The following is a 72,089-nucleotide window of genomic DNA, read 5'->3' on the forward strand; positions in this document are numbered from 1 at the left end:
CAGTGCTGAATTGAACACAAGAACTGATCTCCTCTGTCACATTCCATGGCATATCTGAGGTCTCTGCATATGAAATAGAATGAGATTTAGGTTATTATGTTCTTGAAGTAATAGATTGTGGCTCATAAAATTCTGGAAATTGTGTACTTTGTTGTCTATTTCTGGTTGTTTCTGAAGAAAGGGGCAAGACTTTGTGGAAGTAGGTAGGACTCCCGTTATTTTTCTCATAAAACATTGCTTTGATTAATAGGCTGAAAATTTTAATAGAATAATTTTCTGTCTAGCAGGCTCCCAAATCCTTCGGAACATCTTCTAGAAGCTACTCCTCAAGATAATTTTATCATTAAAAAAAAAAAAAAAAGGAAAAAAACCCCAGATACAGATATCTTTTCACCTTCTATCTACCTGTTAAATAAATTTGTCATTTCTACAGCCAATTCAGGAAAGGAGTTATCAGATCCTTTCCTTGGAGACCCAAGTGTAACCCTGCAGGTCTCTGGGGTCAAGCCCATACCTTCTCAGGAAGGCTCTGTGCACAATTTGATAGTCAGGGCAGTCATTATCAACCAGCCTGGCACAGGCCTCCAGAGCTTTCCCATGGCACAGGGGCTGAACTGTGCTGCCCATGCCTCCTCTCACCAATTATAAGTTCTCTACAGTTTTTTAAAAGACTGCAAAAACATATCAACATCATTCCCTTCTTTGTAATGAGGAAGCAATTTTACCTTATTATAACTGACTAAATATGCATGGGCTGACCCAGTAGGACCCTCATTCACCCTTATTCTTTCCCTCTGGAAATCATATTCCATTTTCATCGTTTCCATTTCAAATTTTTCTTCCTCCCCATCCTTTCTGTGCGCTCTCTCTTGATCCCATTCTTGTTCCATCCTTATCTTTGCCACGCTGAATTGTCACTCCTCACACTCCTGCTCTCATTACAACTTCCTTTGTGTTTGATGCTCGCTCACTTCCCGTTTGCAATCCCCTCCTTTTTACCTCATGCCTTCCTAACACCTGCACTGGTTTAGCACTTCTGCAGTGTCTTTGCTGTGCAGGCTCCTGTGCATGGCTTCAGTTAGACGAGAGGTGCTTTTAATGCTGTTTGCCACCCTGCTGTTTCAAGATGGTAAAGACCAAGACAGGAAGCAGAGGGAGAGAGGTGTAACACATCTTGCTGAGCCCTCCCAGAAGGGCCCTTGTACCCAGCTCAGCACTCACTCAGCTCTTCTACCACATCCGAGCCCGTCCCCGGGCTGCCTGCTCTGGGTACTCCCCACCTCCCCAAATGCAATTCCCCCTCACGACTTCCTCTGAGAACCCCCAGTGTGGACACAAATCCTCTCCAAGGGTTTGTGCTTAGCCCTGGCTGTGTCTGGAGAGCACAGGCTGGACTGCAAGGAAATCTACAGCTGTGTGAAAATCACCTTTCAGCCTCCACAGCAGCACCCGTTGGGATTGTTTAGCGGAGCATGGGAAACCTCCTTCCTCAGGGACAAAATGCTGCACGTTCCTCATGCCCCAGGCCTTGGCAGGAGAGTGAGGCAGGTGATGCAGAGGAAGACAAGGAGACTGTTAAATGCCTCAGAAAATCCATGCCCTGAAAAACTCCCTGGGCCTTAATGGCGAAGTTAAGAGAATGCCATGGGCACAACAAAGCTGGGAATCCCGGTGACAACTGGAGATAACTCCCTCTGGAGTTGGGTGGGTTGGATACATGTGGAGATACATTGGAGATAACTCCCTCTGGCTGGGTTTGGATATATTACAGAAGTGAAAACAGCATTGAGAGCTTTATCTGGGATAAACCAAATCACAAGAACCAACCCAGAGAGCATTGAAAGGAAAGGGATAGACAGCCCCCAAAGGCTTTAGACCACCAGGCATTCCCAGCAGCACTCAGGGTGGAGTGAAAACTCAGCACATACGGGCGATGATGGGGGAGAAATAATTGACAGATGTGAGGTGTGAAGAGACAGGTTATGAAGCCTGTATTCCTCCTGTCCTAGGGCAAGCTGCTTGCCGTGGAACCATTCTGCCAATCTGGATTATTTTCTTATGGACAGGAGGTGCTGTGTTTTGGTTGACCAAACTGTATTTTACACTCTGTATTTGTTTCAAGGGCACGCTCTCTCCAAGGTATTCCTCTCTTCTTGACGTTTGAAATATATTGCTCTCCTTTGATGTTTAAAAAACATGTCAGGCAGTCATATTTTAAGGCAAGTAAGATCTCTTATGATCTCTGACAAGAGGAGTAGCCAGCAGGCCTTGGCTGTAGGTGTGGGAGACAGGAAAATGAGAGTTAAGGCTTCCAGATACCTTGTGACATCAGCCAAGGGTGGGATAGCGCTCCCAGTGATGCTGGCGGTGCTCTGTGCAGGGAGAACAGCACTACGATTTCTGTGGTTCCTCTTGCACAACCCATGTCTCCAGCCTTCCACAAGGCATTGAACTGTGTTTGCATGTTCGGAGGAGTTCAGGCTGAGAATGATCAGTCTGGAAATTTGCCTTTATTGATCTGTGCTCATGTTCACACGTGCAGGGAAATTCTTTCTGTGCAAGCAAGCTGAACTAATAGAGCCAGCAGAGTGAGCAGCTCCTAACAGCTTCTTATTATCATCTGTCTCTTCTTCAGATGCATTCTGGTGTGCCACACATTTAGCTCTGTCTGCTGGAGAAGTAAAAAGGTCAAATGAAGGTGAGAACACTTCAATCATAATTTTTACAAGTTATTCAGACCCACTGTATCATTACCCCTTGGAAACATATGTTTTCTGATAGCAGCTTAGAAAATATTCAGCACATCTCGACAATCTCTCCTGAGCAATACAGATCAGTTGTCACACTTTGTCATGTGCCATCAGGTTGTGTGGTGCAGTGAATTTGCTGGGGTGTGATAAACTGCAGCCATTTGAGATCGCATCCTGATAATTCCTGCGTCTCTAAATGTAATGCTGCTCCATGTGTCTTCCGAGGAGTCAGTAGTTGGTTTAGTGCATCCCCGTTTCAGCATACAGTTTAGAGGTTTTCTGGGGGAAATGCTTGGTCACCTCCTCCTACTCCCAGAGGGATGAGCAGGTTAAATATAACCTTTGGTTAAAGAGTTTCTCAGAAGGTGTAGGATTTTACCGGGCCCTTGACTTGGGCTGATCAAGGTGAATATTCTCAAAACCACTTTTGTCCAGGGTAGCTGCACCTATTGCATTCAGGTGCTTGAACTTGGGAGTCCCAGGGACTCTGCTACCATAAAAGAGACATCTGTGTGTTCATCTTCACTGCTTCTTTGGGAGCCAGGTGAGGAGAGGTAAGATCTCACCTGCAGAAGCATAAACAAGAACCCGTGTTTCCCAGTAGGATTTTACCAGCTTTTCTACAGGAGAGTGGGAGTTTGTCCTGTGTTTCCCACCCATGCTCAGAGCTGGGTGGTGGCTGGCCCTCAGCAGGCCTTTGTGCTGATTTGGGAGCATTTCTATTTCCCCTGGAGCCTTTCCCTTGGAGAAGACAGGGAGCTTCCTTAGGTCCTTAGCCTTGCCTGCCCCACTGAAGTGCTTAATGGCACTGCCATCCCTGTAAGGGTGAGGACAGGGCTCAGGGTGTGAGGAGACAAAAGGGACTTCGAACCCACGGCCAGTCCTAAAGCTGCTCACTTGAACTGTGCATTCATTTCAGATATCAGGCAGGGTAATTATGTTAATTATAACCTTTTAAGGTAATGCTAAGGCTAGAAGGCGGCAGAAAACCAGCCTGGTTCAGGATGCCTCCACCTTTGGAGAGACGTTGCCTCCCGTGTTTATGGTGCTGCAATTAAAGCAATGAGGATGATGATTTGTTAAACAATCCTTTTCCATTGTTCTTTTACCACCCCCCCCCCCAGAAAAAAATAAAATGCCCATACTAGGTTTAATTTATTCACTTCCAGAGAAGTATTTGCAGCAGCTGGACAGAGACCTTAACTAACATTCTTTTTAGTTATTCCAGCAGGTAATTAGTGGGGTGTCTGATTTAAGCAGAGCCATTGGAATTGTGTTAATTTGTGATAGTTGTCTGTTTGGATCCGAGTTGAGCCCTGGAAAGAGAAATCTCTTTCAAATCATGTGTAACCCAGACTGCTGTGCAAGGTTAACTACTCAGCTGCCAGGAAAGTTCGACTGGGAAGTTTCTGGATGGAAAGTTAGACCTTCACATCGCTGTCTCCATGAGTGCATTGCCACTCAGCTCGTTGGGAGCAAAACCAAGCCTGTATAATTCCAGGTGCTGAATGTACGGATCTCATGTCATAAGGTTGGCTTTGAAAACAAATCTGCAGGTTGAATATGGCCCTAACACCTCGTGAGTGCTGTCTGAGAGGTCACAGAGAGCCCCCGAATCCTCCCCCAGTGCAGGCCCTCACTGGAGGGGAGCAGAAGGAGCCATTTGTTAGGGGGTTGCCCACACTGGTGAACACTGGAGAGCTGTGACTACAGCTGGAGGTTTTCAGACTTCAAAAAACGTCCACCTTTATTCCAGCACTCACTGTGGTTTAGGAAAAAAAAAAACATGAAATCGTGAGGGTTTACAGCCTCATTTGCAAACATCTGTTTGGCAAGAAGGGCTTCACTGTGGTTGTGTGAGCTGACAAAGGCTTAGGGACAGGGCTGTGCAGCTCCTCCTGCTGAGCTCCATGGGGAGCCTATCAGTCACCTGCTCCCCTTGTGGGCTGAACAGGCAGGAGAGTGACAAGACTACATTTTTTTGGAGTGGCCCAATGGCTTTCTTACATTTCTTGCTAATTGCACCCCCTCAAATGCTAAAAAAAATGGAGGCTCTTCTCTCTGTTGCCCCATAATGCTGGCCTTAAACATAATTCTTTTTGCATCTTTGTGCCATGCTGTGCCAGCTCTGTGGGCCCCACACATGCAAAGGTGCTTTACTTTATGATCAACAGATTTCTGAACCTCAGCAGCCTCTTGGTTTCTCAGTCTCCTGCTGAATGTTTTAAGATTTGCAGAGCACTGAGCCACTTCTAAGGTGCCGTTATGAATCCTGAAGTGAGAAGAAAACCTTTCCAAGCCATCCATTGAAGTGCTTAACTGCATCTACTTTTCTACCACCACCTCATCAGTGGCAATTTGGAAACTGTAACCACAAACAACTAACAGGCCAAGTGTGTAACCAGCATATCCAAATGATCTCAAACCCCAGCTTTCTATAGCTTCTAATAGCCTAATAAATGGATTTTTGGTACTGAGCTAAGTACAGTCATATTAATTGCTGTTATTCTCACATTAAGCTGCAGGGAAGTGGCAAACCCAATTAGATTAAATCCTACCACATCTCCTTGGGATTTGTGGTAGACATTTAAGCAGAGAGACATGTCACTTCCACAGACCAATTTGCTTGTACCTGTCTGCTTAGATTTATTGTGATTTGTCCTTGGTTTTGTGTATGTTTATTTGCAGAAGCCAGCTCCAGATGCAAAACACATCAGTGGAGCTTTGGAACATTATTTTTAATTAGCTGCGTTCGGTTTCTAGTAACATGCTTGAATTGCTTCTGGGCTACTAATGGAGTGTGGAAAATAAATATTGTTGCTCTTGGATATTTTTTTCTGGTTATAGCAAACTTCTCATGCTATGGCAGAGAGGGTTTATTTGCCATGAGCTTCACAATGCAGGGCAGCCAGTCCAGACAGAAAGTTACAACAGTTTCCTCAGTTTTCTCCTGTCTAAAGTACGACAGAGATCATAATTACACTGGAAAATGCTGCAGAAATTTAAGGGAAGAGTTGAAATTTTTTGTCTCTTTCTGAATTTGAACTGAGTTGGACAAAGTTTACCTCAGTCAGCACCTGACAGAAGCAGGGTACAAAGTAGATAATGAAATGTGAGTCCTAATCCCAAAGAAGTGGATTTGCTTCTCTCTGCCAGGTGTAGTTTCTGAATTCTGCACATCTGTAGGAAGAGACAGCAAACTCTTTTATTCCCCCTGTTATTCTGTGCATGGGTAAGTGCACAAGAAGCACATGAAGAGCTGGGGGTGGGATATACAACATTACTTATTTTCTTTGCAGGAAAACATCACTCAAAAAATATTACCAGGCTAAGACATTTCATACAGGACACATTTCTTCTTTCAAAGGAATAACCAATGCAGATTGACACCAAAGAGCAGAGTTCAAAGTTCCTCCCAAGCAAGGGCTGACAAATCATACAGTTAAATTCCAAGTGAGTGAGCCCAAAGCCCTGCAGTACTGAAGTCACTGGGCTTAGGATAATTCTGGTTGCAAACAGCCTTTTTTACAGGGCTGTCAACCTCTTCCTCTGCCCACTCTTTCTTCAGCCCAGGAAGCAGCAGCGCCACAAATTCCTGTCCATCCACAGTGATTTTACAGCCAGACTTTCACCGTGGGCTGGGATTTTACCCAACTCGGGAGTCACTGGCATTACGATGGAAAAAGGGTGAAAATCTCCGGGCCCACAGCAGCCTCACTGGCAGGCTGATCTTCCCTGGCGGTGACGAGTAGCTTCAAACACCCAGAAGTGGGCAAAGGAGAGGGTTTGTGCGGGCTTTGGGGCTCGACGGAAGCAGGGCGAGCTCTGGCCCAGGACACGGCGATGGCCATGGCCATGGCGATGGCGGTGGTGATGGCGATGGCCATGGCCATGGCCATGGTGGTGGCGATGGCCATGGCGATGGCGATGGCAGTGGTGATGGCGGTGGTGATGGCGGTGGCGATGGCAATGGCCATGGCGATGGCGATGGCAGTGGGGATGGTGGTGGCCATGGCCGTGGCCATGGCCATGGCGATGGTGATGGCGGTGGCGATGGCAATGGCGATGGCGGTGGCGGTGGCGATGACAGTGGTGATGGCAGTGGTGATGGCCATGGCAATGGCCATGACGATGGCAATGGCAGTGGCAGTGGCAATGGCGATGGCAATGGCGATGGCCATGGTAGTGGCGGTGGCGGTGGCGATGGCGATGGCAATGGCGATGGCGATGGCCATGGCCATGGTGATGGCAGTGGTGATGGCAATGGTGATGGCGGTGGCGATGGCGGTGGCGATGGCCATGGCGATGGCGGTGGCGGTGGCGATGGCAGTGGTGACAGCCATGGCGATGGCAGTGGCCATGGCCATGGCGATGGTGATGGCCATGGCGATGGCGGTGGCGGTGGCGATGGCCATCGTGGTGTTAGGGACATTCACAGAGGTCACACGCTGTGCCGTGCAGGCCCGCTCGCAAAGGAGGCTGAGGCACAACGTGGCTAAAGGCACAAAGGAAGCTGTGGGGCCAGAGAACAGCGGATGGAAATTCCACATCTCGTGCCGTGTTTCCTCGCCACAAATGGACTGAAAATGTTCCAGGCCAAGGAAAAGGGTCGTTGGCTCCTTGTCATCCGCAGATGTCTGAAGGGCTCAGAATTAACTCCAGCCAGAGGAAGGAAGTTCTGGTTCTACTGCGGTGAATGGGGATGGTTTTACCTCAGGGGAGGAATAACCAAAGCCAGTAGTCTGAGACCTGGAAAAGATTTGCAATGCCCTGTCTATAATATGTGCTTTGGATTCCTAGCTGTCATATCTAGTAATTTTAAATGCATGATGGAATTTTCCCATATCTTTATCCATCTCCTCCGTATCTTGGGCTCAAGAAGCATTTGGACAACCCCCTCATGGAGAGGGCTGTTCTGAGCAGGGCCAGAGCAGGACTTTGATGGTCCTTGTGGGTCACCCCAACTCAGGCTATTCTATGATTCCATATTTTAGATATTTTCACTCCTTAGCCCTGTGCAGCAGTGCAGTCTCTGTGGGACACATCCATCTGCTCTGTGTCCATGCATTTCTCCAAACCTCAGACCAAAAGCCGTGCTGTGAACACGAGTGACAAGGACAGGAGCCCTGGCAGCCTCAGCCTGCAGGAGGTTACAGTGCCAATGACCTGTGAGATTTGACAGACTACCTGCCCCTCTTTTTGTCTAGTCGTGTCAGGGGTTATTTAGATACCAATAACAGCAAGACTGGAAACACAATTGCATCATTATTTATATCTGTAGGGCAAACTGCTGGGACCAATATGATGGTTTGGAGAACAAGTCAGAAGATTTTATTCAACGGTCTCTTCTATTGATTGTTATCAAACAGCAACTCATAATTTTGCACAGTGAGAATTTCATGACTGCAGTGATCTGAAGTGTGTCTCTGCTCACAAACCAAGCTGTTTATTTAATTAAGTACTTCTGGCTCTTTGGATTTAATAATTCTAATTAAATTGTTATGGTTATGACTTGCATTTGGATTATGCCCACTGTCTTGATTAAGACTATGAGAAGACCTCATAAGAACGTGGAAGATCTCCTTGCTTTCCTCAGAGTAATTAGAATATGGGATGGGGAAGAACCCATGGAGGTCATGGGTGGACTTTCAGTGACCATGGTGATGGGGCAGCTTCTCCAGGGACTGAGAAAGATGTCACCCCCTTCTGCCTGTACTGAGAGGAGGCAGAACTGTGGGAGACAGGGACTGGATGTGCCAGTATAACCAGGGCAGACAAAGGTTATTCTCTGACTTGCAGGGAGACACAAAAAGGCTTCTCTGCACTTGCAATATTAGGCAGGTGATTATACAACCAGGAGCTGAAGTTGTAGAAACTTTGGCTAGAAAATAACTATTTTGGATAATGCAGATAGCAATTGGACTTCATGGAGCACTGAGTGTGTCTTTATAGCCATCAGTGAGTAAAACACACTCAACATTTCCAATCATGCCATTTCAGTGTCACAGCTAGAAATCCATTCTTTTTCTTACTCTGAGCGGGCCCTGTGCTGTAAGATCCTATTGTCCTTCCTGCCTCCCCTCAGAAGATGGGAATGTGTGCTAATTGTTGGGAGTAGTGCTGAGACTTGTCTGTAGGAAAGCAGCAGAACTGAACGTAAAATCTGTCCCTGTTGTTGGAAACATGGGTAGAAATGTGACTGGCAGCTAGATCATATTTATTGAGTGACTGTAGGCAGAGGCCCTGCAGGGTTGTAGACAATGTCTCATCTTTGCCTTCGTGCTCACCTTTGTTAGTAAAGCTGAGGTCCAGCACAGCTGTTGCTATTAATAAAAATTATTACTTATTAATAAAAAAATCATTACTTATTAATAAAAATTATTAAATCTTACTGACAGAGGTGTCTTTCCAATGTGACCAGTGCTGGCTGAAACTACAGTGATTTTTCCAGCCGTGGGTAAGTTTCACTCATCACTGGGGTAACCTGCTCCCTCCTTGAGCAGGGAATTGGACAGGCAACCTCCAGATATCCCTGACAACCTCAGTCATTCCATGATTCTGTGATCTCCATCGTTTCCACTGCACATAAAAGGCATCTCTTGCTCTTGAATGTAGCCCTGGCAGATGGGTAAATAAAGAGTTTCTCCTCTGCCCCCTGCTCTGACACCGCTGCCTCACGAGCAGGAGTTCCGTGCAACGCTGCACCAAAAGCTGTCATTGCAGATAATAATTCTCTTCTGAGTCTGAGGGAATAATCACAATTTATTGTGTCCCTCGGGAGCTTGTGGGGGTGATGGTGGTGGCAGCAAAACAGCATTCAGAATTTTGTACTTCCAAACATAAACTCCTTTCCCATTTAGGAGGAAAGGAGCCTATGTTTGGCACTGGGGTGGTCACTACCCACTGCAAAAACAGCCCTTATGGAAATTAATTTGCATTCCTGCATTTGTTAGCTGGTGAGTTGATCTTTTTCCTGATAGGTTTTGTCCCAGGTTATTGCACACCTTTGCCTGTTGGACATTGAGATTCCCTCTCAAGCTGTATCTCTAAAGGCTTGTTGGGTTTGCAGCTCTGCATTGGTTCAGGCACAGCAGCTTTCGGTGTTTTGAAAGCACATGTCAAAATACAAGACAAAATACTGGTTTGAGAACTCTGCACCAATCCCTTACCCTGTCTGAGGCTGACAGCCTGTTCAAAGGGAATCATTTCCCCTGCTGGATGAAAGATGGGATCTTTTCAAACTTTATTTTGTCTGTGTGTATTGAGCAACACTTTTCTGATAGTGTGAACTACAAGTAGTAAAGCTGATAAAAGCCAGGCCAGCACCGAGAGGAAAAATCAGGTGTAGGGGTAGAAGTTTAAAGATGCATCTGCAAATAGAGCCAGGAGAGGTTCGACCCTGGATTTTTTGCATGTGGAACTTAACTTTCATGCTCTAACTCTCACTGCAGAGGTGAAGCTGGAGATGCTGGAGTGTGGGATGCTGATGGTCCTGACAGGTGACCCCACAGCTCTTACTGATAAGGTTCTTCTTTAAAGGGAGAACAGATTTTTCCAAGTGCTTCCTTGAGATAAGACAGTGCTGGGAACTCTCTGGTACGAGGACCACACAGACCTTCCTCAGAAACTGCTCTTGGCCAGGTTTTTAGGGCTGGTTATGTGCCTCTGCCAAGGGATTGCTTAAGATCTGGGTGTGCGCAGAGCAGATGTCAGGATATTCATTGTGTAATTCAGGAATGCTGTCTCTATCTCTGAAGAGATGGTTATTTTACAAAAGTTTGTTCTATTAATTTATTGCAGTCATGAGCAGTTATTTAGTATTCCTACTGAAATGAATGCATGAACTTTTTTTAGATTTTTTCTTTACAGAAAGTGAATTCTTGGTTGAATAAAAACAGCTAAAAGCCTGGCATTGACACATACATACCCATTTCACCAACAGTGCGTGGCTGTTTTCACTGTCTACTGTGCTAAATTAGACAATTTTTAATGTCAAGAGAGCTAATCTTGTCAAGGTGGTGGTGGCAGCAAGCAGCCCTCCCTGCCAGCAGCCCTGTGCTCTGTATCGTGTTTGCTTTCCCCCAGATCCCGTTTTCCCCGCACGCTCCGGCCGGTTTCCATCAGCTCCTTGAATAGGTGCGTCGGCAAAGCTCCTCTCTCCCATCGTTTCTTGGGGAAGTACGGTATTGTTTCTCCCACGTTTCTATGTCTGTGACCTGTGATCCCAAAGGCGATATGTTATGGACGGCTGGGGGAACTTTCTCTAATTAGGTAGCTTTGGAGGAAATTTGGCGTGAGTCGCGTTTCAGATCATGCACTTTCCCCCTAAAACGTGGACGGCTTTCGCTGTTATGCAAACCAGGAGGCACTAGAGACTCTGTTTTCCTTCTTTTTAGCATGCTCAGGTTTTGCCGTTGTTGCTTTAAACACGTATTTTACAGAGTATAGAAATCCACTGTTGCACAAATATAATTTACAGAGTACCAGGAGCATTGGCCACCCATTTATCAAAGTGCATCCAAATGATGAGGAATTCCCTACAGAAAATGTTCTTGTGCTCTGCAGCCTTTGAAACAAAACGATGTCAGCAGCTCTGTCTATCCCTCTGTGTGAATATTTGAGGTGATATTAGGATTCTGTCTCACTTCTGGCCAGCACAACTCCTTCTATAGTTCTGGGCTTTCGAGATACCAATTGATATAATAAAAGTTTCATAAGCTTCCAGGGTTTAATGATCTTTAAAACTTTTCCCTCAACTTTTCCCGTTGGACTCTTACAGAGAACTTTCCCATCCTGAAAGGTGCACTGGATGCAGATTCTTTCCAGAGACTTTCAAATCTCTTTCCAACAGACGGGGTTCCCTGCAGCAATTTTGAAGAAAAGGAACCAAAATAAAGCGGATCATCTCTCTGTTGAGGCAGACAATAGAAATGAGTGTGACTCAGAGGCATTATTCGGGGGTTCAGGTATTGGTGTAGGATTTGAGTTCAGCAGTGCAAAAGGATGGAGGCAGCTCCATGGAAAAGGACAAATTGCCACTGGGTTGGTGGCTCTAACAGGGAGTGTTCAGAGTTTGCTCACGTGAGCACAAGCAGAAAGCCCTCAGAAAACCTGCTAATCCCTGGGTTTATTTCATAATCAAGTGGCACACTGGAATTCTCTACTCTCATCAACTTACTCTTTTTAAAACAACAACAGCAACAAAAAACAAAACCTAAACCAAACAACCACAACACCCACCCCAGAGACTCGGCATTTTGAGAACATTCCAGTATTTTCTACTTCATGCAAGGCTTCAGATGAGAAAAGAAGGCCAGGGTGGCAATAGCCCCTGCTCTTGAGAGGGACAGATGAGGCCATGCAGTGTTTAAATGCTTCTCAGAAAATCCATCTGTCTTGCAGTCTCTGAAAAAAAAAAGGAAATATCATGAACTTGTGAAAAGTTTGTCTTAGATTTTTATGATCAGTAATTTTTACAAGATTGTCTGGACTTTCTGGAAATCTCTGATCATCTGTGGGGTTTTACAGAAGAACGGCACAAGAAACACAAACAACCCCCTACTTGAGAATCAATTTTGAGTACTGAAAGCACTGAATGTGATGCTTTCTTTAACAAACAGGTGTTACAGCCCAGGCTACATCATTTCTATCGACTTTTCTTGATGACAACTTCTGTTTATCCAATTTCTTCCATTTGAGAGTGCATTTGTTCATTTTTCTAGACACAACACATGCACTGCCTTTGAAGTCTGTAGTGAAATAAAAAATAATCTTTTCTTTTGTTCCATTTCTTATCCCTGCCCTATTTAGCACAATGCAAAGAATGCATAAAGGAACTCAGCAGAAATATTTCAATACTGCTTGTGTCTTGAGTTGGGATATATTTAAAAAGCTTAAATGATTTAGCTGCAAGTTTCCCTGAATGGTGGGAATTACACACCAAAACTGTCGATGTTCCTGTCACAGTTCATGGCAAGAATTTTAGCAGCTGCTGACAGGGAGCATCAAACCTCCCCTGTCTCCAAATGCCTGTATCTCTGATTTCTCCCTCTTCATAGAGCAATGCCATCTCCTGCAGTTGTGCTGTGGTGGCAACTCTTTCACTGGGATCCAGGGAATGGGAACTTCTTCCAAGAAAGAAATGGCGACACTAAGCATTCCCAGAAGCTTCCAAGGAAGGAAACTATGAATTGATGAATTTCAGGGATTTCATGCTGAAGTGAAATGAAAATTTCTTTGACACGGGCAGTGCAACTTTAGGTCAAAACAACTAGCATCATTTATGAACATCTGCTGATCCAAAAGCCCAAACATCCTTCTCTGCAAAATGTAGAAGTTAAGTGGGAACAGTGTCTGTCCTAATTATCCCAGTTAAAAATTCTTTTCTCTCCATTCTTCATTCAAACCTCCGTTTGAAAGGAGTGGAATTTGGCACGAACTGTCTGTCAAACAGTACTTTTGGCTCACACTTGGCACGTCTCTGATGATGCTAGCACACCAAGGCAACTTTCAGGTCAGAATCAGTTGTGAGGGATGTGCACAGACATGAGAAGTTTACATTGCTGTGTGTGGTGTGAAGCAAAGGCCCTCGAATGAGGAAATAATCAACCGTTTGCTCAGATGTCAGAACATTTTAAACCAGCTGGGAGCAGGCACCCTGTGCTTTGAAACCATTGTAGGCACCTCAGTCCTGTGCAGGAAAAGAAGGGCAGTGAGTGCTGTTAAATCTGGGATTCCTGACCTGCATAATCCTCTGGGAGGGGAATGAGCTCCTGGGGCTCACAGTGCCCCGGTGCCTGCCCTTCACATCTCCCCAGCCTGCTGCTTGTGCCTCTCCAGAGGAGTTCAGCTCCGGCATGCTGACTTCAAAAGAACATATTTAAGTGCATTCCTGAATCAGAGTCAGTATTTGTGAGAAGATCAGTGTAATAAGGATTTATGGGAGAAGTGAAAACTACTCAGTGATCCGTGATCCGTGGCTGCCTGCCTTTGATATCGTAGTTTGCAGAAGAAATAACAATTTTGCTTTGCAGCAGCTTTCACGATTTCCAGATTTATTTGTGTTTCAGACTAAAATAAAAGCAAGGCTATTCTTTTTTAAAATAGTGACGTGAAACTATCTGGGTTTCTTCAGATTAAAAATACAAAGTTTGAAGTTCACCTAGAAGTGAGTTTGGTCTGCACATATCAAAATTCTAATGTTTGACAAGGCACTGTGTCAGCACGTGGACACCCTGACTGCTCAGGGAGCCATGGAATGGTGGCATTCCTGGATTGCAAAAGCCATTCCTTGCTGGAACCCATCTGAGCCACAGTACTTGCCCAGATGAAGTAGCTGACTTTACTGGGATTGTATTTTTGCACAGCAGGCAAGTTGCTCAGCCTTTGCTGCTCCCTAATGATGTGGTCTGGAAGACAAGGAATAATTTCTGAGACACTTTCATAAAAAGATGGGAAAATGCATCTCAAAGCTGCTGTTGGATTGTACTGGAGGACTCTCAGGTGTTTAAATCACCTCATATCAGTTACAGACTGAGCTGGGAGCTCACTCTTGCCCTAAATGATCAGTGCCTGGGAGCAGCTGCCTTGTGAAAGCAACTGCAGCACTGGTTGCATCATGATGTAGTCTTCATCTTGTAGTGTTTTGCAAACAGCCAGGAAAAAATGACTTCAGAGTGTGTTGTCAAGTAAGAGTGAGAGGAACTTGGCCAAGAACCAGTGCATATTTTAATAGCAGTCATCCAGTCAGTCCAAGCAGACCACCTTCACAAATTTACACTGGTTATCTAAACACTGCATGTTTTCTCAGGAATTACAGATAGGTTTGGTTTCTGTTCTGGTTTGGTTTGGTTTGGTTTGGTTTGGTTTGGTTTGGTCTGGTTTGGTTGGTTTGGTTTGAACAGGGTTGTAAAGAGCTTTGCACTGCTGGATGTTTGTTCTCTGAATGTTGGAGTGAGCTCAGCATGGACACAGCTCCATGTGTCCGTGGGCCTGTGTGTGTCCACGTGTGCTCCTTTGCTGTGGCCTGTGGTTTTGTAAGGGGAGAAAAAGACTCTCTGTGCCTCTTCATCAAGCTGATGGTGGCATTATCAATTCTCTCCCTCCACCTTGGGTAGGGATGGAAAGAGCTCTTATCAACTTCTGTTGCCTGGCATTGCAGGCACACGGTGGGAGCCATTCATGCCTCATGCACACTCCATTCCTGTCCCAGTTTTACTTTCTTGACCATTATTTCTCTCATATTTCACTGTTGTCCCCAGTCCCAGTGCAGCAGTCAGCCTCCTGATCCCTTCCCCAGTGCTGCTGGTCTGAGATGCACACACTTGGTTGGCAGCATTTCCAGAATCAGACTACAGTTGTTTCTGTAAAAATTACAGCCTCTCTGGTCTTGCCAGCAGTAATGACTGAAACAGAGCTACTCACACCCCACTGAATCAGGCTGACACTAAGATAATTATATTTGTGTTATACTTTCAGTGCCTCTCCTTGTCACTGTTGTGGACTGAAATGAAATAAAAATCATAGGGCAGTTCAAAGCAATTAAAGTGTGAGGGCCCTGCCTCAGCTTTCAAAACAGACCTAAATGTTTATCTTCCCTGCAGCATAAATCAGCTGTGGCTCACAGGGCTGCATGAGGAACGGCTCTTAACAGAGACTCTTGCAGTCCTGGTGTGTTTATTTAATGTGGCAAAAGAAATCTATAACTCCTTGTATTTTTGTGTATAAGAACCTCATAATTCAGACGGTTTCCCGGGCTTGGCTGAGCAATTCATAACATTAATAGGGATTTCTCTTCACTGCACTGCAGCACTATAAAGAATGCTGTGCCTGGAGCGGGCAAGTCAGCAGAATTAGAAACTTGCCCTGTTTTGCAGGATATCTGCATTTGTGTACAATTCAACGGGATGCTGGCTTGCACCTTTCCCCACAGGGGTACTCATGGGAAGAGGGGAAGCTCTTTCCACTTTCTGAGCAGCTGTGTGCACATGAAGTTTACTTTCTCCTGCCTTTTCATATTCAAGCTATTCTATGAGTGATTTAGTGTTACATATCCTCTCCAGCAGCATAGGAGTAAGGGTGAGTTTCCATTGTAAGACAAAAAATGTGTAAAATCTTTTCAAACCCACAAGCTGGTCAGATTTCCCCCCAAGAAATAATCAGCCTCGGCACTGCAGGAACATCCTCAATCCCAAGTTTCAGCCTACGCAGTTAAAAGCTGCTGCTTGCTTTCAATAAATAAAATATTTTTAGATTTCAAGTCTATTTTAAACTTGCGTGAGGGAGCCTTCAGTTTGGTGAGCTCACTTTTGATTTTTTGGCTTTCAGGAGACGAGGGCCTTGAGAGTGTGCTGGTTCTAGCTGAAAAAAATATTAAAGGGGGAGGCTTAAAGCAGGAGTGGGTGCCCAGAGGTGTTTCTGTATGGAAAAGGTCACAGGAAAGGTTCTGGGAGATGGGAAAGTTTGGAAGCAGGATGTGGGCAGCGTGAGGGAATTGCTGGTTTACACAGTGGTTGAGCAGGAGCAGGTCGAATACACACTGGAATTCTGAGCATTGCAAAGAGGGAGGCTAAATCAGGATACCATGGGCTGGCAGGGTAACATTTGCAGTTGGTGTGGATGAGTATCTCCAGGTTCCTTCTGGAAATGCTATCCAGGCAGCGATTTCCCACTTTCCCTGGAGCATAGGGCAATTTAACATCAACTTTGTACATAATGTCTTTTAAAACTGTGGGAAAAATTAGTTCATTTTAGAGAAGAAGCCCAGATGACAGTTCAATGAATGCTGGCAATTTCTGACAGCTTTTTAATAAATTCAGAAGTGTACATGATTCTGTCTCATACACAAACTCTTGAATCAATAAATTCCAGTGGATCCATTCAATAATTTTCTCTTTGGGGCTAGATATTTATCAGGCTCTTGAAGACTGATACAGACATGGAAATAATTACAGAAAAAATTAACTAATATTTTTTTGTTTAATATTTTGGGCAAGTATGTCAGTGTCAGCTGGCATGTAACTACCCAGTGCTTCACTCACATTTTCAGTAGGATAGAGCTGGCTTGGATTACAGAAGGGGGCAGTGATGTTTCATTTTTTGGAACCAGAATCCCCAGCTAACAAAAGCTTCGGTTCTATATAACACAGGAATAGAAAAGCCCAAGGTTTGCTCCTGCTGTTTTGCTTCCTCATGTTACAATCATTCTTCCTATTTGTTATTACTTGATTTTCTTCAAGGAAAAAAGTTCCATCTTGGAGGGCATGTGAAGGCAGTGAATGGCACAGAGCACTCCTGTCACCTGCCTGAGCTCTCTCTGTCTCAAAAGGCAAATTCTTGGTAATATTTCAAACTGCATAAAAATATCCATGACCCGTTATCTGCTGGTTTCACCCCATGTTTTGTTTGGTCTCAGCCTCCTGACATTGCAGCTCATCAATGGTGTTCAGTGATCCCATTCATAATGTTCTGCTTCCTGCTGGAGAGAGGGAATAAAATGGGGGATCATGATAAAAATGAGCATATGCACAGAGCAGACAGGCTGCTATTCTGGGCACATCCTGCATCCTCGAGCCATCAGACAGCAGGTTTGATGGGCTGGCTGTTTTTAGCTCACACGTGCCAGTGAGTGACAGGACAGTGTCTCTCTCTCTGTTCTCACCTGGCTCCTGCTGCCCACAGCACATGGACCATGGTTTCCCTACAGGAAATGTCTCTTCATTGTTTGCTCTGCCTGACTTGGACTAACAGCAAACAGGGTGAGGGCGGATAATCCCAAAAGCCATCCCAGCATCTCGTGGTTCTTCTCCTCTGGCCTTTCCCCCACCACAGAGCTGCTTCCAGACCTGCTCCCGGCTCACCAGCGCAAGCACGTTCTCCTTCCTGCATCACATCAACTTTATCTCTTGCACCACAGAGGCCTCTCTCACTCGTGCTGGTTCAAGAGGTGCTTCAGCTCCTCCCTGCGCTTCTTCCCACCCAGGAGACCCCAAGAGAAGCACATTCTGTGGGAGCTGGGCTGTTCCCTTGGATCATTATTTCATAGCAGGGTTGTCTCCTCCTTCCCCATTGCTGGTGGTGTGCTCTTTGTCCCTCACTTCCAGGTTTTCTCAGTGCTTTTCTATATGTAAGGAGCTATTGGAAGCCCCCAGTCTGCACTGAGTACTTCAGACTTCTGTTTTTCTTTGAATCCCACTGAAAGACTGGTGACAGATAAACACCTTGAGGTACAAATGCTTTCCCCAGGTGCTGATACGTGTCCGCCTCTATCTGTGCTTTTTTGTTTTATCCTGTCAGTTGTTCTTTGTATGTAATCCAAGGGGTACGTGGTGCCTTGAGAACGTTCTGTAATATTTCTGTTATTGTTAAAATGTAGTGAAATAGCCCCTAGAAACTGAGCCTTCATGCTTGCTTGATACCTTGCTGAATAGCTCAGCCTTTCTGGGCAGATTTCCATTTTGTCATATTCAGTCTCTTCCCTGCCCTTGGAGAAGTATAAATACTCGTTTAAAAGCCTCATGATTAATTAACCAAGTCGATTTTCAGAGAGTGAAAGCAAAATAGTTTCTGTAGAAAGTTTATTTCTAAACAATTATGCGGATTAGATTAGATTGTGTACATCCAGTCCTGAACATAGTTCTGAGGTGAAAATGTTTATCAATAACAATTATTGTGCATAGAGTTCATTTCCAAAAGACTGTTCCAGACAGAAAATAATTTTAGAGCTTTTCTCAAGTAACAAAGGGATACATAATCTTCAATTTGTTACTAGAACACACATGGGCAAGAAAATCAGTCTCATCCTTAATTTTTTAGCTTCAATGCCCAAATCACTAATATTTTCATCAAACCATGCCTCCCAAATGGCCTGCCACAGGATCAGGGCTTCTACTGCAAGTACAGTTGCTCACAAATCTTATTTCTTGATGTAGCCCTTTAGGGTTTGGAAATGTCTTTTTGGGAATAATTTGAGCGTGCTCTGACTTGTGATGAATAGTCCCAGCAAAGTTTCCAGCTTTCCCATTGAATTTGAGGATAAATTATTTGCTTTGGAGCAAACAACCCTGTTGCTGATAAACGTAATTGCCACGGGTTTCTCTTTGCAAATCTTGTGATGGTGTTTTGGTTTGCTGTGATCTCACAGGGTCCAGCTGAAGCCATTTAACTCTTTTCACTGGAGCCTGCTGAGCTTAACCTCTCCAAATTGTCAGCCCTGGGCCCCTCAGTGAAGTTCCTGGAGGTAAGAAAACAGCCAAGAAGCAGTGAGAGGGGTGAGTGGGCAGTCTGTGGCAGCAGTTTTAACATTTACTGTAAAAAATACCAATAGCTACTCAAATAAACTTAAGAGCAGAAATCCTTCTCTGGGCTCCACAAGCTTTTAAGGGATGCCATCAAAGCCCTTGAGATTAAAGTGGGTTTTATGGGTTTAAACGTAACAGTATTAAGTCTGTAAACCCAACATGGGAAATAATAACAATAAATATTAATCTCACAAGTCACAGTAGTTAAGAAACAGCTCTGGAAGCTGTTACAGAATTTCAGGTGCTGTCGTTGGAAGTTGATGTTAATGAAGTTAGTATCTGCTTTTGATAGATCAGTCACTCCACTTATTCAGGGATCAGCAGGGTAGCATTAAGTATTTGTGGCTGGTCTGCTTTCCCAAGGTCATTTTAATTAACCACCATAACAGCAGGTGATAGAATACCTGATCTAAAATATAGATAGCAGTGGGTATAAATGAGGAATAATTCTAAATGCATGTGCCAGAGGTGTTGGTAATGGATAAGCAGTATCACAGTCCATTTTATACAGAGGTATGTGGGAAGCTGCCTTTCAAATAAATGAATCTATTTAGGCAATCAACCTCTGCTGCACAGTCAGTGGCCTGCAGGAGGCCGAATTGTAATGTGGCAGTGCTAGCTCTAAAAAATGTCTTTACAAATGTTGTGTTTTCTGCTCGAGTCTCTCGGTCAAATTGATGCTTTCTGCTTGGGGAAAGCAGGCACTACAGTGTCAGGGAAAAACTACTGCTGACTGAGGGCCAGTAAAGGCTTTTGTGGAAATGGCAGTACGTCCTTTCTGCCCCCAAAGCTGGTCTGCACTTTCAGATGTGCACGGATGCATTCCTACGCTGAAAAAATAAAATTGGCGATGGCTGTAAGTTTGTTAAAAACACAGGACTCTCTGAGAACCCTGGGGGTTTTCATTAATAGCACATACAAGGTTGAAATCTCCTGATTTTAGCATTTAGGTTTTTGAATGTGCCAAAAAGGGTCACATTTGATGATTGTTACATGTTATTTTGTGAAGAGCATCAAACTCTCTGTAACTCCAAATAAAGAATTATTTCAGAGTTCTTTGTAGGCAGAGGAATAGGAATGGTATCTGAAAGCGCTGCAGCTGAATCAAGTCATGTCAGGCACAAACTGAATATATCTGAGATATTTGTAATTCCACTCAGTGTCTCTTCTAGCACTAAATGCATCAGGATGGTGTTCCCAGGTGTTCATTGGAGCGTGCCAGATACTGACTGGTTGAACAGAAGAAATGAGAGCGACTGTTTCAGTCCATTTCCTAGAATCTGTGCTTAAATACTCCTGGTTGTATATGCACATCTCAAGGTTTCCTGTGCCATAGGAGGAGTTTTGTTTGGTACTCATGGAGCTTGTGTTACAATCTCTCACTCCCACTGCCAGACTATTCCTGGCATCCTGGAAATGCTGGGTTCAAAGCTCACCTCTCATGGTTAGATCCACACACCCTCTTGCCTTATTTAAGACTGAATCTGGCACTGGGGGGGAAAATTTCTTTTGCCTCCCTCTTCACATGTTTTCTGAACTACTTCTAAGTGGAAGTGATAGATTTATAAATAAAGGTCACATAACACTAGGTGAGGCAGAAGGCTTCTGTCTGTTATTTTGGTTTGGATGCATCATTAATTAATGAGTTGAGCCTGCTCAAAAAATAACAGTAAATGTTTTCATCAGCTGTCAGTGTGATGTGTCATTATGTAACCTGACAACGTTAAAAAAAAAGTTGGAAATTATCTAAAGCATTTTGATCCATCATAGTTCTAGCATTTATCTTTCTCTAAGACCTAAAGTGACCTGAGGGGCTCCAGAGGCACATCCCCAGCGTTTCAGCAGTACAGGACTACAAGACAGGATGCTCTTGGCTCATGCAAAGGTCAGTTGGATTTCATCCATTCCCCATCTAAAGGTCCCTCCCTCTGGGCTGGAGGAGAGCTGGTCATCTGCAGAGCAAAAGGGACAGTGCTCCCCTTGCCACCTCCTTGGGACAGCAGCAAGTGTGCCTTACATTTACTCAGAAGCTTTGCTTACAGGCAGAAATCTGAATCAGTGATGCTGTTGTATCCAGAAATCCACCTAAAATGCAGTTTGCTGCTTAGCAGTTGGGTTTTAGGTGTGGAAAGGTTACAGGTAAGATACAGACAGCTCTGGCTTTTAACATGTAGAGGTATCTGAAGTTGATTGATTAGATCTATGGGGGACCATGCTCCTCTTTCTTCATCATTAATGCACAGAAGAAACTACTTTCTCTCTGAGCCCAAGTGCCAAACCATTCCTTGGAGCTTGACCCCAGAACACAGCATTGCAGTGGCTTTAAAGAGCAGGAGGATTTGGGAGCCTTAAGAGCCAAAACTTGTTCCTAAAGCCGTTTCCTGAGTTTCTCTGGAGGACTGTCAGAGGAAAGGGTCCAGCTGCTGCTGCCAAGGATGAAATTCTTCAGCAGGATGAGGTGCCAAGCTCTTTGCCAGAGCAGCAGTGAGACACTGCTGCTGTGGGCTGCCATGTCCCTTGATGAGGTTGTTGATTGTCACCAGGAGCAGATTAAAATGCCAGTACTTGCTTCAACAAGTTCCCTTTCTGTTTTTCCCTTTAGTTTCCCCAGAAAATGGCCGTTTCCTTGCACTGTGTCCTTTAAACCATGGTTACACTGTGTTCCTGCCCTGTCTTTGCACACTGCACTTATAAACTAGCAGATAGTTTAAGGTTGCTTTTCATGTGATAATGATATTTGCCCCTGGTATGTTTAAAGCAATTTCCAGCCTTGCCTTAGTGGTGTTTGTGCTAAACCCTTATCACTGTGCCATCAGCGGCAGGTAGGATGCTCTAAAAATCTGAGCTTAAGGAGTGACTCAGAGTCTTCATGCCATTCATCTATTTTCTGCTGCTTTAACCATAGCTCTTAAACACATTCCTCAGATGCAGTGCTGGACTGTGGAGGCATTTGGTTCCTAATGTTATTGTTTAGCACATTAGTGCTTCAGAGGCTCAGTTAGGTCCATCTGTCAGACACCATAAAAGCACAGGACATAAAGATGTTGCATTTACACCTTGTCTCTCTCCTCAGTGCACACCCAAGAGTTTGATTTCTGGATGAAATGTTGCATTTGCTTTGAACCTGCTTGGCCAGATCTTGCTCTGTTAGCATCGCTGTCACCAGCCATGGGTTTGCTGTACTGTGAACTGTGGGGGAAAGGCTACAGAAAAGCACTGTCATTGCATTAATGCTAAAGGAAAAAACAGATTTTGATATTAAGCTATTGTAGCGTTCAGGTTTTTTGATGCTTCCTCCAGATTTAGAGGTTTACCAGTATTTCAGCTGTTGATTTAGTAATAAAGTTGGATGAGGAGCTTGTCCTTTTCATTCTTGTTTATAGTTGTGGTTTGTGAGAAAAAAGGTGATTTTCTGGCCAGAGAGAGCTTTAAATCTGTTTTAAGTAGAACTCAAACTTTGCCTGTGCTGTTCCACATTTTAATTCCAATAAAAGAGGTTGTAAAGGGAGTGTTCCCCAGTGCATCCCTTTGCTCCCTTGCAGCAAAGGGAAAAATTAGAGTTTTGCATCAATGTACAAGTTAGGTAAGAGTTCAAGTAGGTGTTAAGAGAAACATTAATCAGCCTCACATGCAGTGCTGTATTTTATCTGTTTGTGATTTATACCTGTGTGAGTGTTTAATTTAAAGCCATGGATAAATTGATGACGACTGTAAAATTCAGCAAGAATTACAGAATATGGCTGCAGACAAAGCAACAAACTTGGTTAAAATCTGTTAGAGAGAATAAGGTAAAAGTCCACCTGAGCAGACTGAAGTAACTGCAGGGTTTTAGTCTCTAAAGCTGCTGAGGGACTTCGTTAGACCACTTCAGAAGGTAGGAAATGTCACTGAACAGAGCAACTGAGGAAAAATCCAGGAATTTCAGATTGGAAAAGGAAAAAAGTGGGGTTTTCAAATTGGTTTTAATAAATATTTTTTCAAAGCAACCATTTGGGTTTTGTGATCTCCATCAAGCTATGTACAAGTACATTCTTCACAGTTTGGGGTTTTTTCAGGTTTTTTTTGTTTTGTTTTGATTTTTTAAGTATAATGTCAAATTTCAGAAAACTGAAGCTTCTGGCAAATTAGGAGGGGAGTCGCAGACAATGAGAAAATATTCATGCATCAGTTCTATGATTCTTTTCACTTGCTCTTGAAAAAAAGCCATCAGCTTTTCTGCGAGGGAAGGAGATATATGTGAAACAGAGGCAATTGCATCTTTGACCTATGGACTGGATTTCTTAATCTGGGCTTGTGAATTGCAAAAGTTGAATTCCTTTTGAAACCTAGTTAGCAAATATCTCTGGAGAATAAAACAGTGTGAAATGGAGCCCTGGTTTTATTACAGAGGCTGCTGCAAGGGTGACTTTGTTTCATGTAATTGCTTGGGGAACTCTGTCTGATCTCTTCACTTGAAGCTGATACTGCAGGCTTTAATTGAGTAAGGCTGCTCTTGAAGTGGAAATAGTTTACATTGGGAGATTCATTTCTACAGCTGAATATCTTGGCCTTTGTCTCAGATAAAAATTAATTTTGCACCTCTGCATTCAGCGCTGCTGACACCAGCACTTGCTGCTGCCCCTCCAGCCCAGAATTTTCAGCACCTCCAGGATATAAACTCTCCTTTCCAGGTGGTTCAAATGCAGTGCTGAGCTCTTTGTCACTGTCTAAAATACCCCACATCAAGCATGTGGACAGCCCAGATCTCAAATACAGGGAAATAGCACATTGGCAGCAAATCTATTGGAAATAACATTTGGATAAATCTATCCTTTAAAAGAAAGCAGGATAAAACACAACTTCACTTGTTTTCCTGCTTTGTAGTTTGGGTTGATTTATGAGTGTACTACTAATTCTTTTAAAACTCAGGATTATCATGGAATGTCTGGGAACCCAGGTAAAAATGAATGACAATTCCTGGCTTGAAGTAATGTTTCAACTTGCAGATGGCAGTTCCAGATTTAGAAACAAGAGAGAAATCTGGAGCGTTTGGGGTTGATTTTTAAAAAGAAGAAATCCATTTGGAAGGGAGCAGGCAGAATAAAGGGCAGATAAGGCAAAATAATGCCTACAAAGACCAACTTATCTTGTACATGTCCTAAAGCCCAGCCTACTCTGTGAGATCAGGGCAGCGTGGGAGAGTGCAGGTTGCTCTCATCAGTAAATGTTATCAAGATAGAAATCTTTGAGTGATCCTGTGCTGAAAGGGAGTCTTGGCATGAATGAAGTAATCTGTGTAGGTTTAGTAACTGAGAGCCTTTTTGGGCTCTAGTGTGAATCTTCTTTAAGAAGGGGCTGTACAAATTGCTGCCAGTTTCCATCTCAGCTGATGCTAAATTTAGCAGTCTCAGGGATTGGCTGCTGCTGGTAAAAATGCTTTTTGCTGCAAGAAAACCTTTGTATTGATAAGACAAAAAGGGGGTTATTTTTAAATTCCTCAAACACTTCTGTAGATGAGAACACACAGAACAGTTTGGTTTCAGGTAGCAGTGATCCTCTGCATCCCTGGAGTCTGAAGCAGGTTCAGTCATGGTTCTGTTCCCTACTCAAAAGCAAGGAAAGACAAAATGAGGTCCTGCAGAAAGCAGAACTCAGTGAGAAAACCTAATTATTATTTGTCTATCTGCCTCCTGTTGCAGGAGGGAAGTAGCTTGTGCCTGTCCTAAGGCTTTTCTTGGAGCCTGGTGCATTTCCTGAAGCAGTCTTGTCATTCTGGAGAGTCACTGCTGTCTTGGATCTTCTTTCCAACCCTGTTTCTGTTTTGCACCCTGGCTATTAATGCAAACACAGAGCCTGGTTTAAAATAGAACTGATACAGAGCAAACTGAATACGAAACTCAAGTGTTTCGATGCTTCAGGATTGGATTTCCTGGTGTGTTTTTTTGGAGGGTTTTTGTCTTTGCACACTCATGTCCATCTTGCAGAAGGTTGTCTAAGTAAGCAGTCATTAAACCTGTCTTGGAAAGCCTGCATATTTATCACAGAGTGTTGTGCTGCCTTTCCTCACATGGCTGCTACAAGTTTGGGTGATGTCATGAGCTTCAGTCTTCAGCCAGATTTCTTTAGTGACCTACCTTGGGTTCAATCTGAAAGGATTTTCTGAGGCATTTACATTCCCTCGGGATTTGTCAGGATGATGGCAAAGCATTAGTGCATTTCTATTAATGATATCTGCAGTTTGAATTGGCTAGATAAATATAAATGCTCTCTGCAAATTGAGATGAAATCCTTTCTGAGAGTTATGTGGACAAAAAAAAGTATTTAAGCAGAAAGATCATGCAATGAATGTTTTAGCTGATCCCTTTGATCACACTGACATTCGATATATCCCGTGTTTCTCATTTTCTTTGAGAACATGGGGTGCCATTTCCTACATCCCAGTATGGAGCACTAGAAGAGAAGAGGCTGCTCTGAGTGTCTGGTGCATGCTGGAGCATTTTTGTCAAGGCAGAACTGATTAAAAGTCATTTATGATTAATGTATGATTTGCACATTCAGCATTCATTGTTGGAGCTGAAATCTCACCTATTTGACTTCAACCTGATGGATTGTTCTCAGGAATGTTGGGGAAAATTACTTCAATCCTTTTTTTCTTGTGAAAGAATTTAAAGGAAGAAAGGTTTTCCAGCTGCTGAAAAATGGAGACCATCTATCTTTGATCAGGTTTCTTTAGAGTAACAGTGCTTTAGAAGGGAAGGCTGGAGGTGTAAAAGGCAAAATTATCAAACCTCAGGCTAAAGAAAACTAACTTTTAAATAATAATTTATCTCCCTGATTTTCCTTTATAATATACATAATAATTTGTAGCAAACAAATTAATCATTTGAAGCTTTTTCAGAGAACTCAGCATCATTCTTTAAACCTGAAAAAGGAATCATGGTCAGAGGACAGAGCCCTTGATTGCATTCAGAAAGCTGAATGGAATTCTCCACGCAGTCTCTAAGGCACTTTCAGATTTCATATAGACATCTTACAGCTTTGCTGAATGTTTTGATCTGAATCTCAAATTGCCCAAAATCACAGTCCTGAGCTGGATGGGAAAGAAGGTGCAGGCACAGTGGTGCAAAAGGGGAAAGAAGCAGCCTTGATTCTGTTCAGAAAGCAGAGAAAATCAAACCAATCTGCTGGCATGGCTTGAGCAGAACTGTCACAGCCCATAGCTGTGTCTTTTGGCCCTAAGTTGGTCTCAAGTCTTCGTTTAGGTGGCATTAAAATAAAAAAAAGGGAATCAATATTAGTCAGTATAACATCAGTATCTTAGTACATTGTATGCTTTATGTTCCTGCACAACAGGGAAAAGGCAAAATGTGACAGGTTAATTGTGTCCAACTTCCTAAAATTTTAATTCCGTTTAGAAATAATATTTCAGTAGGCATTTGAAATACTTAATTTCTCTTGCATTGTTTCTTTCCCCCAGTGCACATTTTTTTCTTTCCACCCCCCTAAACTTTTGATGAATACTATTCCAAAAATAATTCTCCAGCAATGATTTCTTTCAGGAGCGCTTCTGTTTTCAGCCTATAGAAATAATTTTATCTTCTTGCTGTTATGGCAGTGACAGATGATATTTTCTTTTTCTCTACATTTAGACACCCTGTATTACCCAGCTCACTGAGGTTAAAGGACCCTCCCTGTATTGAAGCTCCAAAACCCTTTTTGTGCTCAGAAAAAACACTACATTATTTACTGCCATTTTCCCCTCATTTTTTGACATTACAACTGTAATCCTTTTTTTTTTTTTTTTTTTTTTTTGCATATTTCTGAAATCCAAAAGGAAGGAAAAAGCAGCCTGTTTTCATTGAGGCCAGGATTGTTTTTGAATGAATTTTTTGTATTGAAAATGCTGTGCTTGAATTGCTCCTGGATTAGAGATGGCTGAGCTGTATGTATAATGTAGCAGAAGGGACAAACAATGCACATTTTAAATGATATCCTGATATTGCTCAGGATGTGACTCCCTCAGCAGAAGGATTTGTGGGATGGAAGCCAGAGAGAGCTCATCAATACGGCACTTCATGGGACCTTCTTCTGAGGTTTCTCTTGGCGCATGCACAGGTTATTTGTTTAAAATTCCTTATGCATCTGGACTGAATTTGGATTGTTCACTTTTCTGGCCGTTGCCTGCAGTTGTTGTTTTGTTGTGGACAGGACAAACCTCGAGGTGAGGGGGCTGCAGTCCTCACTGCCACGAAGGGCACACAAACCATCTCACTATCCCACAGAGAGCAGCCAGGCAGGGTTTGCTGCCAAACCCCAGGGAAACGTGCTTTTCCTATGAAACAATATGTGCAAGACACTTCAGTTTATTTCTTTGAGGGTTTCCCCCAGGGCAGGGTTCCATTTTACCACGGGCTCCCCTCACAGTGCCCACAGCCCCTGCTGCTTGCCAGAACATTTTTGGCTGCTTGTACTGCACATATTTTGGGAATTGAGTTTGATCCTTGGACCACCAATGACCTGGCATTTGGGCTGCAATTTTTCCCCTCCGAGTTGCAGGGAAAGCAGGGAATGTTCCTGTGAGGGGTAATCAATGTCTGCCACACAGGTGAGTTGGGGCTGTTCATTGTCATAGGACTTCAAATTTATTTATTTTAAAAAATATACTAAAGATTTAATAAAATTTTATATTGGCTCCCTGAGCCCACTCAGTCCTCTGAGGAGGTTTGTGTAAAAAAGAACAATAAAACCCCAATACAACACAGGTGTGACTTGTACACTCAGAAGAGCACTGGTGGATATGGAGGAATTTTTGACAAAATCGTCTTTAGCAAATCTAGAAGTATTGTATAAAAAGGTCAGTGTATTTCTGTATGTCTTAAATTATTGTTTATTATCCCCCAGATCACAATGTTTGTGGAGTCCTTTGGCACAGCTGGGTGGGTTAGTGAGCACTTTCAGTATTATCTTTTTTGCTAAGATTGTCCAGGGAAAAGCAGTGCTTTGGTGAGGCATTCATGAATTGTTAAAAAATAAGGATATTGATCTAATACCAATATCCTCTATGAGGACAAAGACTCTCTAACAGTTTGAAGTTAGAAAGTGTATGATTATTACCACGCCGGGATAGCTCCCAAATACACACCACAATTTACAGATGATCACAGGGTCTTTTTATGTACAAAAGTGTTGAATACCCAAAACACAAATGCAAATTCATAACTCTGGTCCGTCCCATTCCTCGCTTTGTATCATTGTTAATCAAAAGCTATTCAGCATGAGTAGTTTGTTCCTTGAAATGGGTTGGTGGTCCTTCTTATGGGGTGGGGTCTCAAAATGATGAAGTAAGATGGGTCTTCCTCACTTTGACTTTTTAACCTTTTAGTGTTGGTGCCACCTGGATCCTGTTTTCTCAAGATTATCTGAATTATGATTATATTGTATTCTTGGAGTCTATTGATTAGTCAGAAAGCACAAACATAAGTTGACAGGCCTCCTGATTTATCAGTTCCTTAAATTCGGCTTCTGTTAACAAAGGGAAGTTTATCTAGCTGACTTCAGCAATATCTAGTTTAACTAAAGTCCTTAATTCTTCAAAATTAATGTCTCATTCAGCCCTTCAGCAGCCCTAGGCGAGCTGTCCATGGAGGTTTTGTGTCCCTTCCTTGCACACTCCAGTTTGCTCCTGGGATTTGTGCATCCCTCAGGTATCTGGCTGGTTTTGCTCTCATGGGTGCTAGGAAGCAGTGAGACTTTATTGACATCACTGTGTGAGACCCTGTGATTATTTAAGCTTGTCCTCCTTTGTAATGTTAGCACTGCTTCTAACCAGCTGTACAGCTTTCAACCTGAATGACCCTTCTTTTATTTAAAAACACAAATTAAAAAAAAAATCAGAGATGTGTTTTATCTTCCCCTCTGTGATTGGGAGAGAAAAAGTAATCACTGTGTGTAGGCAAATCCACAGATGGCTGGGACAAGGAATTCTGCTGACCTGTACATTCTAGAAGATGTGGGTTTATTGCAGGGCCGGGGGTAAAAGGGCCTTGCCTTCAGCCACCAGCCTGGGCTGGAGGGGAGTCCCAAAGAGAGAGGGAGAGAGAACAGCAGGGAGAGAGCTGAGAGAGAAGGGAGAGAGAGCAAAGGGCAGGGGGAGAGAGCAGGAGAGAGCAGGAGCAGGGGGAAGAGGAAGGGGAAGGGTTAAGAGGTAATAGGAGAGGTAAGAGTTAAAAGGTAAGAGAGTTAAGAGTAGCGGGAAGGAGAGAAGGAAGAGGTAAGAGGTAAGAGAATTAAGAGAGTGAGGTCCTTGTTACAATACATTATATCTCCTTTTGTGATGAATATTCTAATTTTCAGTGACCAACCAACACAAGACACAAAATCCTATAGAATTTACATACAGCCTATAAGAACTACTACATCACCATACTGTGTTATATTTTAAACTCTAAAATCTACTCTTTAGACTTTTCTGTTTTGCTGCATTGACCTTTGGATCCCTGAGCCAGCAGAAAGGGATTGTTCAATCCAAAGGGATTCTCCTTCAGCTCCCTAGGCCATTGTTTTCAGGTTCTATAGTAACTAAGACTCAGTACCCTACAACTCAAAGTCAGCTTTCATTTCTATCCCCATTATAGGTTTCATATTTTCAGAATCTTTGCTAAGCAATCATATTTATAAGGTTTCCCTGATTCATCTTCCCCAACAACTGTGGCCCTGATCATGACCAGTCTGAAGGTATTGCCAATACTGCTTTTAACTCTTACCCTCTGAAATTCTTTCTTTCATGTTCTGGGTAAAGCCCTGCCTTCTTCTATATGTTTGTGGCATATGATAGTGATAAAACCTTGTTTTATTCCTTTACAGTGCTCTTGACTCAAGGTAACCTTGACATTCACTTCTGGGACTTGATTGATTTCTAAAGTTAAATGGCTTTGTTAATTAACTAACAATTTAGGCTTTTTTATGAATATCAGGGAAATCTGCCTTTTTGCTGTTGGGAGATCTAAAATGAGTGACCCAATTGCTGCTTCCCTGAACTAATTTAGAAAGGGAACTTGAAATGCTGTAGGGCAAATCTGGGTTTATTGCAGTATTTTATGTATTCCATTAACTTCTTTAGTTGTCTTAGCAATGCAGAGGCGAAATGATAGCAAGCCTTGAATTAGTGTTCGTGTTTGCAATAAGACAAATAACATCTTTTAAAAGACAAGTGTGGTGGATACTTAGCACAAGCCCAACTCTGATATGCTTCAGGGATTCCTTTGAATTCCTGTTCCTGAAAATGAAAGAATCACTCTGTGTGGCAGATGCAGAGGGAGTTTCCTGTGTGCAAAGAAAAGAAAAACAACCCACCTTAATTAATCTTCCTGCTGAAAAGAAATCTGCAGGGAGTCAGAAGAGCTTCTCTGCAGTTGCCAGCTGTGGAATTTGAATTTTGGGCATTTATTCACAAAAATCAGTCGATTTTGTGTGGTGTCAGCCCTGCTCCCCATCCATTTAATTAGCATCGTATTTATGATCCTCAGTTGTTCTAAACTGGTGTGATTCCACCCTGAATGAAGTGTCACCGTGGCCTCCCACCTGTGTGGATGGAACAGAACATGAGCAGCTGGAGGTTTAGGGTCAGTCAGAAAAACAGTAAATCAAGGATGGCTTGTTAGCTTGTTAGACTTTCTAAATATAGTTAGAATTTTTTTTTCCAGTTTTTGTTTATTTCATTTTGCAGAGTGGCCATGGGAAGAGAAAGTACCATAAAATCAGTTGAGGGAGATGTATGAGATACTGTCAGTAACATTTCTGCCACCTTTTGTAACAAGTGTTGAAAGTTACCTGTTCTGTGTAGTAGTTATTGGCTGGCACTTAATTACAAACTGGCAGACTGTTTTTCCACATCCAAGGATTCTCTTAAAAAAGATGGGGAGACTGGGCATGATTCAGCTGTAGATTTCTTGCTTCCCTCTTTCCATTTCTCTGTCTCCCCTTTGCCTCCAGCCACGCAGCTCCTCATTTTGTGTCTGCTCCACACATGAATTATCAGAGCTTGTGTGAATGTGCTACTTAACCTCCTTTCCCTCAAATCCCTTGGGAAATAAGTAACATATGGGCAACATTTGGGGTACAGCTCACATTCACAGTTTAGATCCCAATGTGATACTGAGCTTGGGTTTGAGCAGAGGTGCCTGATTTCTTCTCAGAATTCCCATTCAGAAATCCATGTCTGTATAGTGCATATGAGGACATCACAAACCTGTTTTTTCCGCCCCTGATAAAATGCTGAGTGTTGTCCATCTTTATTCATAAGCAGCATTAGCTGCACTTGGTTCCTGGTGTAGGGAGTGGTGCAGGGAAAGTGCCCAGTGGTGTCATGAAATTGGTGACACTCAGGGAATTCCTCCTCTTCCTTCCTTGTTCCTTTAGTCCCTTTCTGGTTTTATTTCCCTGCTACAAATAATTTTTCCAAATTACATAAATAAAGCTAAATTAACATCTTTCCGATTTATAGTTACTATGAACTGATGGTAGCAAAAAGAGGCATTAATTAGCTGGTGTATGGCAGATGGGGATTGTTTCAAATTTACTAACCTGGTAGAGATACAAAATAGAATTCTGGCTACCCAAAGTCAACAGTAAATCACTTACTCATCTGAAGACAGCATTTGACCCAAATTTCTTAAATAGTTTCTTCAAGAGCATGGAAGTAAATGAGGTTTTGGGATCAGCCTGTACTGGTGATGTTTGATTTCATGGGAAATAAAGACCTGAGACTTATGAAATGTTTGTTGTTTCTTTTCTTTCTAGTGAAACAATGAATATTAACTCAAGAAATGCGAATTGTTTGTAATTTCCTGTGGAAAAGCCTCAGACATCTAACCTCAAGACAGAAGAAAATGAATCGTGTGTTAATCAGGCAGAACAAGGAATGAGAAAATAGGAGCCTGGATGCAAACATTTCACAAATCTCAGTGATATGGTAAGTGAATTTTGCATATATTTTTAGCTAATTAACTTGCTCCTGAATTCCTGTAAATTCTGTTATTGTAGCCACTGTGACACTTAGGTTTCAAGGTGCTCCCAAGGGAACACACAAGAAGGTTTCTTGGGGGAGGCTGGCAAATCAAGGAGAACAAAAGCCCCAGGCTTTTTCCAGCCTGACTGGAGAGCAGCAGTGACAGGGGATGAGTCAGTGGCCCGTGCTGGCCCCTCTCCAGCCATTCCATCAGCTCCGTGGTGCTCCCCAGCATCAGCTGCAGGAGCTTTGGGAGGTGTTTGCATGGACTGCCAAGGTGGGGTTGGGAGGGAAACTCAGTGCGCTGTTCATCTGTGACCATGAACCCTTCTCTCTCCCCAGGAAAATAAAAATACAATGAGAAGGGGGAGCATTCCCAAAGGTCCTTGTGGATCAATGGAATGTTGAGCTAAAGAAAATTAGAAGTTGATGTTCCCAGAGGTAAAAATGGTGTAAACTGATATGTAAAGAAAGAATTTATTCTGCAAGGAACACTCTAAGCACTACCATGCATTCATAGCTGCATTTGCAGTTAAATTACAGATCAGCTCAAGTGTCTTTTGCTCTCTAGTTTTCCAATGGTCTGGGAGACAAAGATGACTTCAGGACAGGTTTATACTTTTCCCCCTTAGTGTTTTGGGTGCTGCTGCATTTTTATCGCTGAGGGGCAGTTTACAGAAGTGTTACTTGCAGTATTGCACAGACATTGAGAGGCCTGCACCAGTGACACAGGAGGGATGATAAAATGAGGTTTTCAGCCTGTGTCTTTGCTAAACGTGGTCAGTTAAGTAGAAAGTAATGTAGTTAAAATGTTGGTGCCATGCCTAAACTTCTGGCCTGCCTTATTACAAGTGCCTGATGTCAAAGATCAAGCAAGGATGGCAGGGACCCTGCAGGTCAGTCTGTACCTCACTGGGAGGAAGCTCTGTTCATCCTGAAATATGGCAGGGACCACTCACTGCATAAAGTGAAATGTTGGCTCAAAGTGAGCCATTGCCTTCTGTAAAAAAAGAACAGGAAAAATAAGTCTAAACCAACCAAACCACAAGTGATGATGATTAAGAAAACGCCTCTAGATGAAAAAGGTGTTATCGAAAAATGTAACCTAACAGCAAAAGTCTACATTTAAAATTACTTTAAATTGTGCAGCTGTGCTAAAGTTCCAAGTGTCAAATTACCATTTCTGTTTTATTTCCAATTCCAGTTCTTGTATTTTACATTATAACTTCATGAAGGTGCTATTTAGAAAAGCAGAGCCCAGATGTTGCTGCTGATTGTATTGTGTATTGCTGTGCAGAAGGAAAATAATACCTGATTTATGATAGAAAGCACTATGGAGATAAATGCAAACACCAGAACTGGATTTAAATGATGTTGCTACGAATGAGATGCATTTTCCCTTTCCCTAACCCCTCTATTCCCTAAACCCCCTGTAAGGCTTCTAGTGCAATATTCTGCAGTCCCTGTGCAACACAACTTTCCTCAAGTCTGAGAGAAATTTATAGTTATGTTACTTCTGTCACTCAGAGCATCATAAAAACTGTCTCCCTAGCAAGAAAACAAAGATTGCTGCATCTCAAAGAAAAACCAATACTCTGAGCACAAGTCCAAGTAGATGCTCAGGTGCTGTGGATTCCCAGAACTCTATTTTGGGCCATATTGCCTCTTAGAATCACAGAATACTGTAATTTCTAAAGATTTCTAGAGACATCTGCTCCAAGCCTATGCTTAAATCAGTGCCAGCTTTCCGTTCAGTCAGTTTGCTCAGGGCCTTTTCCAGCAGAATTTAAGGGGATCCCATGGTTTATCTGGGCCTCTGTCTGTGTTTCACCAGCCTTGTCTCTCTCACATCAGAATTTCCTGTAGCCCAACCTTGCCTTTTACTTGCTGATAAATACCATCTCTCCTATACAGGCAGGAGAAAAGATTATCCTTCTCCCTCTCTGGTGACTCACTGGTGTAGCTCAGCACAAGACCCCGTACACTCATCTCTGTGTATACATTAATTGATGTGTATGATGCAAATGGGATAAATAGAGGTAATTTCTGGCTTTTGAAGGAGACCAGATATGATGGCAGTCAACGTGGAGTGTCTGCTTTCCATTTTGTTTGTCATAGGCACAGCTAACAGCCTCTTCTGGGTGCCTCACAGTGCTTTTAATCATAATGCACTTTTAGATAGTTTAAAAAATGGCCCTGCTGTGAGAATCACTATTTGCTGCTAATATAAAGCATCTCTAAAGGCAGCTTGCCATTACTGTGTGCTTATCACAGGTAACCTTCTGTTTTGTGCGAGGGAGAACCTCTAGCACAACTGAGCTTTGCCATGTGTATAAATAAACCCTCATACTGCTGCCCCCAGCAGTGCTAATTAGAGTCATTAATTCTGCTTGGCTAAGGGGCTGCACTGTAGGCTCTGAAGCTACACCCACTTCTCCGATGGCCCCTTAGGGAAAAAAAAAATAACAATCCTTAAAAAGGCTCAAAAAATCCTTTTTCCTCATTTTTGCCTGTCGGAAGTGGTGCTCCAAACACGGATCAGTGAGTGGTGTGGGAAGGCTGTGGCTGCTCTGTGTGGCCATGAGAGCAGGGTCACCTGGAGCTCTGAGACACTGGCAGTTGGTGAGTCACTGCTAATTGAAGTCCAAGAGCATATTCAGAACATCCTAGAGTATGGCAGAGGGAGAGGTGGCACTGGGGTGACTCCAGCAGCAATTCCCTGTAGATTGGTGGTGCTGACACATCTCTGTGACTTTGCTGGATTGCCCATCACCCCAATGGAGATACCAGGATCATTCGGCTTTGTTAAACGCAAATTTTAATTGCAATTAAGTTTAGTATTAAACAACACCTTCTGGTTAGTTCATAGGTTCACGTGCGGGTCGGTTCCTTCTTTTCTGCCATTATTTCAGTTACCTGAGGATAATCCAGAGTTTTACACAGCCTAGGCTTTTGGACAATGCTGGTGCATAAACTGTAGTGTGAAATACAGGACTGTGGAGGCACTTTGAGATTTATTGGAACTCGCAGCTTGTCCCAATGGACTTGGCTTAAAAATATATTTAAAAGATAAAAAAGAGGGGTTTTTTTTTCCTATTCCACGAACCACACGAGACTTGGGTTTGTTCCTGTTTTGCTGTAGGTAAAAAATTACATTTACTTTGGATTTTTTCCTAGGAAAAAAACTAAGGAAAGAGCCTGCACTAAGCAATAATGTTGTGGTGAGGGAGAGGAAAGATTAAGCTTCAAGTCTCTAATGTAATAACTTTAATCTGGGTTTGAGGTGATTTTCACTTTAATGATTAATGGTCACTTGGCCACTTTGGGGTGTAAATATTTTTCTTTTCATCTTCAAATTTCATTTGATACCTAAGGGCCTAATTTTAAAAAGTAGCAGTATGCTGCCAGTAAAAGCTCCAGATTTAAGTAACTCCTGCTTCTATTTTTTTCTTTTGATGAAAAGAGCACATGAATTGGTGGTGGGAAAAAATCCCTAATGCATATGATATCTCATTGGGGAAAATCAGGGCCACAAGTCCTCACGCTGACTTCCAGGAGAAGGTATATCCAAGAAAGGAAAAATAGCACTTAAATTGCTTTGAAAAGTCAATTTTCTCTATGGCGAAATTGTTAAGTGCATTTTGTTTTACAGAATCTATGAATATTTCAATTTTATATGTTGATTTGGAATGCAAATAGATACTGAGTTATCAGAATTTTCCAGTGGGCAAAAAATCTGAATTTCAATCAATTTGGCTAAGTATCCAGCAATGAAAGGTTTCTTTGAAGCTTTACTCAATATTTTTCATTGTGCTTGTGCAAGGAAACTTCAGAAATCCAAAACATTACAGAGCATAGATTTGTCTTTAAATGGCAAAAAATAAAGAGAAATTTTAAACCCAACAAACTTCTTATTGTGTTTTCCATGAGGTTCCTGATTCTTCTTGATGAAAATTAACCTTTTTTTTTTTTTTTTTTTCCTTTCAAAAAGAGAAAAATCTCACTGAGAATCAGCTTTGCAAATTCCTGTTTGGATGGTGCAGGTGGTGCTGCTCCTCCTGGGGCCCAATAGAACAAATGTAAAAAGCCCTGATTTTCTTGGATAACTCCCTTAGAATATGAGAAATGACAGCAGGGAGATTCCCTGTGTTGTCTCCCGTTCTCTGGCAGGTTTGCTTTGTGCCCAGTCCTTCCAGCTGCTCCACATTTGAGGTTATCTGGCCCTGAAAATGAGCTGCATTTCCCTGTGCTGGGCTCTCATGCAACAGCTGCACCCTGAAATCCAGAGCTGCTCTTGCAGATCTTCACCAGCTGAGCCAGATATTGTGTGTTTCAAGTGAAACCTTTCCCTTCCCCATGGGCTCTGCTTCTGCTCAGTGCCTGGGTTTTATAGGAGTAAATAAATCCGGGCTTTCTGTGCTTAAAACTCGGCGCTCTGTTTCTGTGGGGTTTTTCTGAAGAACTGTGACATTCTGGATGGAAAATGGAGATGGACTTTGGATGTCTCCAGTTACCAAGCACTACAGTAGACCATGGCTTTTCTCCCTTGTTGAGCTGCCAGGATCCAGTTCTGGAGAAAAATCCAAAGAGGATGTGCCAGGTGTGCAGTGAAGTGGGACAATGAACAGCTTCCACAAAGAAATGCAGCAAGTCCTAAAGAAACAAATGCACTTTTTTTTTTCACCCAACAGGAGTTGGCATTGTAAATGATTGTAAATGCTTCTCTCAGAGAAATGTTAATATGAAATCTTACTTTTTTCAAGAAAGTTACTGGAACTTTCTCCATCCCATCTGGAGAACAGTGGGAGTAGTGATGGAACTACCTTCTTCCCACACTTCAGAGCTCTGAATTGTTACTCATGGGATAGGAGAGAGGACTAAAGGCAGCACCACTTACCCATTTCTTCTAAACTGAGGATTTGCTGCTTCAGTAAGTGTCTGGTTTCAAACTCTGATTTTTATCAGCCTAGAAAAATGTCCATTTCTCCTTAATTCTCTGTTCTTCTATGAAAAGCATGTTTCTAGTTTATGTAGGCTGTGCAAGTAGGAGGCATTATTTTGTTGCAGTGGTAAAACATGAGTGAGAAAATGGATCTTCTGCATCTTCTTTTTCATGTCCCTGCCATGTTCTTTCTGTGCTGGGTGATGGTTTTGTGCCTCCACAGTGCCTTCACACCAACACCTTCCTGGCTGCTTTCATTTCTACTTCATTGTTTCACAGCATCTGGTGTTTTTTCCCTTTATTTGTTCCTTTTCCTTCTTGAATGGTATTAGGATCTTTAAGCAGTTATTTTGCCACTTTCTTTAATATGCAGCTTTTAGCTACATTAGAAGTAGTTGTGAAATCATCACTTTTCTCACGGAATCCTATACACAATTACTGTCTAGCACTTAAGTGCAGCTATGTGAGTGCGTTAGAAATACCCAAAATAAGCAAAGGGAAAAAGAGAGATGACACAATTGCTGCTTTGATAAAGTAGATCCACTATTTAAAATGTCTTAGCACCTCAGCCAGATTTATAGTGTGATTTCCTACAACTCCCTCCTGGTGCTCTGCCAGGAGATTATCTTGAATCCTGACACCTCAAATCCTGTTGTTACTGCCCTTATCATTAGAGCATCTTACACGTGGTTGCTGAAATGCCTGGTTTAGAGGACTGGTGCTAGTCTGGGGTATGTTTGTCTTAAATAAAAAGTATTTAGAAACATGCATGAACTGCTTCCCATATGGAAAGAAAGATAAAGCAACATTTGGGGCCTCCTTCTCCCGTGATTTGCAGGTATAAAGCAGGAAGGATGTAAGTGCAGATGAGTTTGTTAACACACACATTCTGTTTTATTCTTCAGAAGGTAAACCATTGTGTGTGCTTTTCTAAATCCTCTTCCCTGTGCGTGTCCTTGTACGCGTCTGAGTTAATAGGTGCCTGGCTCACATAAATCAGAAGGTGCTAGAAATGAGGGAAAGAAGTTGTTTTATCTTGGTTGGTGTGTTCCAAATCAGTGTGGTCAGGAGCTAATCCCAGTGATGGGCTGCCTCCTCCCTCACAGGAGAATTTGTCAACAGAGTCATCCCTTTGGGGATACTGGCTGAGCCCTTTCCTTGCCCTTTTCTGACTTACCAGGGATGTGCCAAGTGCCTGTCAGCTTTGTCCATTACAGTTTACTTCAGAAGTCACTTGTGGGGGTTACCAAGGACACCAATGAGAACTCAACACTCTGATTTGGCAGTTACAGCACTCTGCAAGAACAGAATGTTCTCATCCTTACAGGGAGCTACAGATTTTGGGGTAGCACCCATCGGAATAAGCATTGTGCTCACTCAGGGACTTGCAGGTAGGAGCACTTTTATGGAAGAGTGATGTGCATGGGAGTAAAACTGACCTGTTAAATCTCATTGGTCCGTAAAGAATGGAAAAGAAAAATAAATCAGGGATGAATTGCAGCTTTTTGCCATTCAGATAAAAACCCAGATAATGATGCAGACACAGTAAGACTTTGAGTTTTCTCAGTTTAATTTGAACATTCACTATAACTTGGTAGAAATTCCCCATTGTTGGGTTTTTAAAAATTTAGTTACGATAGTCACAAATTGTAAATGAGCACTTTCTTCAATACACATAGTCCTTTCCCAGTCAGCAAAGGATTAAAAATGAAAGTTGTTACTGAGAGGTGAAATTAGAGTATTTGTGTCATTGTTATGCTTTCATGTTTTGCCTTTTTTTCATGCTTTATTATTCTATCTTTAATCCTCCCCACCTTAGTTCACTCTTCAAGGCACTGGGGGTGGCTTATAAAAGAGTGATGAAAGCATGAATGGAGTAACTGCGTGTTGGTTTCCAAATCTCACCTCAGTGTTGCGGGACTGTGACCCGTTTTGTTGAAGACCTGAGTGCCTCGGTGATTTGTTGGTTTGGCAGTGGTGTGTGAGATTGTGCAGGTCAGCCCTGCTCTCCTGCCACCCCTTTTGTGCTCTGTTCTGCTTCCCTGACATCCACTCCCAGACCTGAATTTGTGTTCAAATAGATAGAATTTACTGAAAGAGTATCAGTTCCATTTCGTATCTTTCCTTATAATTCCTCATGAGCTGAACTTGCCCTCTTTCTTACACCACCACATTTAGCTCAGGGATGAAAACACCGTAAGAAAATTTCAAATACATGACAAATATTTGTTTTCTCAAAAAAGTCATCCCATAAATCTGCCATTTGTCATGCCATAAATCTGTCTGTATCCAGCAGTCCCCGGACGAAGAAATGCAGAAGCTGTTTGCTGTGACTATGAGGCAAGGGACAACTAAACAGAAGTTGTGTTTTTATGTGCCAAGGGAACAGGGAAGTAAATGGTAAATTCTGTGTGTTAGCTGCAGAGGCAGGGAGACTGGAACTTGTCTATTTCCAGAATTTGTGACCAGCATCTGAAGCTTGAGGGTGTCATTGGCAGTAGGTAGCTGACACTAAGTGGCTGAAAGTAGCCAGGAGAAGGGATTCCAGAGATTTTCTTTCACAGCATCAGTCAAAGGCTTTTAAGGGATAAGGATCATAAAGAGATTTGAACTGAAATATGAAAGAGTACTAGTTGTAAAAACCCAGCAAATGGTACTTATCAGCTGTATTTGGGTTAGCCTGAGACCATCGAGAGTTACTCTTTTAAGACAGAATCTCAGAAAAAAAACCCTTTGTTTTTTTACTTCTATATTCAAACACAATTTCTGTCATCATCTCATAGGAACAGTGCATCTGATTGTGCTAATGAAAGCTGTTGGTAGATGTGTCTCCTGTAATTTGTGATGCCGTGTTGGCATGAAGGAGGGCTTAAAGCCAATGGAGTCATTTGTAAAAGCCATGCCACTGCCATGCTGGTACTGTCACCAGCCACTCACAGCAGTGCTGCTGTTTGGGTGTGATACAAACTGAACAAACCTGCCAGATGAGCTCCTGCTCATCCCCAAGGTAACGCTGTATCCCACATTTCCTTGTGGGCACCAAGGAAGGGGAGCCCCGACGTTCCCAGGGGTGTGTGAGTTGTGTAGCTTCAACACAAGCACACAGAAGATAAGTTTTTCCTTTCAGGACAGTATTTTCCAAGGGCACAGCTTGTCCTGTTGACCTTTGCTGAGAGCCAGAGTCAGGTCTCAGCACTTTGTGCTGCTGCTGGAAGTTGAGCTGCTCTGTTCTATTCGTGCCTAAAGTCAAAGCGTTATGGAGCAATTTAGTGTTCAAGTACCTGTGACTAGTTTGCAGTCTCATTTCATATCTTCCTGCATCCAAGACAAGGATAAGTGCTTGACTCACAGCAGGATCTTACCTTGGAATCCTAAAGGATCTCTTTTGTTGCTGCATTATCAAATAATCATCAATAATTTTTGTCTCTCAGCTATTACTCCAGTGATAATTTCTCTGTTTGGTAAAAGAAACCTCTATCCCATTAGAGGGATATCTTTCTATTGCAATCTCTGGGATTTCCATTCCTGGGATCATGTCACTGGTGCCAAAGTCCAAACTGATGTCTCTTCTCTTTGAGCAGAACCTACATGCAGTACAAGTCTGAGCATCAAATCTGGGAGCATAATAAATCCCTTTTCCTTATACTTCTGGGAAAAAAAAACAGCTTTTGCATGCTCGCATTTAAAATTGTTGCTGTTCTCAGACTTCAGTTTGACTTTGTAAGTGGAAATGACAATTGTCATGCTTCTCATCAACAGGTCTCTGACCACTTTAAAAAAGATGATTATAATACTATTTCTGCTTTGCAGTAGCAAAAACAGAAGCAAAACAAGATGATGAGGCTTTACTTCATCTTACAAATGTGCCCCATGGAATTGTGCTTCAGTGAGCTTGGAAAAACATGGAAAAGGGGCCCAGAGCAGCTCCATCCTTGGATGTAGTCACAGCTCAGCTGGACCAGCCCCAGGAACCTGCTCTGCCTTTGGCTCATGGTTAGAGCAGGCCAACTGCAACCAGTATCATGCTATGCTTGCAATTCCAGAGACAGGAATGACTCAGGTTTCCAGAACTCCAGAGCTTTGTCTCACCTCAAGGTAAATTGTGTATTTTCCATGAGAGAGAGAAAAAATTAAACTCCTTTTGGCATATTTTATTTTGCTTGGAAGGATATGGCAGAGCCACGATTTCATCCAGCTCAGTGCCAGTGCGTTTATTGGGAGTCAGGGCAGAGCTGGTGTGGTCAGAGTGGAAGCAGTGTCACCACTGAGCAGAGCAAAAGGGTTCATTGAGGCATCTCCACGCAGGCAGAGCAAACACCAACCACCTCCTGCATCTGTGAAATCCAACTGCATCACGTTTTATAGACACACAGCTGACATAATTGAATAATTCTGTTTATACAGAAATCATTCCTGCAGCAGTTTGCTCAGCCAGGGATCTAATGTCACTGGTAACCATGGCACCAGCGCATTTATCAGCCTCCTCACACTTCATTTTGTGCTGGCCTGTAAAAATAAAAACACAGTCAGATCTGTATCTTGGTCTCTCTGAAGGTTGAGGGGTACGTGTAGCAATTGTTTTTGCATCAAGAAGTGTTTGTGATGGAGGCAAAGGCTCTTTGGGGATCAGCCCAAGTGCTGCCCAGGACAGAAGCCCTGGTATCTGTGAGTCCTGGGGGCATGGAGCTCTGCTGGGGGAGCTCCCTGTGTGTGTGTGCTGTACCAGCTGGCAGGAAACACTGACTTTTCAGTGCCATCTCCAGGGACTAGTTTATTTTATCCAACCATGGCTTTCTATAAAAGACACAGAAATCTTTCTCCTAGGAGAATGTACTGATCACTTGGCTTAGCAAGTTTTACACACACATTCTCTGCTCTTCATAGATTCTGAGGATGGTGTGTTTGGTTTTTACAGGGTGGAATGGAACTCTCGGCTCCCCTTTCCCCTTTTCTCAGGCATTTTCCTTAGAGGTGAAAAAATGGAACTGAAACCTCTTAGATGGGTTAGGGAGTTGCAAAATGTTGCATGCCTTCATGTCAGCCCCATGGCAGATTTATCACAGAGCTGTCACAGAACAAGGGAGGTGCCAGTGGCTGTGTTTGAAAGAAATGCTTAGCTCCAAAAATGGGGAGGAAAAAGGTGTGAGGGAGGTTTTGACAGACCTGACTGTAACAGTGTGCAAGGGGAGACAGCTCTGCCCAGCCCCAAGGAATGTGCAAACTGCAGAATGAAACAGAGGTTCCTGCACTACCTTGAGTTTTCCTATGTGGATGAGTTCCCAGGGCCCTTGCTCTGCTGGGCTCGATGCCCTGTGTGAAAAACGAGATTCACTTTTTGGTAGATTTTAAGAAATAGGTTTAAGAAAAGATAAGACAATTAGGAGATAAGGAAAAAAAGCAAAGTACGGTTGGTTGGGTGACTTGGCATTTAGCCAAGTCCACAAATTGTTATTTCATAGGCTTTCTTTAAATACCCTTTTGGTTGTATTAGTTTGTTGAATATTCATATTTTTCCATGAACTAGTTTCCATATTCCAGGGACTGTTTTGCGTGGCCCCTCCTTAGGTCTGCCTTTTTAGAGCATTTGTGTTTCTGGGCTGTGTCTTCATCATCACCTCCAGCTTGGGCCTTGGTCTGTGCTTCCTTCAGATGGGAGATGCTGACAGCTGGTGTATCAATAGCAGAGTCTTCTTTATGTGTTCACTGGATGTTATCCCAGCCAAACAGACAGTTTAAGCAATTACTATATCACTACTACCACTCTGCCTAATTTCCTTTACTAACAGCAGAAATAAAAACTTATATCCTTACCACAAAGTTATTAACCATATAGCACACACCTTGCGAAAAGCCAACTTTATAACAGGCATTTATAACACCCTGTGCATCCCCGGGATCATCTCAGAGCCATCCTGGCACTGTGCAAAATTCTCCTTGGGCTTTTTTGGGGGGTGCTAGGTGAGAGCTGTGGGCTTTGCTGTGTCGCCTCCCGCACAGGAAAACAGAAGATGACATAAAAATGAGGGCAGCTTTATCCATTAATGAAATGAGAAGGGTTTTTTTGGGAAGAAATAATTGGCGGTGACCAGTTGCAGGTTCAGATGCAAGTTTTTCCATTGTGTTTCTCAGTGAAGGGCTTTAATGAAGATTAGTTGTTAATGTTGCTCCTCCTGTAGAGGCATTCTCTTTTGCTGGTGAAGTGAGACCAAAATTCTGTTTGTCAGAAATATGCATTTTTCATAGGTGACTGGTGAAGGCCTTGTTTAAGGGTGAAGCTCAATAGGTTTTTAGCTGAAAACTTCAGCAGCTTTCAAGTGAGCAGGGGCCAGGGGATTTAGCAAAAAGAAAGCAAATTGCACATGGAAGGAGCCGTTTGAGGACTTGCATTGAGATAAGAAGGTGTTCATTTCTCTTTCTGTTTTTTCTTCTGTTTTAGCTCAAGTTTATTTTGCACCTCAATACATCTCCACTTTGATTTTTTAATGAAACTGGATTGCTAGGGCAAAATGAAGCATAAAGCCACAGTTGAATGCTTGCAAAACGCCTTGATTTTTGTTAAAGAGCAGCTGTTTTCTCTGAGCCTGTGTGCCTGCCACTGGCTGACAGAAATCAGATTTTCCTGGAGAATTTCTTTAATTAAGTTGAACATTTGACTGAACAGGAGAGAAATAACTATATTGGTGGACGGTATTATACGGAAAAATAGAGCTTTTAGTCATTTAATAATAAAAATATTTCCTCAAGCTTTGCCTTAAACTAGATAAGTATAGATGAGTCAGAAAGCTCTGGAAGACAGACATTGGAGTGTAATGGGGCAGATTTTTGGAAGCCTTAAGCTACACTATCCCGAATCCTGGAGTGCAGTGCATTTCTGATGGAATTATACATGCTGCTCCTCTATGAATACCGAGAGTATTTCTGGTGATTATGGCCTTCCAGTGAATAAGAAGTGAATTATTACCGATTAAATTGCATTACAGAAATAGAAAATTTTCACAGCACTGGAAGCTGCTTTGCCAACAATGCTATGCTGGGTACTGGGAACTGTTTCAAGCTACTTAGCATTAATGAATGGGAATTACTAAGTATAAATATTTTAATTTTTTTCTAAGAGGATAGTTCTACCAGTCTTGCTGATGTTGAGTTATAACAAGATATGTGTGAACAATTTTGATGTCAATTATATAACATCACATTTCTCACTTGTTTTCTCTTCCCCTCTCCTCACATTTTCTTTTTTAAAAGCACTTTACTCACCTTTAAGCTAATGAGTTGTGGAATTCCACAGTGATTGATGCCTGTTTAGGCTCATAATTCAGCATGACTGCCCTCTGAGATCACTTGGTATGAGGCAAAGGAGAATTGTGCTTGTTCTTAGGTGGTACGAAGAATGCAGAAAGGTTCATGTAACATTGGCCAGTGACAGTAATAAATAATTTTTGTATCTCTGTTTATATAGAACATTTTCCTGGCTTGTATTGTAAAACCTGGCTATCAAAAGTATTTATGTTATGACTCTACCTGAAGTCATATAACTGAGGTAATTTAATTTTTTTAGCATAACTAAGTCCTACATTATTTATTACTATTATATTAAAAAAAAGTATTCTACATTTTACCCACTGCACATTGTCATGAGAATCTGGAAATAAGAGATTTTCTGCACAAGTTCTGAAGAAGAAGAATATAGACATGAAACTGTGTTTCTTCTCTTTTAAATACCCTGTGTTTTAAGGACTAAGAATATTAGGAAGAACAACATACTTTCAGGATTAGCGTGTAATACTAACAATTATCTCCGCTGGAAACAGTCCAGAGAACCTGGAAATAATCAGAAGGGAAGGATGAACATGTAATGGAGTGAGTGAGATGTGCTGTGGGACATTGTTGTGCCTCGAGGGTTTAACTCAGAGATGGAATTGTGCCCTTTGGAAAGTCAGCTCGAATCAGGCAGTGTAGCTGGGCAGTTCCCAGCCCTGGCAGATCCTTTGGGAGAGGAGTGTGGGGCTGGAGCCATTGGCTCCCAATGTTCTCCGAGCCTGAGAAGTGTGAAGGAAGCTCCCACTGTTTGCAACTGAGTCACGGATCAATAACCTCAGTTACACTTTGTGACACCAGCAGATGCTTCCTTAGCAGAGGTGGAAGACCTGAATCAGGTGAAAACACGAATATCATTAATATCTGATGCTCCACGTGCAGCTATTCTAGCATCCAAAACAACAGGTAACTTCTGACCTTTGCTTTCCCCAAACTGTCAGAAGTGAAAGGAATCACATTTGCTGCTGGGCTTTGTAACCTGCTGGAGGCTGACACTCAAACACATCATTCAAACTTGTTTCCTCACAGTCTTGTTCCCACATCACCGAGCTTTCATCACACAATGGCCGTGTCCATCAATTTCTGTGCCTGCTCTACCCATCTTTGTACTTTCCGTCAGTTCGTTTGGAGCATGAAAAATGAAACTTCACACAAAACCTCGCAGTTCGTCCAGATGACCTGAAGTCATCCAGGGGTTTGAAAAACAGCCTTAGGTTAAAACAAATGTGTTTTCTGTAGACTGTAGATTGGCAGCAAGAGCATTATACTGCAGGGAAAGGACGATAGAAAATTTCCCAAACTCTCATGGTTCCCAGGATATTTTCAGACCAAGTTCACAAAACAAAGATTTCCAGGTGCTGTGGTTCGACATGTTTTCTTGAGGAAGGGTGGAAACCCTGAACATGACCTCTGGCATTGCCTGCCAGGGGACAACTGGGGATGTGCTTGTTCTCCCATGAACTCCAGTGCTTTCCTTTCCTTCCCTGGCAGCACAGCAACATGGATGAGCACATTTGCATCTTGATTTGATGGAGAAATGGGAAGACTGATTCGTGATCAGAATTTGATTTTATGGAGGTTTTCCAAGTCTTGTATACCTTTTCAGTGAGGTTAATCATTTCTACTACAATAATTAGGTTAGAAGATCATACAAGCAACTCATGGATAATACAACATCTTTATCGTAGGGGGTTGATTGAATCTTTTCTCTTAAACAGGTTTTAATCCCATCTTCTCATAAGCTCAAAGTTCTGTTTGTCCTTGCCAGGGCATCCTAGTCACCCGACTAGTTATGCTAGTTAAGTCTGTCTTACTCTCAGACTTGTGTCTGTAAATCCACACTGATTTGTGTGTAGGATTTCTGGTCTTTATTGCCCCAAAGAAACCAAATCAAATTTTCCTTTAACTCTCTCCCTGGAAAGAAAAAGCAGAACAGGGCAAAGAAGGGAGATGCATTTCTCCTGCCTTTTGCTCTGCTCAGTCTCTTGTCTGTAATTACCGTGTACCACCTCTTGCTATTTTGTAACAACATATAGAAAAAAATCTTTTCCTTTTGATTAAATGCCAACAAATCCACAGGATGGCAGAGCACAAAAAGAGCAGCTGACAATTCTTTCATATTCCTATACAGACACACAAACAGGGCCATCAATCTTCGTGAGAATGGCTGCAAGGTTCTCACAAAGTAAATCATTTGAGAACAGAACCAAACCCATGCTACCAAAGCTTAACTAGTTGTATTAAAAATAATAATTTAATCATCAACAAAAATTAATGAGTGGAACAACCAAGTGCCACCTGCCATGTGAAATTAGTTTCAGGAGGGTTCAGGCATTCTGGAAAATGCTGTTTGGGGGATTGAGAGGGGAATTTTCTGTGTCTTGAGCCCCCAGTGTTGCACTGCTGACCTGTAGCTGAATTGAAGGAAAGGCCAGAAAGCTGCAGGGTTTGCAGTTTGGTACTGAACACTATGAGTTAATTACTTCCTCTGCACTGGTGAAAATTAATATCCAGATTTCTGGTAAAAGTAGCACCAGATTTCAAAATGAAATTATTCCACTTGGACTTTTGATGTTTTCGAATCACTTCACCAACCCCTAAACCCACCACCACTCTCTGGGGAAAGTTGTAGTTGCTTTTTCTGTACGGATGTTACGGAGTGAAAAAGAAATCCCACAGGAGGTAATGAAGCAAGTAGGAAAGAAAAGAAACTCCAGGCACAAGAAGAAAGAAAAAGCCTTTCATCAAGAGCAAATGCCTGTGTTAGGGGTGGCACTGAATGTACCGGGATCAGCGTTCCTGGATCCTGCCTGTGTCCCATGGAAAAGATCCAGCTCTGCCACCACTAGAGGACACCCTCGCATTGAACATCTGGATCCTGCCTTACATCATCCCAGGCAGCGGGAAGCAGGTGCTCTTTGGGGAGCCTGAGGGAGGGCTGGCCAAAATGCACCCAAACCCCTCTTGGAGTAGTTTAAAAAGTGGATTCATACTTAAAGCCGGATCCATTTAGTAAGGACAACTTCACAACATATTGGGGCCTCACAGAAATTAAATCTTCCCTATCCTAATCCAAGTAGCTGGTAGGGGGTTTTCTGTTGATTTTTTATGGGGGTTGGGTTTGTTTTCCCCCCCTCAAAATATTAATCACTATCTGAAATATGACTTGCTTACTCAAGGTTTACACAATGAAGTTGTTAGGAAATCATTCTGTATCCAGTTATACTTGTTGTGAGGATAGTGAAGAAAATCCAGGGAGGTTTTCCAAATGTTGAGCGCTGGCCTGCTGCAGCAGCAGCTGGTCAACTCCTGACGAGGAGCAGAGCTGGGCATCACTAATTGCAAAATCATCCTCTCTCTCCCTCCTCCCCTGGTGCTGAAGCAAGAGCAATTCCCAGTCAGTGCCAGCATCCCTGCAAAATAAAAATAGACTGAATGTTAACACATGGTTACAGGGAACGTGTAACTTACTGCAGCCCAGCATTTGTAGGAAGGAAAATGTAAAGGCTTGCAGAGGGCACCAGGCAGCAATAAACACGACTGAATCAGGTATTATTACATGAGAGGCAGAATAATAGAGAGCAAGAAAAATTCTTGAGTTAGGAAAGGGGAGGATGCAGCAGAAGCCAGGCAAGGAAGACCCTGGTACCACAAGGAAGGGACACGGGTGGTGGGAATTGTCAGTGGGTCTGCAGCTCTTAAAGGCCAGAGCTATTAACAGATCCTGGACAGCTCAGGCACAAAGGTTCACTGAAATACAACAGGATTTGCCAAAGTGAGAAATTAAGTGCTCTGTGGAGGAGTTCAGAGGATAATTGGATGCTGTCAGTGAACAATGGGACTGGCAAATTATGTCTGGGTAAATATACATAATTTGCTTGATAAAATAGCGGTTTATAAAGACAAACTCCAAATGTTTATTGCTGAGAAATGAAAATATGCAGGATAAATTTGTATAAGAGGTACCATATAATAGATGGTAGTGTTTATGGTCTAGTTTTGAGTAAGAAAAATATTATTAACTGGAGGGACTGTACAGTAGATTTCCAGTGGAGTTCGCTGAGATAGAGATCTTGCAGTACCTTTTAAAGGAAAAGAACAATGTAATTCATGTTTATGGTCAATGAGGGGACATATGAAACAAGCAACAGGTTCTTGGGTCAGAGGGTGTCCTTGGAGAAGAAATTCAGTTTTCCTCTTGATAGTTCATCACCCTCCACAGCTAAAAGTATGTCAGATATGTGCTGTTTGGGGTACTGGACTAACTATCTACATCTAAAAACTCTGGCTCTTGGAACAATCCTGCTGACATTTTCCTTACAGAAATACAGAACAAAGCTGTCTAGGTAAAGAGTAAAAAACTCAACATTTTTCTAGAATCTGATCATCTTTAGCTCTTTTTCCAGGACAGTGTTGCCTTGCCTGTGTCCAAAGTGCAGTACAGCATTGGATTTCTTGTATGGATTGTCACGTTCCCAGATCCCTGAGTGACCGAGCTTTCTTTGAGTGAAAAATTGTGAAATGCACATTTTTGCAGACCAACTATCTGTCACTGAGAAAAGCCATGAATAATTCTGAGTGAGAAGCAGACCTGAGGACTTTTGCAGTCTGCTCACAAGCAGGAGAAGTTTCTCTGAATAAATAATTGGCTGGAAATCAGCTGGTCCATTCCACTTGTTACCAAATCCTTCTCAAAAGAGGAGTTGACCTACAGGGAAAGCATTTATAGGTAAGCACCTTGGATAGAATATTTGAATTTAAGTCCATGAAGAAAACTATTATTATTTATTGAGCTGTGACCAAGAAAAAGATCCAGATACAGCCCTCTGGTGAGAGGCTGTTAAGATGCACAGTTGTGGTATCAAAGCAAGGTGTTAACAGGGGAAGCTGAATGCAGATACAACTCTAGTGGCATGACCATTTCTTTGTACTGTTCCAGAGGTATAGAGACACTGCTGCTGGCAGGAATGCCTGGCATTTCTCTATTGGATGCTGTCCCACCACTGTGTCCAGGCTATGACATGCCCAGAAAGGAAAAGAGGGGGCTTGAAGTCCCTTTGCACTGCAGAAATTCACAGCTGGTGCCTCAGCTTTCTTCCAGCGTTTACAGAGAGTGGAGACATTCCCTGGGGCTACTCTACAGAAGTAGAACAGAGAATGAGAAAAGTGGCAGATGTAATTTTTACCTTGTATCCTGAGTTTCACCAACTCTTTTAGTGTCAGGCAAAGAAGAATCTCACAAGCTGCAGAAGGGCTCAAATGTGTTTTGTCCCTAATGTAGAGGGGTTGGTCCTTTGCTGCTGCTCAAAGCCTTTGTAAACAGATGGGAATTCCTACCCTGGCTTCCACCAGGAACGTGCTCAAAGGGAAAATCGTACGAGCAAAGGAAAATGGGGCCATGCTGTGGTCCTGCACCACAAGACAACTCGGGAGCAAAACTGAACCAGGATTCTTTAAAATACGATAAAGTGAAGGAGGCAGCGTTGTGTGTGTTCAACACAGTGAGTTCTGAACATGAGAAAAACAGCAGTGACTTCGCCAGGAATGCCCCTGAGGAGCTGCCTGTTGGACAGGGCTCAAACAGAGCACAGGAGATAGGACCAAAAACAAGGGACAGAGAAGGATAGGATGTGAAAGAATTGGAATGGCCCTTAAAGATCATCCAGTTCCAACTGCCCCTGCCATGGGCAGGGACACCTCCCACCAATCCAGGTTGCTCAAGGCCTTATCCAGCTGGTTTCACAGAGCCTGAATTCCTCCTGGGAAAAGCCCTGCTCCCTCTGCAGATGGCCAGGCACACTCTCCTGGCAGAGGATGTCCAAGGGCACCAGTCTCCTCAGGCCAAAGTTCTCCATGGCTCTCCAGCAGAGTGTAAGAAGCTGTGGTTTTGTTGCTATCAGAGATATAAGAGCCAGAAATATCCCAGCTTTGCTTTTGGGTGTCAGGGTGAGTTTGCAGAGCTGATGGTGGGAGAAGTCACCTTTTCTTTTCAAGGCCAGATACAAAAATACTTTTGTCAGTTGTGTTACTTTTCAGAGAAGAAAAAAAAAAAAAAAAAAAAAAAAAAGAAAAAAAAAAAAAAAAAAAAAAAAAGTTGTACTACAAAAATCTGTCCGTGGTGGAAACTGGGGTAAGTTCTATGCCTGCTGTGAAATGTCACAAGGTGACACCAGTTTGGGTGTGGCAGTGTCACACTCAAGCGCCTCTGTCTGCTGAGATCACCCCATTTACAATTTTGGGCACTTCCTCTCTCCATGGCATTTGGGAGAACTGAGGACAAACAGAGGAAGCAATGTCTGGTCCAAATATTAAATTTCAAAATTTGGAACCTTTCCAAAAAAGGTCCCAATTTCTTACCCTCACGGCAACCTTGTTTTAAACAATGAAGGAGTTTGGGTAGATGTTTGACAAATATAAATGTCTTGGACTACTCCGAGGTGCAGTGCTTTGGCAGAGATATGGTACCACAAACATATGAGGTTTAACTCCATTTCTGATGGTTTTTTTCCAGGAGAAAACAAAGAAACCTGCTGACTTCACCCTACAGTAACTTTATGAATGAGGATGAGCCCTGCCCACCTTGGCTCCTCACAACAGTGGTTCAGCCAAGCAGTTGGAGCCCTAACAATCCACTGCTCCCAGCCAGGTGTGTTTAAGTCATTTTTTTCTACTTTAATCCTGCATTCTGAGCAAATGACCACAGGCTGATGGCTTTGGTTTTGCCTACCAAATTACACTTTATTAATCTTCATTTCTAGAAGAAAGTTGCTGCTGCAGCACAGGAAGATGAGGCATCCCAGAACAAATCCTAATCAGTGTTCCATGTATATTTCTCTAACTGAAGATTCTCTGTGTATCTAAAGAAGAAAAAGAAGGTTTGTTTTACTAAAAAAAAGCAGGGAGTAAAATGATTTATGCTTCCTGTTAGGTGCTTGGTGACAGGATCAGTTCAGTAGGTTGCAATATCTAATTATTACAGAGAACCCATTCATTTGGATCCCATGTATCCAAACACATCCAAGAGATAAGAAAGCAATGTACCATAGTCTTGAGGCCCTTTTATCTGCTGTTGGATGCAGCTCCTCCAGAGCTGCTGCCAGAGTCTGACCCTGGCAGACAACCCAGTTTTCTGTCCCTGCTGGTGCCACTGCGCCAGGCTCTGCTTCCTGCAGGTGCCACCACCCGCCAGCAGCGAGATGGCCAAGCAGAGAATTCCTGGGGCTGCAAGCAGGAGCCATTCTATTAGATTTCTCATGGGAGGAGAGCTTTTCAGGCAGCACTGGCTGGAGCAATAGGCAGTAACTGCATTTCCTGTGCTGGACTGATGGATGCAGACTGCTGAGGGTTTCCAAAACATAAGTAATTCACTCAGTCCTTTCTGGGTGAGGGGGGTGAAATGCTGAAGGCCCAGATCCCTGGAGGAGGTTTAGGGTGTAAACCCAGCTCCACTTGGTCTTTCCCTGTGAAATCATGGCAAAAGTTGCCCCTCAGATGGCTTTATATTTGCATTTCTATTAAATATTTATTGTTCCTCTTCTTGCAAGGAACTATTATGTGGCAGACATCCTATATATTTTTATATTCCCATTTCCTTCTGGCTTATATGTACTATTGCCTGAAAAAAACATGCTCAATTATGATACAAAATCTAATTTCCAAGCTTATTTGAGCATTTTCTTTCCAAAGGTTTTGGAAATTAGCATTTGATTTTTTCCAAAATATGATAATTTCATTGAAAATGAGGGAAGAGTAAAGAGAAGTAGGACAGATATTTACAAGCCAGTGCAGAAACATGCTAGTAATAGTAATACAGTGCCCCTAGGATACCTTTCCTCTCAGTACCTTAAAATGCAGGACGTAAATTAATTATAAATGCACCTTCCATGGTCTCTCTGAAGTAGGTACTGCTAATTGAACTTCATAGGCAAAGTAACCACGTGCAAAGGTATACATTTCAAAATCCATCTTCCCTAATAAGGCCCTTAATGCATTTATTAGCTGTGTCAGCAAGCACAGTTTAAAAGAAGAATTTTCAAGTGCAGTCTTGAGAGAGGGCCCATTGCTGCCTCAATGGAGAGAAGGCAAGGCTTGTCTGACACTGCTCCCATCTTTCTGTGCTGCTCCAGCCATTCTCTTTCCTGGAATGATTGAGGCTGTGAGGCTTTAGAATCTTTTTTTGTCATGGCCCTTGTTTGCTCACCTCTGTTGCAAAGGAGAGAGAAGGTTTGGCTGCAGCCCTGCACAAAGGGGTGGGATAGATGAGGCCCAGAAGCAGCCCCTAAGATCCAAAAGGAGGGGTTGAAGACACCTCCAAGCAGAATAAAGCTAGGAGTTTGTTGGGGAAGATGAATCAGGGAAACCTTATAAATATGATTGCTTAGCAAAGATTCTGAAAATATGAAACCTATAATGGGGATAGAAATGAAAGCTGACTTTGAGTTGTAGGGTACTGAGTCTTAGTTACTATAGAACCTGAAAACAATGGCCTAGGGAGCTGAAGGAGAATCCCTTTGGATTGAACAATCCCTTTCTGCTGGCTGAGGGATCCAAAGGTCAATGCAGCAAAACAGAAGTCTAAAGAGTAGGTTTTAGAGTTTGAAACATAACACAGTATGATAATGTAGTACTTCTTGTAGGCTGTATGTAGATTCTATAGGATTTTGTGTCTTGCGTTGGTTGGTCACTGTAAATTAGAATATTCATCACAAAAGGAGATATAATGTATTGTAACAAAGACCTCGATCTCTTAACTCTTGCTCTTAACCCTCTTACCTCTTCCTCCTCTCCTCCCCGCTACTCTTGCCTCTTACCCCTTAACTCTCTTAGCTCTTACCTCTTACCTCTCCTCTTAACTCTCAACTCTCACCCTTCCTCTTCCCCCTGCTCCTGCTCTCTCCTGCTCTGTCCCCTGCCCTTTGCTCTCTCTCCCTTCTCTCTCAGCTCTCTCCCTGCTGTTCTCTCTCCCTCTCTCTTTGGGACTCCCCTCCAGCCCAGGCTGGTGGCTGAAGGCAAGGCCCTTTTACCCACGGCCCTGCAATAAACCCACATGTTCTGGAATACACAGGTCAGCAGAATTCCTTGTCCCAGCCGTCCGCGGATTCAGCTACAGGAGTTGATCCAGAGCTGTGATTACTGCAGACGGGTTAAAAAGGAAGAGTGCTATAGTGACAAAAGGAAAAGGGAGGTGGAGGGGGAGACAGAGCCAGGGTAGGTTTTGCATGGTTGGATTGCTGATTAAAGCTCATCCTCAGCGGAGCAACTCCTGGAAATGGCTCTGGCAAACGAGAGCATTCCGGCTGTGCCAAGAGCAGGAGCTTCAGGGGCTGATTCTCACTAAATGTCCACAAGGACTACAAGCTGATGGAGTGCTCCTGGGTTTTCTTCATTTCCATTTGCTAAATCACATCGAAAAACAGGGGGTTGAGATTCAGTTGGGCAGCAACTTTTATTGCAAATGTAATTACAAATGTAAAGTAAGCAAGTATATCTCCCAGGTAATGAACTCCAAACCTGGCACTGCGTTGTCTTGATGGAATATTTCTTGCCCAGATTTATCCCATGTACTCATTAAACTGATCTAAGTGTTCTTTTAGAACCCATATATTTTTTTACTGCCCTATTAAATCTAAATTAAATGCTTTTTGAGGCATTTATTGTGCTATCATTTGCTCCAGCAGGGAATATGCAAAAGAAATGCTGTAAAAGAAACCAGGATATATTCTCAGGAACTCTAAAATAAAGGCAGGGAGAAGCCAGTGCCACGCTGGGCATCACTGCAAGTGTCCCTGAGCTTTGCTATTTGATCTTGGCGTTGCTGGTTAAAAAGCCATGCTGAATTTAGTTCTATCTGTATGGGCTGTTGACAAACCAGGTTCAGATGTGGCTCTTCGTGGCACGGATGATCTCCCAGAGCTGCTCTTGTTGGGTCACTGGTGCCACTGGAGAAGCTGCAAAGTGGCTTTGTGCCTCTGTGCCTCACCAGTTTGGCTTCCCTTCCCAATGGGATCACCCAGACACTGATGTTGCTCTTGCTGCCAAATCAGAGCTTTCCACAGGGAGTACCTGAGCTTAGGGTTGTTGTGGGAAATCGTGTGGATCATGGAATTCCTCATATATCTGGGGCCTCTCTTCTGCATCTCCTCTGATAGTGTGAAAAGTGGGTAGAGGAGGATTTGTCCAATAAATGCCTGGTGCTGCTGTCACTCTGTGACTGTCAAACCTCAGTGATGAGGTGAGAAAACACAGTCAGTTCACTGAAATGCCAAATGCACAGACATTGCTTTCCAAAGGGATCCCATGGAGGGGAGGAGTGTTGCTGTGGTCTTTGCCCACACTATTATAACCAGGTGATTTTGAAAGGTTCTCCACTAACAAATTTAGGATGGTAGGATTTAGGATCATAGCTGTGGCATGGCTGTGTCTCCTACATCCAGGATACACTCAGGGTGGAGGTACAGGAAGTTTGCACTGCTGTAGATGCTTTTTCAGTGTCCTGCCTACTTGATCCTGCTCAGAAACTCTCCCCAGAGGTGAAACGTGGACAAGTCCTGTCCCTACAAAGTCACCCAGAGATGGAGCATTGTCGTCAGCAGGGGTAGGATATCACAGGTGATGTTCTTGGCCATTTGGCCTCTTTGCCATAACTGCCTGAGTTGTTAAAAAAATAGAAAAAATAAAAAGGCAGCAGCACAGAATGTCACAATGTGCTCATTTTATTGGCACTGATGCTGAATTGGTCCTTGGATGCATTTGCTTTTGCAACACACCTCAAATACCTTTCCCCTGCCCTTGCCATTTCAGTGCTGATGTTTCATTTTAAACCCCTTTTTTTTTTTTTTTTTTTTTTTTTTTTTTTTTCTGAGTGGATGTACAGTTCTCCCTGGCATCAGGGTTACTATGGCTACAGCTTTTCATTGCTGAGGTCTAGCATGTGGAAAAGAGAAAAATGACTCCCAAAGTCACTGATCAATTTAGCAATTAATGTTGATATCAGGAAAAAGAGGCAGCAATAGATTAGCTCCTTCACATCTCTCAGACCACAGTCTGAAATGGATCTGTATTCCCTTTCCATTCCTCCATCCAGCTTGCTTCTCACAGTCAGCAGTCAGAAATCAAGGGGTATGTGAGATTTCTCTTGACTTGGAGTAGAACTTAGGTTGTTGCTGCCATTGTGATTAATGTCTTGAGTTCTTCCACACCTTTTTGTCCTCTCCCTGTCTCACCTCTTGACTAGAAAGAAGATTAAGGTACAGGGAATTAAGTATCTTTGAGCTGTTATTTTCTAAGGAGTTAAAAAGATACTCTGAATTCCTGAAACCAGAGTATGAGGATTAGGGTTTGCGGGATGTTTTGAAGTATTTAATATTTTTCTGTAAAGTAAGGTGTTTTGGGGGGTGGGGAAGCACAAAACCTCAGAGTGAACATCTATATCTCACAAATTTCCAGTGATGCTTCTTGTGCCTTCAAGATATTTGAAATAATAGCTATAATTCGTTTTGAAAGCTCAGAGCATGGGGTGACATTCATAGATTTTAGCTTGTGTTATATATATTTTTATTTTGCTGGGTCAAATGTGTGGAGCCATGTTTTCTTGTACAAATTTTTGTGATTTAGGCTTTGAGAAGAAGATGCCAGCCTATAAACTAGGGATGCTGGGAAGAGAAGGCAACCACAGCAAAGGGGCTGAAAGTTCAAACAGTGTGTTGTTCACAGCTGATTTTGTGCAGGGGTGGCCAAGGTCTCACAGTACTCATGAATTATTCACTCCATAATAAATTGCACCATCTGAACAAGGAAAAATAGGATAATTTGGAAGAGAGGGTATTACTTCTACCCTCCTAATTCACAATGTCTGTAATTTTATACTTTGGAAGGAATTTTCAATATTTAATAGAGAAATCTTTCAAGTTATTCAAGAGCTTAAATTGCTTGTGAAGTCCTGGCTATTAACACTCAGATATTAACAGGTGGATTTCTTTAAAAAGGAAAAAAATGTATTTATAGGGATCTCAGAAACAATTTAAATTATATTAAAAATATTTAATATTCAGAAAATGTTTCAGTGTTTAAAGACGTTCCTTGTGTTTTTTAATGTGATGCCCTGAGGGGAAATATGATGTGGTAAGATCATTACGATAGCAGCACACTGAACCCAGGACATTCCTTCCAATTCTGCATTGCAGTGTATGATTAAGCACGGAAGAAACTGTTAATTCTTTCAAAAAGAAAAATCAGCAGTGAGCAATCTCTGAATGCCTGGCAGGTTGTGCTCCGTGTTGGATGGGATGTGGAATCCTTCATGGGTCACCCAGAGGCACATTTGTCCCCAAAAACACAGGGGCTGAAAGCCCCTCACCCAGCTGGATGGACAGCAGATTAATTGAAGGTCTGTTCATGTTCAGATGCTGAAAACAAACAGGATTATTCTTGAACATCACTTGAGAATAGCCCTAGATGGCTTCTAACTGTACCCTCAGTCAACTTGCAGGAGGAATAACAGTATTTTGTAAAATCTTTTGTAGGGCACGAGAGAAAAACAAGGACTTGTCATCTGGCTAACATTTGATAGTTCTATCCAGTGTACTGGTTCTTCCTCATGGGTTCATTGGCTGTTGCTTGATAAATTTAATGGTGTTCAGGTTTTGTGGCTTTTCTTGGAAGATTTTTTTTCGTAGAGGTCAGAGTTAAGTCATCACTCTAGTGGATGCTCTAATTCTTTGAACAAACCCTGTCTTACATGCACAGTTGCTTGAGTTTTAAGGCAGGGACTGAGTGAGTCAGTGCAATTTTGGGAAAGAAACTGTGTGTGTTGTGGAAGTAATTACTGCTCTTACTTCTCTGGCTACTGCAGGGGCTGGACAATGAATCTGTGCTGATACCATGCTACTGGTGGCCTGGCACAAGAAGCAGGTTCCAAAAGTCTTTGTTTTCATACATTTTAATCACCTTTGCTTGTACAATTTATCATAAATGGGATTTCAGTGATCATTATTTAGATGTGGCGGCTTTGCAAAAGCTTGTCCCTCAACCCCATCAATTTGGAATAAGTAATAAAAACCAAAATTTATTTCGTTTTTGTCTCAGAATTCAGATTAGTTTTCTAGGGAAGTTTTTGGAAATACCTGATGTGGAAGTGACAGGAATTTCCACTGAAGAGTGAATGTGTAGTATTGTACAATACTGCAGTATATATTGAGGGCTGTATTTGGTGCTGGAGCATTCTATTTGGATTCCTGAGATACCTTTAAAACTTGCCCTTTTACGAATGCAATACATAAAATACACCTCCCTTTGTGGAAGAAACTGGAGTATTTCCCTATTAGGAAAACTTCTGGCTTGCAGGCTGGATAGCAGCTTTAAATGCTTGGGGGTTGTTCAGCTGAGAAGACAATCCTGGTGACTATTTTGTGTCTGTGTTGAGTGGAGCTTGAAGCCTGTGCTGTATCATGTCAGGGATGCTTGCCTGAGTGATAAAAGTATATCTGTGATATGAGAAATTCTAGGGTGCACAGTTCTGTGGATGTAAAAATGTCTTGATTAAATATGTCCGTCAAAATAAGATCACTCATAGGCAAGAAACTTTATATGTATGCAGTTTTGTATCTCTATTATTTCAAAAATGGATGCAGAACATTTTTGGGCAAATAGCAGAGGCAAATGCCTAATGAATTGTCAAATGTAAGGAAAATGCAAAACATGAAAGATAGTGTTAGGTGATCAGCAGCTGCAAACATGAAATTTTAATGACTGAAAAAGGCAAACCACCTCAGCTTTGATTAATAAAGCATTGCATTCAGCATTATCATCTATCTGGCAGATGTAATAATATCAGCAAGGAAAAGCACAATTGTTTTGCTTCCAGTAGGTTTTATCATGTTTCTGCATTAGTTGAGTGTATGCCAGAGTGTATTTGCTTGGTGATAGAAAAGGGAGGACATCTGTTCAGACAGAAACACTTTGAGGTGTGCACAGGAGACATTTTTCCACTTCGCTTTCAATCTCGAGTTTCTGGTGAAGGAATGCTATAAATGTTATAAATGGAGAAATAAAGCTCATATTCCTTCTTGCATGCTGGCCAAGCTTCCTGAAGAGGGTTGGGGCGGGTGTCAATACAAGATCTCACTCTCCATAGGATCAAAGAACACCAAAGGGCATAACTTTTCTAAGCCTCGCTCTGACACTTTCATTTCAAAAGAAAACGCTGGGGTTTGTGAGGGTCCTGACCTGTGTGAGGAGCCTGTGGCTTACACTAGACTGGCTGGGAGGCCAAGGTGAAGGAAGGCTCAGGTTGATAATCCTGGCACGCTCTTCCTGAAAGCAGCAGTGACTGCTGAGGCACTTCTGGAAGGGCTCAAAGGCAGAGGGGGAAGTGTTTGACCAGAGGCTGTGTCAGCAGCAGGCACTGGTACCTGACTCTGGCTCAGCTCCCGAGGCAGTGCTGCCTGTAGTCACATATTCTCGTCTCAAGCTGCTGTGGAACACTTCCCTGCTGTGCCTGACTCACTGCACGGGAGAGAATTGCACCGCATTTGGTGGTATTGTAACAAATGCTGGGACTATTTCAGTATTATGATGTATGATTTGCATATCCAGACTGATAAGGCTATCAACAAAGAGAACTAGTTGCTAAATTCACTGTTGCTCAAGTGTCAGGTGTTACATGAGAAATGTATAAAGCAGGCTGACAGAGGAAGAAACAAGAGCATTTAATCTCTTAGGTTTACTTACAGAAGTAAACATTTGCTGGTGTTGCTTTGCTGAAGCTGTTCATTGTGCTTGTTGCAGTTCCCAGGTTTTGGTTGCTTTTTCTTCCAGCTCTCTGCTCCTCCCCAGATTCAGTTCTGCAGCAGGACAGTCATTAGGATGTCCAAACTGACAGGGTCAGGTGCCCCCTGAAAGGAGCAGTCTCCAGCTTGGTTTTAAAATGTTCCTTGTCTTCCTTGCCAAAAACCGGCCATGACTCATTTCTTCAAAGTCTTCTCTCTTGAGAGTGCTTTGCTGACTCGGGAACTTGTCTTCTTTCGTCTGTTCTTCTCTCCTGACATTTCCTGCCGCCAGCTTCTGCTGTGAAACCTGTGCTTCTCTGTCAGTCAGGAGCTCTGGGCAAACCCAGGACAAGAGGAGACAGAAATTCAGCTTTACTGCATGTGGCAGTTCCAAGCTTGGTGTCATGAGGAAGGAAGTTCTGCTGATTTTTGTGTGTCTTGGTGCTTTTCCCCCTCACCTTCTTGGTGGATGTCTTAGGCTGATGGACATTTTAAACTGGATGTCACAGTGGGGTTAAATAATCGGGATAAAACCCCCTCATTTTGGGGTTTACCTTTTCCTCAGAACTGACATCTCAGCAAAATTTGAAGGTTTATGAATTTACCCACAGCAGTTCCCAGTGTCTCTCTCGATCTATTTTGTTTCCCTGTGGCACTCCTGGACTCTCTCATCTCTTAATCTCCTATTCATTTAACTGTACTCCACGCTCTGTAACTGCTCAATTAACCACTCCAACATTGCAGTGCAGTTGTAATGGGATTAGAGAGCAGCACAGGGATGAATGGATACCACGGCTACTTTCCCTGGGCATTTCTAATCTCTGGAAGCAGCAGCAGCTGTTAATGTGGGGTGTTAAACTGCAGAATTATGTGGGTCAGGGATTCAGCTGTAATGTTTTGGGGACAGATCCTTAGGTAGTACAGGTGTCACAGCTCCATCCGTGTTCCTTGAACTCCTTTGTGAAAGGGAAACTCCAAAGAGGAATGTTCTCCGTAGTTGCCTGGAAAATGTTTCTGTTGTGCTTAGGTTCTGTGCCTAATAAATCTAATTAAGTAGGATAAATTCACAGTATTTTATAGGTTATTCATTTTTTTTTGAACGAATTTAATACTTTGAGGGGTTGTTCTGCCTAAAGCCTCTCAGCTGTCGATAGAAAATTTTTGTGCATGCAATTTTTTAAGGCATTTTGCAAAGGAACTCCCAAACAGTTTTGCTGTGATAGGATTATAACAGTGGATTGTACTCTCTTTTGGATACTTTTCAGGAGTTTATGCATATAGCTAATGGGCATTATTTAGTAAAGAAAATTATTACTCACTGCAAAGCTAAAGAAAAGGCAAAAGGAAGCCATTGAACAATTCCATTGTATCTTGGAAATAACTCTTGGTATTTAAAAATGTCAAAATAATTTCACAACTCCAATGGAGCACAAAGAATTCAGAGTATTCTTTGTGATGATAAAACCACCGTTGTAATTCCTGTAATTTAACCCTGGGATATATTAATTCTAAAACGCTGAAATGTATGAATTTGTTTGCAGAACTCAAATAACGAAGAATATGTCTGGAATATCAGTTTGTCATTTATACTGGAGAGACACCAGGCAATCTGGCAGCTGGAACCGAAATCAAGCAGAGGACAAAGTCGGAGAAACAACTGATTAAAGGGCCATGAATAATTGATGTTAACTCAAAAGTCAGCTCAACACAGCATCAGATAGGGAGGTAAAGCCCCCTTGGCAGAGCCCTCCTGGGCACAGGGTGGCCTCAGCAATCTGCAGTGGCCCTGCAGGGCCATTTCTCCACCCCAGGGAGGCCATGGCACTAAAACAATTTGCATTCCATCACTGATGCAGTTGAATTAGGTGCTTTTCTTAACGGCACATGACGAATGTGCTTCATCCCTTGCTTCCAAAAGGGAAGAGTGTCAAACATTTGACACTTTCCACGTGTATTTCCGTAAGCTTCAAAACTCACCTGTAATCTCTAAGGTATGCTGAGGGAGAGCACAAACTCCATATGGTTAATCCCTCTGCATCTCCTTCCTCTACCTCATCCTATTTTTCATTCTTCTAAATGAAAACGGGGCATTATCTGCAGCACATGTACAGCTCTCACTGCAGTGAGAGTGGAAATAGGACTCAGGTAGATAAGGTGTGATGGAGTGGTATTAGGCTGGCCTGTAGGCAGATGAAAGATAGGGTTTAGATTAGTGGATGATATCAAGGATAATAAATCATGGCATCTTCTGAGGTCTAAAATTCCAGATTCCCAGCAGTTAACTCAGTACGGGGCCTAACAATGAGCAAATTGCTAAAATAAGAAGCAGGGCTGTGCATAGAAGAGAGATGGCGTGGTTTAGCCCCAGGGAATAAGAGCTAAATAAATGAATGGACAACAGAAACTCTGTTTACCTTGCCTTAGATAAAGAAACCTCTTACTCAGCTCACAGAGTTGGGCTTGCACCATGCAGATACGTTTTTGCATTTGGAAATAGAAAATGCACATCCAAAGTTTTGAGTTTTTCAAACTTTTGCCAAAGGAGAGGAAAAATCTATCTTTATTTATTTTGGGTTTTTCTTTTTTTTCTCTCAGGCTGTAGTCAGAAATTGCACTTTTACCTACATATTCTTGTGAAGTTCAGTTTGCAAAGGTGTGAACACTGTCAGTGAGGTCTGTGGGTCAGTACTTGCCTGAGCATTGCCCTGGGCTTCAGCACAGGAGAACCAGGGAGCCTCTTGCTCACCTTTCCTGACTTCTCAGAACTTGAGAGAGGCACTGGGCTCACAGGGACACCTTCTGCTGGCTTTAAAAGCGTCTCCTTCAGTGCCAGAGGTGAATCTCCTTCATGTAATTCCTGTGATTCTTCTGCCCAGACAGCAGCAGAACAAAGAGCATATGGCTGCAAGGCACCAGAGATCTGGGAGCTCCTGCAGCATGGAGCTCATCATTTTATCCGTGTTTTCTGGTTTAAAGTCCCAGTGTTCCTGAGAGCACACAGCCCAATAGACATTAATCCCAGAATCCTATTTAGGCTGGGGAAATATTTCAGTGTGTTTAAGCTTGTTTGGAGATGTCTTCCCTACCTGAAGCTGTAAGAAAAACACCAAACAGCTCCTACTCCATTCCCAGTACCTAACTTTCAGGATAACTTCCCTGGGCATATAAATTGTGGAAATGCTCTTGCTTTGTTCCAGAGAGGACTTGCTAAACAGCAGACCTGGGCTAAATGACATTTAATGTAAAGGATTGTGCCCATTCTGGTGAATTTATCCAAGTCTATATTTGCCTCACCCATGCTATGAGACCTGGGAGAAGCTGGAATGGATGTTTCATCATTTTCTTAGTGATACAATCAGGTTTTTACCAGAATTAACAAAAACCTAACAAAAGCCAACATTAATTGCTTTTTCAGATATTTTTGGGACCTTTATAGTAACATTTCAGCCATTAAAAGATTAAATAAGAGAGAAATATTTCTCTTACACAAGGCAATTATTAGACACAACCAAAACAGACTTTTGCAATGAAGCTCTATCAGCATAAGCAGAACATACCCTTTTAAAAGGTGCTTGTTGATTTGTTTGTGTTGGTTTTAATTTGGCAGGCAGACTAACTCTTCCCACTCACTCCTGGTTCTGCACCAGCTGCTGCTGTGCCCTGATTCATTATTCAGAAGATCATTAGTGCTGTTTGGGGGAACTGGCCTCAGAAGGGCTCACCCTTCTCAAACCCGACTTGTTTTGGGTACGTCTCTGGAATGGCATCTCCATTATCCTTTGGCCTGGAACACCCAGGTGGAGGCTTCCCTTGGAATGGGAATTGTTGGCCCAAGGAACAGACAGCCATGAAATTGTCTGGGTAAAGATATTTGTCACCAGAGAAAAGAGCAGCAGCCAGGACGTGGCCTGACACACGGATTAGCACTGTGCTGGCAGGTGCTGCCTTGATGGCAAGGGCTGAGGTGCCAAGTCCAGAATTCCTGCTTTTTGTTATCCTTCCCATTGCACTTCTTTTCCTGCTCCTTCAGTCACTGAAAGCCCTGAAAGCAAGTCAGAATGTCTTTCCTTAGTAACAACAGAAAAACAGAAATTTTCACTGAGGAACTATAAAAGAACAGAAGTATTGAAAATTTTTCTCCTTAACGGCTTACAAGTTAATTTTGATTCCTTTAAACATCTTAGTTGATTTGACCACACTTGAAGAAGCAGCTCATTGATGTCTCCTTGTCTTGGTGGTGTTGAACCATCTCTAACACACCTTTTCATGCTTTTCTCTGAAGAGCAGCAGTGCCACACAGAATTTTTGTCTGATGGTTGCCTTCTTTTTCTCTGTTTGGCATACTTTACCTTTTACAGCAGCAGTTGCAGATGTTGGTAGATTAGGATTGTTCTTATTCTTTGAGTTTGGCTGGCCTGAACCTTGCTCAGACCATCAGATATTCTGCTACACCTTCATCCTTTTATTTCTCTGGAGACAGGTTCATGATGTCATTTAAATTGTAGTCAGCAGGATAACAGATGACTTGGGTCCTTGTAAATGTTTTGGAAAATCAGGCAGTGAATTCTGTGGGGGTTTTTTGTTTTGTTTTGTTTTCTTGTTTCCCCGTCTCTAATACTGCCTGTTGACCAAATCTCAAATAGGAAATTACTATGAAGGAAACAGCAACTACCTTAATGTCTTCCTTTTCCCAAGAAACGTGAATATGTGATATATCCAGTTTCTTCTTAGCAGGCTGTTGTTTCTCAGGGCATCATAAATTCAGTCTAAAACCCAGCTAGGCAAAATCCACTCCTGTGATGGTCTTTGGTGTAAAATTCACCCCAGAAGTCTCAGGCCTTTTCTTTTCCTTTCTCCATCTCTTGCTTTGTCGAGTGCCTTGCAGAAACTCAGCAGCCCAGCGTGAAGAACTCTCACATCATAAGAAATGGGAAGCAGGAACTCCCCTGTGCTACCCCTGGGTGCAGTAAAAACCAGTGTTTTTAAAAGAAAATTCTTTCTGTGGAACTCTTCCGAGGCCAATTTTCTGTGCTTGCGTATTTTCCCCATTTTACATGTAATTGTATAGATCACATTTTGTATGCTACATTAAATCACTTCAGGTTTTGGAAGGCAAATTCTGGCAACACAGTTGGATTGAGGGAGGGAGAGCACACATGGAGAGGCAGCATTCCATCGTGGTGGATTCCCCCAGCCAGAGGAACTGTCCCAGGCACTGCTGTTAACAAGCAGTCAGGCAAAAAACAGGAGTGGGAATCCAAGATCAAAAATCTGAGCCAAAGTGCAGCATCAAAAGCCTGCAAGTTCAGCCAGGCTGTGCACAGCCATCATCCTGTGTCCATTCCCGTGTAACCAGGGCACAAAAAGTGGATTTCAAAAGATTTATTCCATCAGTGACTATCAAACTGAAGAGTTTGACAGCAGGATGTTTTTAAATGCAAAACAACGGGTAAAAGTATCTTTCAAATAGCACTGCCAGAATTCCCATTAAATGTCAATTAGATCTCTTTTTTATTAATAAGAAATCACCTGCAAGGTAAATAATCATGTTAAGCAGGATCCACAGATGATTCTGCTCTGTTAAAAGATATTTTTAAAATAATTATTCCAGTTAAATTATTCTTTTCTTGTCAATGAATATTAATACCTCTCACTGCTCCTGTGTCGAAAGGCAGGCAGAGAGCTGTGCTTGGGTTTGGCTTCAGATATTTAAAGATGTTTGGGGAAGTCTGACTGCCATGTGGGCACCAGCCTCAGTGCAGCCAGGGAAAAAGCCATTCTGGAATGATAAATGAAGCAGAAAAAAAAAAAAAAAAAAAAGAAGCTGGTGTGTGTTGCTAGAGGACACAAAAAGAAGGATACTTACACAGTTGGTGTTAGAGCAAAAAAGAAGAGAAGTTTATTTAGGATTTTGATTTATATAGTTTTTGGAGTTTGGTCAGGGATTGGAGGATGAGATTGCTACTCTTCTCTGACTCTAGGTCAAACTAAATGTTTATTAATTAGTTTTTCTTCTAGGAAAGGAATACACAGTTTTCAAAACAGTACTTTTTGTTTATGTTACAATGCATGAGAATCTAGTACAAAACCGTAAAAATTAGAAGGCTGAAAAAATCAGGGCGACGGGGTGAGTTTGGGGATTGACATGGGCTGTGAAAACCTCCCCACAATCCCTTGTAGAGGAGAGGGAAACCATGAGCTGCTGGTTCCTGTGGGCAGGACATTTTCCTCTGCAGGGCTGTGGTAGTCTGGTCGAGCAGACGAACTGGTTTTCTGTGCTGTTACATTTCCAGGGTGTGATGAGTAAAGGGTAGTGCAGTCTGGGGAGAAAACTCTGTCCTCTGCTGTTTGCAGCGCTACATAACTTACAGCAGTAAGCACCAAAGGACGTTTCTTGGCTGTGTTTGTTGCTGCTGCTGCCAAAGCTTATTGAACAGTAAGTAGCAGAGTCATGGAATCCCAGAACGGTTTGGGTGGGAAGGGACCTTGAAGATAATCCAGTTCCAACCTGGCCTTGGACACTTCCAGGAATGGGGCAGCCACGCCTTCTCTGGGAAACCTGTGCCAGGGCCTCACCACCCTCACAGGAAAAAAAAAATTCCTAAAATCTGGTTTAAACCTACTTTCCTTCAATTCGAACCCATTCTCCCTTTTCCTGTCACTCAAGATGTTGTAATATCTTGCTCCATCTTTCCTGTAAGTTCCTGTCATGTACTTGAAGGGGCAATTAGATCACCACAAAGCTTCTGTTCTCCAGGCCAAACGATCCAAATTTTCCCAGCCTTTCCTCATAGCAGAGGTGCTCCATCCCTCTGATCAACTTGGTGATCAATTCTGGGTTCACTCCAACAGCTCCATGTCCCTGTAGCAACCAGGGCTCAGAGGTCAGTTTTTCTGGGAACATCTCTAGTTTCATAGTTTCCAGAAGATGTGCTTGGCTGTATGGGATGGATGTGGCAGTCAGCTGTGGAAAGTGGCAGGAATTGTCCCAAAGCACAGTGTGACCATTTAGCATTCAGGGCAGCTCTCCTCATTAGTGCCAGAAGGATTGTACCTGTAGTGCAGCATATTAGAGCCCATTTGCATGGAAACTGAAACCACTGAATTTTTATCAGCACCTCATTACTCCAAATGTTCTGTAAAACTCACTTTTATTGATTGAGTTTAAGGCATTATGGTTGGGAATTTCGCTGCAGCAGATGAGGATTCACTCAGCAATGGAGGGATGATTATCAGTGAAGAAAGGAAAAATTAGGAAATCAAAGAGATAAAGCTACAGTGGAAATGGAGAATGTATTTAAATCTGTTAAAGAAATGTATAAAGATGTCTCTAAGATTAAAATCATACCTTTCTGTTGGGAAAGATGGGACAAGAAGAGCTTATGGATATGATTGTCTGGTAAGAAATACTGGAGATATAAAATGTGTGAGTGAAATAGAAATGAAGGCCAGCTTTGAGATGTAGGCATGGCAGGCAGGAAGATGGATTAACTGGAGACAGGTTGAAGGGCAAAAAACAAAAGGACCCAAGAACGCAGCCCCTCTCCACCCTGCCAAGGCATCAAGGAAAAAGCAGATAAGAAGAGTAGTCTTTAGAGTTTAGAATATAGGATGATATGGTAATTTAGTAGTTCCCATAGGCTGCATGCAAAGTTTGTAGGTTTTGTATCTTGTGCCGGTTGGTCACTGTAAATCAGAGTATCCAACACAAAAGGAGATAGAATGTGTTGTGACAAGGTCCTGGCTCTCCTACTCCTCTTACCTCTTCACCCCTTCTCTTGGCTGCTCTCTCTGCTTCTTCTCCCTCCCTCTCTCCTCCCGCCCTGACCCCAGCACTCTCCTTACCTCCCTTACCTCATCCCCCCTCTCTCTCTCCCTCTCTCTTTGGGGCTTCCCTTCAGCCGAGGCTGGTGGCTGAAAGCAGCCCTCTTTACCCACGGCCCTTGCAATAAAACCACGTGTTTCTAGGATATCTCAGGTCTGCAGAGTTCCTTGTCCCTGCCGTCCACGGATGCCCCTACACCTTTCTCTCTTCTGTGGTTTTTGACTGCTCATAACAGACAGCCACTAAATGACTACAAAGTCTTCACTGATACTGCTTGTGCTTATAGATAGGATCTGAGCCTGTCTTGGTTTTCAAAGATAGTGTTGTGAGGTTTCTTCGATTTTCATGTAAATTTAGTTTGCATATTAAAAGAAAGGTTGGTCAGGGAAGATCTGGACAGTGCCAAACTACAGAACATCTTTGAACCCTTTCTGTCCCCATGAAACCAGGCAGTGTTCAGGTCTGCCCTGTCCTAAATTGCCCAGAAATACAGATTTTGTCCCATTTTCCTGCCTCCCACAGCCATGTAAGCGTGTGCAGCCGCATTCCTTTTAGAGCTGGGATTGCACCAACCCTCCCATGAGCATCCAAACAAATTGTTTTAGTATCCACAGGGAACCAGAATAATTTTTATGGCAAGGAAGTGTAACCTGGCTGACTTAGAGGATTAATGGAAATGTTACCTGTCCTTTTACATGTCCATTTTAGATTCTGGCCTTAGAACAAAGGAAAAACTGAATCGGTCTCTGCCTCACAGAATTCATGAAAGGGTAATTCATGGACTTAAAGATGGAATGAAGGCAAGAAATGGAATTCCATTCAGCATCTGAATAGCTTTCTCTTACTGTTTTACATAGACACTGAAAAATTTCATATTATCCCAGCCACTAGATTTGTGGTTAAGTGGCCTTTTTCCAAGTTGTATTGGAACCCTTTTTTTTTGTCTTGGTTGAAAGTTAGGCTTAGGCTATAACAATACAAAGTTCTTTCGATTCCAAGCACAGTTCAGTGGAAAGAGAAATAAAAAAAAATAGTTAATTGGTGTAATGTTATCTCATCAAATAATTAGGGTGAATGTGCAATCCAATTTCTGCTGTACCACAGCTTACTCCTCATGTACAGCAATGTATTTATGTGTAATGATGTTATTAAGTTGTTGTGCACACCAAGTGGAAATTGAAGAGTGTTCACATCCTAAATGCATCTACATTTAAAAGTTTAATATACTGACTGCTTTTAGTTGAGATGCCTAAACATGAGTCATTAAAACACTATAAATTAGTAACTGGCTCTGGAGGGGACACTACTCAGTTCCCACACCACATTCACAGTGATCCTTCATCACTGGGATATGATTCCCTTGACTGCAATTAATCAGAAATCAACTCCCACCATTCTGGTTAAGTTAACCACGGTATTTTAGTTGATATATTCAGGGTCAATTTTTTTTTATATAACAAATATTGCCACTTTTCCCATCTGCCCACTTGGGCAGCCAGGGAGGATGAGGGTGAAACAACTGCCAGGGGCTCTTACTGATATCAGATTATCTGGAAATGAAAATAAAACATAAATGGGGCATGACACAAAATATTTAAAGGATCTGTTTAACAGCCAAAAATGTTAGAAATGTTCAGGTTTTTTTCTGAAATAATATCTATTTACCTATTTGGATAAAGCATGTATTTTCACGTTAGTGGAGCCCTTTAAATTATGCAGAGCTTTTTTCTCATTGACTGTCCTCTTTCAGTGTGATAAACATTTATTTCATGAACCAAATTTTCTCTGAAGTTGGCAAATGCTTCTGCACAGAAACATATGAAGAAACCATTAGTCTGAAGACCTAAAGGGCCATTAGTTAAAGTATATAAAACTGCACTAGTAAATAGATACTAGATCAATCTTTAGTGTAAACCACAAGAACATTCATAGTGTGGGCCTCATTTCAAAATTAATGGGGTTTTCATCCTTTGTAAAAGAGCAATTAATGACTTGACTTTGATCAGTTTTCTATAGCCATAAAATGAACTGGTAGTGAATGGAGAGGAGTAAAATCAGAACTTTTTTTTTTTTTTTTGTGAGCTCCAGATTCTCTAAGGATGAAAAATGAGCCAAATGTGAAATCATGGTCACTCTGAATTTAATGGTAAAATTCACCTTGCATTCAGGGGAGCGGAGTTTAACAGAATGGCAGTGTTGGTAAACATGTCATTCCATAAAGTCTTGTTATAAAGATTATATGACAACCTTTTTCAATCAAATCCAACACGGGACAACTAGATTTGTTTGTATGCAGGGGGAAATTATTGGTTTGCAATATCCATCCTATTCAAGTCTACTTGGACAGAGCTGTTCAAATCTTAGCCTTACTTGTGTGCAGTGTAATGTGCTGGTGGTTTTGCCAAACTGATCTAAACCTCTGCTGCCTACAAATCCAGGAATTATCAATGGCCAATCCATGGGATTTCCAGACTTTGTGCTTCCATTCGTTGTGCAGACAGCTGGGATGGTGGATTCCTGGGATGGAAACTGCAAAGTCCTGAGCACAGCAGCTCTGCTTGGCTTGGTTTTATTTTGGGAGGCTTCGTTTTTCCAAAGCACATGCCATGGGTGCTGTAATTAATCCTCTATCCCCCTGATTCTCCATAAAACCAGGACTTGCACATGGGCAATAAAAGATATTTATGTGAGCACCACAAGCAGGCAGTTATTTCTTGGAAAAAGGTAGCTGTAGACAGATTTAGTGATTCCTTCAATAAACACTCAGAGGGAGCCAGTCAGAGGAGCCCTTGACTGACAGTGCTCTCCTTTCCCTCATACTGATAAGGCCAGGCCAGAGGGGAGTCTGACCATCAGGTCAAATATATATTAGGGGCAAAAATCAACAAAGAATATGCTAGAAGAAGTGATTTTCCAGCTGTGTGCAGCCATTTTCAGCACCCTGAGTGGATTGTTATTTGTGTGTAATGGAATAGCTGGGGACAGCAGGGCTGGGAAAACAGGGTCAGGCTCACTGTGGTGGCAAAACACTGACACTCTGTTGAAGAGGGGGAGTTGCCCTCTTGGTTATTTTTGTGCTTTGTTTTGCTTCGTTCTGTTTTATTTTTGGCCAGACAAATACCTAGCACAGCAAATACCTGCAGCATTTCTGAGTCTGACTGAGCTCTCTGTCTTCTTTCCCCCTGTCAATAATTTGTGAAGTCCCCCTGGAGCCTCCATCCACAGCCTGAACACAGCATCTCCTTACCTGCACAGGCAATGAACCCATGGCTTAAAATCACTTTCTAGAAACAGGTTTCTTTTCATTTACTGCTGTTTGCTGCTTCTTTCTGAGTAATTTTGGTGCAGGAGAAAGATGTGATAAATGAGTAATTTCAGTGCACTTCAGGATACATTTCTTGGGCTATTGCAACCCTTCTCCTGAGGCACAGCTGAGGGATTCTGACTTTATGTCCATAAAATATCCAACATACACCTCTACAGCTGAACACATGGCCCCACTGGCCATCCATCCTGCCACTTTACTTTCAGGAACTGGATCACTCAAGCAGGTCTCTTGACTTTGCTCTTCTTGACGGCAAAACCGGCTTCCAGGAGAATCTGGATGATCTTCTTTCCTTTCTCAAACACTTCAGCTGCAGTTTTCTTTCACACAGTGATGTCATCGATGTACTGGAGATGTTCTGGAGCCTCACCCTTCTCCAGTGCAGCCTGGATCAGTCCATGGCAGATGGTGGGGCTGTGCTTCCACCCCTGGGGCAGTCAGTTCCAGGTGTACTGCACACCCCTCCAGGTGAAAGCAAACTGAGGCCTGCATTCTGCAGCCAGAGGAATGGAGAAAAATGCATTAGCAATATCAATAGTGGCACACCACCTTGCTGCCTTGGACTCCAGCTCGTACTGGAGTTCCAGCATGTCGGCATGGCAGCACTCAGCGGTGGAGTCACTTCATTCAATGCCCTGTAGTCCACAGTCAGTCTCCATTCTCCATCCGACTTGTGCACAGGCCAGATGGGGCTGTTGAAGGGTGAGTGGGTTTTACAGACCACCCTTTGGCTCTCCAGCTCACGGATCATCTTGTGGGTGGGGATCACAGCATCTTGATTCGTCCGATACTGCCAGTGATGCACTGTCGAGGTGGCTACAGGTACTCATTGTTCTTTTACCTTCACAAGTCCTGCTGCAGATGGGTTCTCTGATAGTCCAGACAAGGTTTTCAATTGCTTAATGCCCTCCACTTCCACAGCAGCTATCCCCAGTGCCCATCTGAGTCCCTTAGGGTCTTTGCAGTAGCCATTCCTGAGGAAGTCTATGCCCAGAATACACGGGGCCTCTGGGCCGGTCACAATCGGATGTCTCTGCCACTCCTTCACAGTCGGGCTCATGTCAGCTTCCAACAGAGTCAATTCCTGTGATCCCCCATCACCCCAGCAATGGAAATCAGTTCTGCCCCCACGTGTCCCGATGGCATTAGGGTACACTGTGACCCGGTATCAACCAAAGCTTCATGTTTTTGTGGCTCTGATGTGCCAGGCCATCGAATCCACACAGTCCAAAAAACCCGATTTTTCCGTGCCTCCCCCTGGCTAGAGGCAGGGCCCCCTCTAGCACTGGTAATTATTTCCTTTCTGGACATTTCTGGTAGAGGTTCCTTCAAGGGAGTCCGACACAGCATCCCCACCTCTGTAATACCTGTCAGCTTGGTCATGGGAGGCTGAGGCTACCTTCATTTATGTGAAACCCTCTCCGTGAGTGTTCTCCTTGGGCTCACACACCCGTGCTGCCAGGACAGAAGTGGGTTTCCCATCCCACCTTCCCATGTCTTCCCCATGGTCGTGCAGGAAGGACCACAGTTCAGCTCGTGGGGTGTACCCTCCCTCTCTAGCTGGGGGACGTTGGGCTCTGACTCTGGGGCCTGTGACTCGTACCAGTGCCACCTGGGAACTGTTCCTTCTCATCTCCTCGTCATCTCCCTCATCTCCTCTTTGAGTTCCTTCACCACAGCAGAGACCTGAGTCTGCATTGGGCTACTGATCATACTTTCATAATTCCTGAGCTTGTTGGCGACAGAACTCACCGTCTCTCGGTTATCCTTGGATTAATTGTTGTGATGAATGTGGCGTATTGAGGTGGCCCATGAGTTGCCAGGTTCTACAACATGTGCCTTGTGTATCTAACTTTGTTGGGGTTATTATCATGCTGTCTGG

At 42.8% G+C, this 72,089-nt stretch overlaps 1 protein-coding gene and 1 long non-coding RNA gene across 2 annotated transcripts; one reads left to right on the plus strand and one right to left on the minus strand.

Moving 5' to 3' along the window:
• Positions 1 to 6,421: 6,421 nt before the first annotated feature.
• On the minus strand, positions 6,422 to 7,165 carry LOC136358587 (antifreeze protein Maxi-like). The gene has a single exon (XM_066314462.1). The coding sequence runs from the start codon at positions 7,163 to 7,165 to the stop codon at positions 6,422 to 6,424; it is 744 nt and encodes a 247-aa protein (XP_066170559.1).
• An 11,742-nt stretch (positions 7,166 to 18,907) lies between these two features.
• On the plus strand, positions 18,908 to 36,686 carry LOC136358518 (uncharacterized). The gene is made up of 3 exons (XR_010743141.1): positions 18,908 to 18,987; positions 31,826 to 31,997; positions 36,588 to 36,686. It is a non-coding gene; the product is annotated as an uncharacterized lncRNA (long non-coding RNA).
• Positions 36,687 to 72,089: the final 35,403 nt, after the last annotated feature.

Source organism: Sylvia atricapilla, chromosome 3 (genome assembly GCF_009819655.1).
Source record: "Sylvia atricapilla isolate bSylAtr1 chromosome 3, bSylAtr1.pri, whole genome shotgun sequence".
Classification (NCBI taxonomy): Eukaryota; Metazoa; Chordata; class Aves; order Passeriformes; family Sylviidae; genus Sylvia; species Sylvia atricapilla.

Coding starts and splice junctions, on each gene's coding strand:
- LOC136358587 (XM_066314462.1), bottom strand. CDS start 7,165: ATGGCCATCGCCACCGCCACCGCCATCGCCATGGCCATCACCATCGCC.